Source organism: Cetorhinus maximus, chromosome 6 (genome assembly GCF_964194155.1).
Source record: "Cetorhinus maximus chromosome 6, sCetMax3.hap1.1, whole genome shotgun sequence".
Lineage (NCBI taxonomy): Eukaryota > Metazoa > Chordata > Chondrichthyes > Lamniformes > Cetorhinidae > Cetorhinus > Cetorhinus maximus.
Window position 1 is genome coordinate 50,540,366 of NC_135884.1, and position 72,089 is coordinate 50,612,454.

Genomic DNA, 72,089 nt, shown 5'->3' on the forward strand with positions numbered 1-72,089 from the left:
GCAACTAATACACTAAACTACTGAAAAGATATCCCCCTTTAACTTTTAACATGGCTGAAAACTCCACGCCAGTTATACTTCAGTGCCTGCTCTCTGGAGAATTGTAGTTTTTACAGGAACCAGTTCCACATCACTCCCAGCTTCCAATGGGTTTGCTTCCCCATTTCACTGAGTCATCACATCAAGTGACTGCCAAAAGACACTTTTCTCAATTTTCAGAGAAGTCCTGAATCAAATACTAGGAGTAAGGCCCACACTGGGGTCTTTCCCCCTACTCCCCCAACCCCTATCTTCACCAGGGGGAATCGTCCAGATTCCTTAGATTGCCACGGAATGAGTCTCTTCAACCAGAGACCATCTTCTCTATCGCATTCTGCCTGATAGTCCACAGAAAGGTCATACTCCCCTTTCAGCTGCCCATACTAGCTGCAGAACTTTGTCTCTCTTTCAAACCTGTACTCTCTCTTTCTGTCCGACAATTCAGAGACAGAAAGTCCACCCACAGACAGCCCCAGTTGCTCTTGCCTTTGTTTCAGGTGTGAACATTTTGCACCTTGCTCTTAGTACCTCTTAACTTGGGCCCACTATCCACCTGGCTTATTCCTAAACAGAGTTCATAACAGATCACATGACTCTCTACTCCATTTTACCTTAAGATAAAGAAATGGTTTAAAATTAATAATCTTGCGAACTTGGCATTTGTAAAATATCTTCTTAAATTCAACTGTTTCACGATAAAATATAAATAATTTATGACCTTGATTTTGCAATAATAATAAAGGTGAGGCTATTGATACTTATTGCTATCATGGAGTATATCAGACAGCAACTTCTGAAGTTTGCACATGCGCTGTTAAATGTGGAAATCAAGAAGTTGATTTCCAATTTTCCCTGCTCCTTCACAAGCTTTGCCAAACTATATCTTATGGACATGGCATCAGATTACACATATGGACATGAGGTTTCTGTACTTACCCACCAAACACACCAGAAAATTTAGGGCTGGTGCATTTAGATGTATGTGAATTACTTAGACACAATCTCTCTGGCACTGAAAATCTAATTTTACCAACGTGGAGTCTCACTCCTTCAGAGTTTAATTATTGTTAAAGATTTTTTTAAATGTGCTATTTTCAATCTTGTTTATCTGTCTTAATCCCACATTTATTTCCCTCTTTATTTTGCTTTAACAAATAATTGAATATTCTATTTTTTATTTCTTGGCTCAAACTCTGCAAGGCACATTAAGGATTCCTCAAATGATTGGCGGAAGAGCCAAACTGTTGCTTGCCATGCTCACACATGGGTCCACTTCCCCTGTTGAAGGCACCATGTTGGAAATGATCTCTGGGAACTGTACGTTGTCGCTCAAAAGCCTGCAGAAAGCCTGTGAGCAGCTGTAAGCATAATGAGCAGCTAGCACTATTCCTTCACAGTTGACCACAAAATGTGGGCCATTGACTTTTACTTTCGTGGAGCACAAGAACATAAAATGAGCCACACAAACTAACCTTGAATTGTTAACTAACTGAAAAGTTCTGATAACTACTGTGGCTTGAATGAGCCTGAAGATTGCAAATGTTTATTGTCAGTAAAACCTTGCATTATGGCATTCTGACATTCCTCAGCTTTCAATGTTCTCGAGGTTTATGTACATAAATTTCCTCATAATTGATTGAAACAATAGTGATTAAAAAGCAAAGTACGATTATTGGAAGGGATATGTTTGTTATGTTAGTGGATTGTGTGAGGTTCAGCACAGTGGGAAAACAAAGAAGAGGCTGTTCAAATTCTGAAAAGAATCTCATAAATTAACTGTGCATATATAATGTGGAAACATTAAAACTGAAAATTCCAGGTGCAGGAAGTGGAGTCTCAAAGATTGAATTGTTTAAGCTTTGCCACAGTAATAGATTTTTAACAACTAGGAGTTTAAAACTGACCTTGGAGCAATAAATCAGACCACCACCAGGTCACCAGAAATAAGCGACAGCTGCATGAAAATTGGCTTGAATGCAAGAAAATGGTGGTCACCATTAATTTTATTGGGGACAGAGCTTTGATAGTTATCTTCTAACTGTTTTTGGTGAAAATAATGTCAAAGCAGCATAAGTATCCCAGGAAAATTTGGAATGCCACAATTAATTGCACAAGTCACTCTCATTATAATTTGCTCTTCCTTTTGCAGCTTGAATAGAGTCCCTATGATGTAAATGTGTCATTATAATGTTGCAAGACCCCAGGAAAATTTGAGCCACAATTTCATTTGATAACAATTCATGCTTCCCATTTCTCACTAGGTGGATATGGTTGTGAAAAATCCCATTCACTTTCAGTAAAAAGTATGCCTTTTACCAGGAAACATCTGCATTTATAAAGTGCTGCTATTGATCAAAATCTTAATTGAAAACTCACATCATGTTTCTTTGTTTTGATAACATCTCAATTTAACCTTTGTAATAATGGGCTATAGAGGGTATTCAGGGCATAATGGGTTTGAAAATTATCCATTCAAATTAGGTTTGTATTGCACCCCAATTAAAAGTTTTCAAACAATAAGGCCCAGATTTTTGCTCCCAGGTCGGGTGTGCAAGGGGAGTAGAATTCCCAGCTCTGTGAACTCGACCTTTAAAAATGGCCACCCACAGTTCTGGTTTTGAGTCCTGGGGTGGGTGGCGGGGGGTGGGGGGGTGCAGGTGTGGGCCAGATTAGAAGTTGAGATCGCCGCAACAGAGACTGCCGGGTTCGGAGATTGACTGGCCGGAAGGCCTGCCTCTGTGCTCCGGCACTTCGCTGAATATAATTTTTAAAATACGAAAACAAACAACAGCCCTCCAGTCCTCACTCCCCACACACTCCCCATGCCCAATCGATGCCAATCTATACCACCTTATGCCCCCCCACCCAACCCCCATGGCCCCTCATATGCCCTATGCCATACCATGCCCCTCTTCCCACCCCCATTGCCCCTCACACTCCTATGACACCCACATCCCCATGTCCTTTTATGGTCCGTATGCCAAATTAGTGCCAACTCATGCCAACCCATGGCCCTCACCCACCACCATTTGTTCTTAACCCCTCCATGCCAACTCACCTAGTATCATTTGATAGTTTTTTGACAACTTGACAGTTCTTTGACAGCTTGACACTTCTTTGATAGCGTTGCAGTTCCAATGTGTTTACGCATTTTTTATAGACAATCATGTTCATTTTTAACCAGACCAAAGGGTGCCTTACCTATCACAAAGGCTGCCATACCTCCCCCAAAGGTGTCCTGGGACCATATCCAAAGGGATACCCTGGCTATTCAAACAAATCCACCAAGTTCACACCAGCTCTTACCTGATCTAATCTGCACACTCTGAGTTTCACACTCCTGGCCTACCAAGATCCCAGTTCAGTGGAGGCAGCTGGTGATTTAAATGACCACTTGCCTCCATAAACTGTGCATGTGTGAACCCCGGCCCAACTCCAGCCCCACCCTGCAAAAATAGGAAATGCCATGTTCAGGGATGTGACTTCGAATTTCCAGGGTAATCTGCTACTTTCGCTACGACGGAGAGGCTCTCCATCGTAGTGAAAATCTGGGCCTAAGTATCTCAGGATAAATAATGTTGAGGCAACTTAATGCAATCACAAGGACCATAGGTCCTTAAAATGAAAATGCGATTTGGCCCCAAAATGCTTTTCTTGCTACAAGGATAGCTGGTGGGGATGGAGGAAGATAAACCCAGGTTGTTGCAGGAGGTGTTGCACACTATGTTTTAAACAAAATTAGTTTTATTATATAATGTAAAAGTAACACATTACAGGTGTTGGAAATCTGAAATAAAAAGAGAAAATGATGTAAAAACTCAGCGGGTCTGGCAGCATCTGTGGAGAGAGAAACAGAGCTAATGCTTTAAGTCCACATGACTCTTCTTCAGAGTTTTATTATACTATTTACAACCTAGAAATATTCAAAGCAGTAGGCCAAAAAAAGGCAACTCTCTATTCTCCATCACGATCAATCTCTGCTCCTAAAACTGCATGAATTACTGAACTATCATTTTATATTTCTCACACCAGATTTTTATGGCCTGAGTGCCAGTGACCAAGTCAAGCTGTATTTGCATTTTGTTTATGGACTGTAACTCACTTTGGTAAGGGAGAAAGGCCAAGGAAAGACTTCCACTCATTAATCTCGTCCAGAGTTGAAGCCAACCTCAAACCCCCGAGTTAACCAGGATCTCAGTGATTGACTTTTTTTATTTAAAGCTAGTATTATAATACCTGATGGGCCTCAGGCAATGCAGGGCAGAGTTTTTACAGGCTAGGGGAGGTGGGCTTGCGCACGGGTGCAATAAATGCCCTGAAATTGATGTCTGGCCGGGATTCTGACATTATCCTGCCCTCTTTTCAGTTTCACTGGGACGGGATTGAAGGCAAGTGGGGAACCTCTATGGGTCTCTCAGATCAGTAATTAAGGTACTTAACAAGCCAATTAAGAACTGTTTTAACCCTCAATTCTGGATTTCCCAGCCAGTACACCTGCTTCCTGACCAGTCCACAACTCGCCAGGGCCACCAAGGTGGATGCAGAGCAGTAAGAGCTTCTTCAGTGAAATTGACAGACTGGGAAACCGAAACTGAAGAGCTGCAGCCATGGCCTGGTGAGAGGATGGTGCTCAGAGTGCTCCTTCTCTTAGAAAATGCAGTCATTGCTTGAAAGGTGATTGTCAACTTCTTGGAAGACCCATCACCTGTTTATCGCTTCATTCACCTTAGCTGCACATTCCGGCTGCCAGCCTTCACCACTGCATGGGAGAAGCTTATGCAGCCCCACCTTCCACCTCTGATGAAGAGCACGAGCACAAGCCACACCACCACCAACAGCTCCAGCAGCAACAGGAGCAACATCAGCAGCATCATCTTCTCCTCAATCATATGCCCCTCTACAAGGCAGAGGGGATGAACACCAAGATCCAGCTGGCAGGAGGCAAATGCCCAAAAGCAAAGGATCAACTCTCTCAACATGTCTGAGAACGAGTGTGTGAGGAGACTCACACACTCTCACAGCAGGTCACTGTTGACATCTGCAGCCTCCTGGAACAAGACCTTCTTCCCAGTGGACCAGGTGGGTACTCATTGCCAGTGGCCAACACAGTGCCTGTTACTGGAGGACCACCCAGAGAAATGTAAGTATTCGTAATAGCTTGTGGGGACAGGGGGAACGGCAACATTTGTGCAGGGTGACTGTGAGGCATGCGTACGAAAGGAAATGTGATGAGGGTGAGTGTGAGTCCCAGCTGCTCAAATGGGGCTGTGAGATGCCTGTAGAGAGAGGAATAAGTGGAGTTGGTTCTAAACTGTGCCATGCAGAAGAATGCTGGGACAGTCAGAGAGTTGGGATTGGTACCTGAAAGTGTTATATCACTACCCTTCCTGCCCTCCTGAGGGCTTGGATCCTCTTGGTACACTGTCTCCAGGTTGGGGGGAGTATATTCTTGATGCTGACATTTTCGCAGAATTTACAGAAGCACAGAATTTTTACAGTGCTGAAGGAGGCCATTCGGCCCATCGTGTCAGCACCAGCTCTCTGAATGAGCAACTCACTTTGTGCCATTCTCTCATCCTCTATCCATAGCCCTGAACATTGTTCTTTGTCAAATAACAGTCTAATTTCCCTTTTGAATGCTTTCATTGCACCTGCCTCCACCACACTCTCTAGCAGTGCATTCCAAGCCTTAACCGCTTGCTGCGTGAAAAAGTTATTTCTCCTGTCGCCTTTGCTTCTTTTGCAAATTATTTTAAATCTGTGCCCACTCGTTCTTGATTCTTTCGTGAGTGGGAACAGCTTCCCCCTATCTGCTCTGTCGTTTTCAGCCACTTCCATCCATGCCTGTTTGGTTCGCGACGTTGTCCTCTTCATGTCATCCGTGGGAAAGATCACCTCACTGCAGTTCCTCAGAATCCACAGCAGGACCTCCAGGTATCCAGAAGGCAAAAACAGTTTGGACCAGTACTCTTATTTCCCAGCCTTTACTGGTGCTCCATTTTAAGGTATACAAGACCAGTTCGGACCAGTATTTTTATTTCCCAGTTTTCACTGTTTATTCCTTCTGGGTAAGAGTGCGGGACCTTCCAATGTTTCCTCTCCATTAGTATAATTGCTGCAGCCTCAAAAATCCTAGCAATGGTGAGGCCTTGTAACCCATGTCATGGTCCCTTTAATGAGAGACCCTTCCTTTCACAGGATGGATGTGCCACCTTGCCCACCCTCACTAATTGGTCAGGCAACCTGTTCAGGCAGGGGCCAAGTTGATAAAATTCTGCCCATTGGTTTAATAAGCACACACAGTGTTGAAATCTTTCATAAACTCATGGGAAATCATGATTCCAGCATTGGTGAAAGTTATACTTTGCTTGTTCCTGCAGAAGATTCTACCAGGATTAACTTGCATTGAGTTGGATTCGTTTTAGATCAGTATGCGCCTTAGTTAACACTATCCATTCATCTGTGGTATGCTGTATTTCTCATGTGAACATATCTTGGTTATTAGGTATTCTAACAAACAATGTGCACTGCACAGTGTATATTTGATTTGTATTATAATAGTTCCAAGAGTTCAGCCGTTGTATCAAATTTCGACAATGTCACTTTTCCAGAAATGTAGCTGTTATTAATTGACTATGAAGAAATATTTCTAAAGTTCCCACGGGCTTTTTCAAGAAATCCAAAATAGGTAACATTGCTCAGTTTTTAGTTGAAGGTCCAATGTTGTTTTGCATAAATCTGAACCTTCATATACAATTACAGCTTTCCCAAGTTATATTAAACACAGCATTTTAGTCAAACTGCACTCGTGTTGGCTTCCAAGATGCCAGAACTTAAACAATGACGCAAGGTATTCCTTGGTTGCTTGCCAGCCAGTGATTTTAATGTTAATTCAAATGAACGGGGTTGGAAATTACAGACTAGCAAGTGTGATAGTGGAATACCCCACCCCATATGTATAAACCTCATTGTGCCCTCTGTTTAAGGATTGATTTTTAGAAAAAAGTTTTTGTTTTATTAAACACTATATTTTGCATTGGTCAGGTACATTAATGTAGCTGTTTAATAGCAAAGGTAGAATACATTTTACCCAGCTTACTGGATCAACATTAAACTCTCAACCCATCAATCAATATGGAGTGCACCCTTTGGAAAACGATGCCATTTAAAAATCTTCAGATTGGCCCTGATACCTTATTGCAAACTCAGTTCATTCTCCTAGATGTGTTCCTTGTCCAATAACCTGCACAGAATTGACACAGACTTCCCAATCATCCCACACCGCTACACCCCCACCCCTCCCCACCCAACACTCCCACGCCCGACCACCCAACACCCCCACCCATCAGCTCTTACACATCATCCCATCTTTGTTTGAAATTCTGAATGGTCCTCATTGGGAAACCTTGTTAACTTTTGCTACAAGTTCTGCCAGGTTGCTTTTGTGCAAAGCCAGTCAAGGTGTGCTCTAAGCAGCATACAAAATATTTTAAAATTAACTGTGTGAAAGTTTTAATTGAAATTCTTCAGAAGTATTCACTGCACCACAACCACAGGCATTTTCTTTCACCTAGCCACCTTCTGCACATCAATTCTGACATAAACTATCCAATTTACGTCCTTCACTAATTCTGATGGCCCAGAATGTGCACAGATATGTCTTTTCAACAGGAACCCAAATTCCAGCATCCCTGCTCTATCACACAAAGAGCAGCAGAATGGGACTCCCAGCCACTGCAGACACTGACATTAAAGACACCTTCATCATATCTGCTAGGTTCCATTAGGGGTACCCGATCCCTCAGAGGCCCAGAATTTCAGATCACCTGCATGGCTATGTGACTATCTCCAACATAAGAGAATCGGAAAATGGGGCAAAACCCAGTTTTACTGGGATCTGACCTGAATTCCAGTTGGAGGTTGCTGGGTGGATCTTCTGATTGTCACCCATCCCTCGGCACTGCTCGCATGCCAATATGGTGTGTCTAAGGTAGTTTCTGGTTTCCACCAGGAAATTCTATCCAGTCCTTGGCCTGGTAGGCCCAATGCAGTTCACACAGGCTGAGAGAAGGCATCTATTTTATATGGGCCTTCCAAGGGGCCTGAGAAAAAAAGATAATTAATCCTAAGGGGGATGACTCTGTAATAGTTGGCAGAGAGGTCCTTTTGAAAACTGACAACTTCTCTACTTTTTCAAAATGTGAGACCCTTTCTGGGCCACTTCTTCCACTGTAGCATGGTGACATGCAGGTACTCTGACATTCTGGGCCTATGGGATGTGGGCTTCGCTGGTTGGGCCAGCATTTATTGCCCATCCCTAGTTGCCCTTGAGAAGGTGGTGCTGAGCTGCCTTCTTGAAACGCTGCAGTCCATGTGGTGTAGGTACACCCACAGTGCTGTTAGGAAGGGAGTACCAGGATTTTGACCCAGTGACAGTGCAGGAATGGTGATATATTTCCAAATCAGGATGGTGAGTGACTTGGAGGGAAACTTCCAGGTGGTGGTGTTCCCATTTATCTGCTGCCCTTGTCCTTCTAGACAGTAGTAGTCGTGGGTTTGAAAGGTGTTGTCGAAGGATCCTTGGTGAGTTCCTACAGTCCATCTTGTAGATGGTACACACTGCTGCCACTGTGTGTCGATGCTGGAGGGAGTGAATGTTTGTGGATGGCAGGGCCAATCAAGCTGCTTTGTCCTGGATGGTGTCAATCTTCTTGAGTGTGGCTGGAGCTGCATTTACCCAGGCAAGTGGACATTTTTCCATCACACTCCTGACTTGTGCCTTGTAGATGGTGGATTGGTTTTGGGGAGTCAGGAGGTGAGTTACTCACCACAGGATTCCTAGCCTCTGACCTACTCTTGTAGTCACAGTATTTATATGGCTAGCCCAGTTCAGTTTCTTGTCAATGATAGACCCCAGGATGTTGACAGTGCAGGATTCAATGATGGTAATGCTACTGCATGTTAAGGGGTGATGGTTAGATTCTCTCTTGTTGGAGATGATCATTGCCTGGCATTTGTGTGGCGCGAATGTTACTTGCTATTTGTCAGCCCAAGTCTGGATATTGACTGGGTCTTGCTGCATTTGTACATGGCCCTGCTTCAGTATCTAAGGAGTCACTAATGGTGCTGAACATTGTGCAATCATCAGCGAACATCCTCACTTCTGACCTTATGATGGAAGGAAGGCCATTGATGAAGCAGCTGAAGATGATTGGGCCTAGGAACTCCTACAGCGGTGTCCTGGAACGGAGATGATTGACCTCCAACAACCACAACCATCTTCCTTTGTGCTAGGTATGGCTCCAACCAGTGGAGAATTCCCATTGACTCCAGTGTTTCCAGGGCTCCTTGATGCCACACTCAGTCAAATGCTGCCTTGGTGTCAAGGGCAGTCACTCTCACCTCACCTTTGGAGTACAGCTCTTTTGTCCATGTTTGAACCAATGCTGTAACGAGGTCAGGAGCTGAGTGACCCTGGTGGAACCCAAACTGGGCATCAGTGAGCCAGGTTATTGCTAAGCAAATGTCACTTGATAGCACTGTTGATGACCCCATCCATCACTTTACTGATGATCGCGAGTAGACTGATGGGGCAGTAATTGGCTGGGTTGGATTTGTCCTGCTTTTTGTGTACAGGACATGCCTGGGCAATTTTCCACATAGCCTGGTAGATGCCAGTGTTGTAGCTGTACTGGAACAGCTTGGCTAGGGGCACAGCAAATTCTGGAGCACAAGTCTTCAGTACTATTGCTGGAATATTGTCAGGGCCCTTAGCCTTTGCAGTATCCAGTGCCTTCAGCTGTTTCTTGATATCATGTGGAGTAAATCAAGTCAGCTAAAGACTGGCATCTGTGATGCTGGGGTCCTCCTGGGGAGGCTGAGATGGATAACCCACTCAGCACTTCTGGCTGAAGACTGTAGCAAATGTTTCAGCCTTATCTTTTGCATGAATGTGCTGGGCTCCCCCTTCATTGAGGATGGGGATATTTGTGGAGCCTCCTCCTCCAGTGAGCTGTTTAATTGTCCATCGCCATTCACGACTGGATGTGGCAGGACTGCAGAGCTTAGATCTGATTCGTTGGCTGTGGAATCGCTTAGCTCTGTCTATCGCTTGCTGCTTATGCTGTTTTGCATGCAAACAGTCCTGTGTTGTAGCTTCACCGGGTTGACATCTCATTTTTAGGTATGCCTGGATTTGCTCCTGGCATGCCCTCCTGCACTCTTCATTGAACCAGGGTTGACCCCCTAGCTTGGTGGTAGTTGTAGAGTGACAGACATGCCGGACCATAAGATTACAGATTGTGGCTGAGTACAATTCTGCTGCTGCTGATGGCCCACAGCCCCTCATGGTTGCCCAGTCTTAAATTGCTAGATCTGTTCCAAATCTATCCCATTTAGCACGGCGGCAATGCTACATAATAGAGGGGTAATGATGGCAAACACTGACAGTTCACTGTCAACCTACACCCCACCAGCCCACCCACAAAACCTGGAGCAATGTATGTAATGGTATGAGTTGATAAATATTGGCCAGGATACTGCAGATCACTCCCTTCCTCTTCTCAAATACGTTCTGTCACTGCACAAGCTGGTACCTTGTTCCATGTGTCAAAAATCCTCTCTGAATAGAGATTTCTCCTGACATCTAACCCTCAAAGCATAGCAAAAACGAGTGTTAATGAGCATAATCTGAAATATGAATAGACATGAAGGATGCAACAAATAATGGACCGAATCTTCCATGGAGCAGCAATCACTGTCAGATTGTCACTGCACCCCTCCTTATTTACCTTAGCCTGGAGCTGCACATTTCTCACCCGGGCTTCTGACCCAGGTCTGCTAGGAAATGTGCAGCATAGCTGCTCCTGAAGGCCGTTCTATGCAGTGCAGTAAAGTCAGGGGAAGTGAAACGAACGCACCCCCCCCTCCCCCTTTTAACAGCACTAGTTGCTGTAAACCGGTAAGTTAAAATGTCCCAGCCACTTTGGCAGGAGAGAAAGTAAGTGTGTGAGTTAAGTGGGCGAGGGGTCGGGGTGGTCGGCTTTGGGTGGGGCCAAGTCGTTGGATGGGGAGCCAGGTGGTTTTTGGGGTGTTCGGGGGTTTACGGGGGAGTTGGGATGTTCGGGGGGTGGGGGTGGGTGCGGTTGGGTGTTTGGTGGGATGTGGCAGGTGTCAGGTGAGTCAAAGAGGGGTGGGGGAATGGTTGGGGTAGTTGGGAGGTGGGGAGGTTGGGGGATAGCCGAGGAATGGGTGGTGGATGATGAGAGGAGTAGTAAAGGTGTGGCGTGGTCGGATGGTCAGGGAGGGTTGTTGGGTTGTCGGGGAGTGGGCCTTGTGGTTGGGGGTTGGGAGCTGTTGAGGTGTTGAGGGGGGTGTTGGGTGGTCAGATTGGGGCGGGAGGTGGTTGGGGGGTAGTCAGGGTTTGGGGTGTTTGAGAGGGTAGTCGGGGGTTGGGTGCTGTGGGGATAGTCGAGGGGTAGGTGGTGGGGGTTTGGGGTGGTAGTCAAGGGGGGATGTGGTCAGATGGTCGGAGGGGGTTGTCGGGTGGTTAGAGGGGTAATTGGAGGTGTGGCAAGTGTTCGGGCGCTCAGGGGTGGTGAGGTATGGTGGTTAGTCAGGGGGGCCAGTGGGAGGTTAAGCGGGTGGCAGTAGTATAGTTACACAGGAGTTGGAAGTGGTTTTAATCCTTCTAACTTTCACTGGGTGACTGTTCTGCTATGAGAGTCTGAACCATCCAAAAGTCTCCGATTTAAATAGGAGTAGTGGTTCCAGGCACAGGGCAATTGCCCAACAGTCCCGGCATGGGAACTTCCAGGGAGTGCCCCAGGGCATCTTCTGGGGCACCTCTGGGGTACAATCTCCTGGAGTTTGGAAGATCTGGGCTAATATTTTTTGTAGTGTTATGGACAATGATTTGCAGAATGAGATGCAGTTTGCTTACTAAATATGTGAGCAGTTTGATTTTGGAAATCTTAATGCTACACAACTGCAATCTGAAGAAGGATTTGGCTTAGTGCCAGGTTCCACTGCACTCAGTACTTGTAAGAGAACAGCAGATGAGACTGATAAGACATCTTTATCAGGTTGTGCAGTGTGGTGCAAGAAGCTGCTAGAGAAGGCGTATCTTTATTTATCTTACCATGATGCTGCCAAGATTTTATCTTTTATTGGGTCGTATCACAGCTGTGGGTCGTCTAAAAATTTAATCTGTATTATTAATTGCCCATGAAGATATGCTTTTATAGCTTCCATATACTGATGTCAACAGTACAGACAGCAAATCTTGAATAGGTAATGCTGTTCCGCTGTTAGCTGCAATAGGCTAGAGTAACATTCGGTAACATTTTCCTCCTATTGAAAAATGGGGGAATGCCAATTTTTGCTGCAGTTATCACTAACAAAATTATGGGAATTCACTGTTTTGAAACATACACTTTCCAAGAACACAGTTTCTCGAGCGGCTATGGTGAAATCTGGCACATGCAACAAATAAATAGCATATAAATGATTGAGAATTTAATGAGCTCAACCTGACAACATATGATCTATGGACTCTATGACAAAATGCAGAATGCCGTAGATCTTTCAGTTCTATTCTGTAACTTAAGGATTCCTGCATGCTGCAACATTTTGTAATTATTTGTATGCTGCAATGATCATAGTTGTGTAATCTTATTATTTTTTGCTTTATTTTTGTTTTTACTTCAATGATTGTCTATAATTATGTCATGAATTACGATTATTTGTTCATTTGTATTATCATCACAATTCAGCACCTGCTGCCATGATGACTTTTCAATAAACTAATTAACTGCCTGCCTGTCTGTCCATAGCAATGGCAAGTGAATGCAGTTGAGATACAGACCAGCCATATTCTAACTGAACGACAGAATAAGCTTGAGGAGCTGAATTAGTTACACCAGTCCTCATGTGCGACAGTGAGAGGGGTAGGATTTCAGGTAGGCTTAGCATTAATATAAAGAGAAGCTGCATCTCTTCAAGCAAGGCACAACATGAGAGTGCCAGGGTTTATTTTCTACACATTGCGAGGTAAAACTGAAGATAAAACTGAACATCCACTATAGCACAAGCAAGGGCGCAAAGATTTTCAAAAGCTGCTCTGGAAATCTTGTTTGAGCCAGTGAGGGCTCACAGAGACATTCTCTTGCCTTCCAGCAGGATGAGAGCCCCGAGGCAGACATGGGATCAGTGTTTGTTTTGCAATGGTCCCTTACATTTTACTGGAAAATTATGCTAAATACTACCCACTTAATCTGGTGCCAGATCACATGTGTACAATTGTGAAGAGGCAAGATTGCAAGATGTAATCTAAAAAGAAACCAATTTACCTCAAATCTTACACTGTACATTCGATGTACTTGAGGCTCTGTGCTATGGCACAGGTTGCGTGGTCCTATTGCTACATCTGGACATACCCTGCATCAGTCTAAGTGTTTCTGAGCATGGCAACACAGTAAGACATGGTCGTATTGCTGTAAAAAGGTTAATGATCGGACATGTTTGACAAAGCCAAGAATATACCTCTTGTGATGTTTCCTTCTCTTTATCTACACATTTAGTTCCTTTACCTGGGTTTTGAATCAACCGAATGCTGCACAAAGAGGAAAGTCAGGCTGGGAGGATTTTATGGTTCCAGAACTGGAATATCAATGGCGTTAATAACATCGAAAATGTTGTCACACTTAGGGTACAAAATATATCGTTTGCCATATTTAAATTCAGATTCAACATGTTGAATAGAATAAACCATTGGGACAGCCATGTTAACGCATTGGTATTTGAGGATACCTTGGTTAATGGCAATTTTCATTTCTACAATGGTATGCAGAAAACTTAGCACAGCTTAGAAACACTGAACCTAACTAAATCATTCAGTGATGCCACATCACTTTACAGGAAAAGAAGAAGACCGTTCAGAACCCACCTTTGAATATTTTGGTGGGCTCATCTCACTCCTCAGAGTTAACAAATCACTTTGTTTGCATTTGTCTTGAAGGCAACGGTATGTTACTGTTTCTCCCTGTTCTGTTATTTCTCATCTACACACATTTACAGGTGTGAGCCCTTTATTCCCCCCAGTATACCTGTAGATACTTTCGCACTGTTTCCACCATTTTCTTAAAACATTGATATCACTGCTCGGGCTTTGAAGGACCTGTCTAACAATTGATCTGACACAAGATGTCATGGCAAATGATAAGGCACAGAATGAAACACCAAGAGCCAATTGCATTTGTAAGGCTCTCCACTGCAGAGCTTTTGCTCCCAGGTATTTTGCTAAAGGAGTGATATGATTTTTAACAAGTGCTGGAGATGTTAAAAACATTTGAAATGGAAAGTTCCATTTCAACTTTGGCAACTTTAGAAAATGCAATATTTATGTAGGGCCCCTGGTGAGCAAATTGTTGCCCCTAAATCTTTGCTTTCAGGATTTCAAAGTGCCACAGAGGGATTAGAAGTAGCTCCAATCACAATATTATTTTGCAAACTATATTATGCTGAAACAACATTTTAACCTCACAGGTGGGAGGCCACATCGGTAACATAAATGCTAAAATTTTGGCTGATTGTTGCCAAGTCCAATAATGTTAGCAATGATAATAGCCTTATTGCAAATATCAACATATTTAGGTCTTTATGACTGATATTTTGCATGGTGTATAGTATAAAGGAAAGATTCAGATGTAAAGCATAAAAATACTATTTTAGTAGTTGTTCTTCTTATCTATGACTTTATTTTCAAGCAGCTTTTACCCCCTAATTCTTCCTTAATTTGCCTATCCTATAGATAGAGTTACATATATCTGTTATGGGGGAATGTACTACTTTCAACTTGGGTGGGCTGAGTACACTGCCATTGTGTATTCTGCCAAACCAGCAGCCTGAGAGCATATTCCAGGCACCCCATGGTACAGTGCTAAATGGATTAGCCACACTATTTTGCTTCCCACTGACTCCAGCTTAGGAAGACAATGCCAGCTAGTTTCCAGGTTTTAAAAAAAATTAAGTAATACAAGGTACACCTAGGAAAAGGTACTAAACAACTCGTATGCAGAAAATAAATAAAATACAAATATGAGGGTGATATCTAAAGGTAAAAATTGTGCCTGACAAGTATTTACTCCCAGCGATCAGTCCTTTTCTGTCCTGTCTTAGTAAGATGAGTATTTGAAAATTAGAGCATAGAAGAGAGCCAAGGTAACTTAATTTAGGATGGATCATTGTGCAGAAAAAAATGAATCAATAATTATTAGCAATGTAGATCTACAGGCAAGTATCCGCTAATCAAAATGGTAAATATATTTAAAAGGAGATCACATTATTTAAGTTCAGCAGATAAAAATTTTAAAAGGCAGAATACAAAAACATTGTTGTCTTGAGTGTAGATTCACTGTAAACGTGCAGGATGAGTTCCTGACTCTGTACAGTATCACAACATTTAAAAGGCAGGTGAAGTAATGGGGGATGTATCTCCCAGAGGTCAAAAGAGGTGCATAACAGGTATCTGATCAGAAATCATCATGTTTATTCTATTGGCAAAAGCTAAAATTAACCCTAAGGTGTAGTTTCACTGAAATGTGATTTATACATGATTTATAGGATGATGCATGATTTATAGAAACTCTAGTTGAAATGATTACCAGTTTGTGACTCAAGCTGTACAAAGGAGGGTTGAAGGAAAGCCACAGAGTGGTGTGAAGAGAGAAGCCGGTCATGACTCCAATTTATCGCAAAACATTATCATATACCACATTGTGTACAAGGCAATGGAAAGCAGACACACTGAAGTCAATGAGCCTGAAGGTGTAGGCAAGTCATCCTAAAACAGGAGTCTGTGGACCCCTGGGGGTCCATAGAGATTTTCTAGGGGGCTGTGAAATAATGTGCAAACACTTAATGAGTCGGATGATCGGGGACCACCCAGGACACTATGGTCAGCAGTGAGCAATGGTAAAGAGTAAGTGCATGAGTGGCAGCAGGAGGTGGCCTTAGTGCAAGGTGGAAGATTGGAGCAGAGCGCAGCCATTGCATATGAAGCGCAGAGTGACTGACTGTCTCACCTAAGAGGAGAGCTCACATGGAGGAGAAACAAGAGTGGTATAAGTGCATATACCTGTTTTCTTAAAGGCATCAGTAAGACACTCATTATATGCAGCACTTCCGTAGTATAAGTATCTTATAGTATTAGAAGTTAGATGGGGGGGTTTTGGCTTTACTAACCAATTTGAAAAGGGGCCCTTCAATCAAAAAAATTTGAGAACAATTATGTAGGCTAAGACCTGATGATAGCCTGAAATATGTAGATGTTGCAATTCTCAAAGAATTATGATGCTCATAGTATAAGGAATAGCAGTGAAGGAAGACGAAACAAAGTAGATGTTGAGGGGAATGAGGTGAAAGTAAGACCAAGCTGAACACCCAAGGAATGTAAGAGGCAAAGGAGTTCCATCACTCATCCTTCTGACCTGAAGGAGCAATTCTGGAGAAGGAGGCACATACGATAGGCTATGCAAAAGACTGAATGTGCTGAAATCTGGTCAATACTTCAGCAATGTCCTGTGAGATCAACCTGACAAATGCAAAGTCTGCTCACTTTTGGAGCATGTTGTGGCAGCTGGGAAGATAAAGTGATCAACTGTGAGATAATAATGAGTGCCCTATATGCAGTATGAAATCATATTAAAGTGAAAACATTGAGATGGGCAGGTTAATTCAAAATATATGAGCAGATTACTACAAAGAGGTCTTCACCACTGTATATAAATAACTGCACCTGGCAGATGAGGAAGAATAATTTGGGCAAATGTGCTAGATTGCCGGAAAAAATTGCTTTTTCCCCAATACCATCATGATGTTTATTAAATTTAAAGTAGCAACACCATGGACTGAATTTTACACCGGGGGAGGGGTGCCTGCCCAGCACCTACCTCCCCCAACCCCGCCGCCCCAGGCAAAAATGTGAGGGTCCAGCCCGCCCCCTCTTGGCCAGCTCACCCCACATCCATTGGCACTGTGAGCAGAAATCCAATAAAGGTGAATCATTCCTTTAGCTGAACATTGATTTTGGGAATTAAGTGGCTGGGTAGGAATGATACGGGTCTTCCAGTCCCATTGGGGTGGAAATCGCCCTGAGATCTGCCAGCCAATCAAATGGCGGGCATCACTCTGGTCCAGCAGCACCATCAGGAGCAGTTGTCACTACTGGGACTGCAGCTGTCCCTGAGGGAAACATGCCACAATGGAGCTGGGGTTTCACTAGGACCAGGCTGGCAGGTGTGTGGGGAGCAGGGTGTACAGGTTGTGGGGAGGGGAAATTGGAGGGCGGTGGGCATCTGGAATTCATTGCATGTGTTGGTGGTTGAGGCTGAAAAGCTTAACTCATTTACAAGGTATCTGGATCTGCATCTGAAGTGCTGTAACCTACAAGGCTACGGACCAGGTCCTGGAAAGTGGGATCAAAATGAGCAGCTAGTTTCTTTTTTATCTTTTTGGCCAGTGCAGACACAATGGGCTGAATGGCCTCTTTCTGCACCGTAACTTCTCTATGGTTCGAATACCTTGGGGGATGCCCATGAAGGGCACAGGGGGTGTGAAAAGGAGGGACCCTCTCCCTTGTCCAGCCACCAGTCCTCCCCTCTGCCCAGTGAAACACAGCTGGGTGGACAGTTAGCACAGACCCTTCTAGTTAAAATCCCAGCAACCATGCAAGGAGGCCTTTAAATGGGCATCAATTGGCCTCCCAACACCACCCTTGCCGCTGGTAAAATTGCAGCATGGGCAGACGGACAGGTAGGCCCCAGGAACCCCCCTGGCATGGTCCCCAATTTTAGGCCCCTTCCATACCTGCCATCCCGCTTCCAGGGGTCCATAACATTCAGGCCCATCTTTCGGTTTACTGCTCCTTAGATTTCTTTACAAGTTCTCAAATTTTAATTGGGGTAAATTATTCCGAGTCTTGGAGAATGGCAGCTCTGTGTTTATCACTTCAACTTGGTAACACACTGTATCCAGATATCACTGACTGATACCATAAAACTCCATTGATAGCTAATTATGTTTCTCGGACACATGATCAGCTTTAAAAGATTTTACATATTTCTGCTAAAATGTGTTCTTCAGGGTTTAGTTTTGTGGTGAAGTTGAAGAATGACAGTGCTGTGGAATGAAATGCCTAAATGATTTTTGACACCAATTGTAGCAACTAGGTCAGGGAGACATAAGAATATACAAAATAGTATATCATAGTTCAAGTGCATTTAGAAGGCAGAATCATGTATTTATTGTTGGCTGTATTCTTCCAGAGATACAAGTACTTGCAGTTTTAGCAGCCCTAGGGTTAAATTACACAGGGATCAGGCCTGATTCAACTTAATCCAATCTTACCCAGGCACTGAATTTCCAAAATCAATGCTCAGCAAAAGGAACAATTCACCTTTCTTGGATTCCTGCTTGCCTCAGGTCCTGGCCTCGATTTTATGCATAATCATTTCTCAGCTGTAAGCTGTTTAGCTCTGAGAAGCTTCTATACCAAGCTTAACTAATCACTCTTACATTTTGTTTTTTTTTAAAAAGCAAATACTTCAGTTCAACAGCAATACCCCCTCCAATGAGCAGACATTATTGAATCCTTGACGTTATTTTTTAGCTTACTGGAAAATATTATGTGCATATCAGATACAATCAGCATTGTGAGCCACATCATTATACAAAGTATATCATAGAACATCTCAAGCAACAGGCTAATTTATTGAACATTGAATAGATAAATGAAGAGTACCAAGAAAACACAGCATGTTTACATGGTTAGAACTTTTACTATTCATCTCAAAATGATTAAACAATAAATATACTTTTTCCATAATACCACTCAATATAATGTTGATGCTTGGAATTCACTCGCTTCTTATAATAAAATGCTATCACGGAGTCAAATCTAGCTGAGTCTCGCTGCTAATTTTGGAATCATCATTGGCCAACATAAAGTCAGACATAGATACATCATTCAACATATTCTGAAGATATACCAAAACAAATAACGTTAGATAATTAGATAATTGTGTCACAATTATGATAGCTTAACAATCATACAGGTTTTCAAAACATAGATTGATTATCTCAACCTATTTTGTATATTCTGTGTCTGCTAGAAATTAACAGTTTGTCCAGTCAGCTATCAAGAACATTATTTGACAGGTTTACACTAAAAATTCAGCTTTCAGTAGATATTAGCATATTAACCACCCCTTTCTTTGCTAGGAACTGAGCCTGAGACACCTTTGACCCACAAAGCCTTAAATACATGCCTGTGTTCCATGGGCTTCTTTAGAAGATCCAAAAACATACCTAACCAAATCATTTTGTTCTTTCCTCTGCTTCAGTGGAATATTAGCTTCCTACTAGATTGTTTTACTTGGCCAATTAATTTTATTCTTATGTGAAATAACTTAGTTCTTTGCTAAAATATTGGCTTGAAAAGCCTTAAGGGAAAAATTATCTGCCTGGTTTTGATGCTGTTTCTTGAAACTCGCGCAATTATCATTACAAGATGTAAATGTAACAGCCTACAGGGTTTCAAAGATTAGAGCAAAGACATAAGTCACTGGGGCCTTCACACTGCTCATTTCCTCACAGATCTGGGTTCACTCTATTTCATTTTGTTGAAATAAAAAATTGCATTGTTCGGCATTTTCAGTCAGTTTAAAACATAACAAAGCCTTTAATTGTCTTATTATGTATGAATTTAGTCTCCTCTGTGGATTGGCTGTAGGCCTGGTTGTGATAGCAAACTTGACTAAGTTTGAATATGTCAACTTTCTTAGTAACAAACTAACTTGTTTCAGCCCCTGTGTTCAATGTAAGTATGAAACACTTGGCATTAATTGGCGAGTCAACATCCTACAGTGCAGGTTTAATGACTGACACTGAGAGTACTTTAAATTACATCTTACTTGACCTAATGTAGCAAGTCTTTCAATTTCCTTTGTATGAGGTTATAGCAGTAAATCAGAGAGCTGAGACAGATTAGTTCTCTTCTGTTCCAGTTGGATACTTAGAATAATGGAATGATCCCCCACAGCTCTAAGGGCAGAATTTTGACGTCGGCATGCAAGGGCTGGCCTCCAGGGGAGCCACCTGTTGGAGGTCAGGCACAGGCACAAGGGGCGCAGGGCCAACAGGAAGTGCAAGGCGGAAGGGGCCACAGAAGACACCACTATCCTGCTGACAGGGTTTACAGGCGGCGATGCAGCTACCTCAGTATGTCTGAGGTGCAATGCTGAAGGAGGCTCCACCTCTCAAGGGAGACAGTGACCTCCATTTGTCAGATGATATGACCTGAGATCAGCTTCAACTGTGTGGGTGGACACCACATGCCAGTGGCACTGAAGGTCAACTTCTATGGCTCTGGCTCTTTCCAGGGGTTGCTGGGTGATCTTTGCGAAATCTCCTAATCAGCTGTTCACAGTTGTGTCAAGCTGGTGACAGACGCTCTGTTCAGACGTGCATTGACTTTCACTCACTGTACGGACGAGGCCAGCCAGACAGAGCGAGCCAGAGGCTTTGTGGCATTTGCTGGGTTCCCCCGCATCCAGGGTGCAATCGATTGCACACATGTGGCCATCAAGGCACCAGCAGGTGAGCCTGGTGCCTTTGTCAATATGAAGGGCTTCCACTCCATGAACGTGCAGATAGTGTGTGATCACAGGATGCTGATTCTACAAGTCTGTGCAAGGTACCCAGGCAGCTCCCATGACACCTACATCCTCAGACACTCACAGGTGCCGGGGCTCTTCAGTGCTTCAGCCCGGCTGGATGGATGGCTGCTGGGTGAGAAGAACTATCCCCTCAGAAGGTGGCTCATGACGCCTCTCCACCATCCAAGAACAGAGGCTGAGCAGAGGTACAATAGGAGCCATGGCATCACAAGGGCCATGGTGGAGAGAACCATCGGTCTTCTCAAAATGAGCTTCTGATGCCCGGACCGTTCAGGGGATACACTGCAATACCCCCCAGACTGTGTGTCACTGATAATGGCTGCATGCTGCACCTCCATAACCTGGTGCTGGAAAGGGGGGACGCAGTGGAGGAAGAAGATGTTGGCCTCAGGGACAATGCCAGAGGCACATCATCAGCCACCGACTGATCATGTTCCTGACCCTCAGCAGTCCTCCGGCTGCCGGCGCACTAGGCACTCTCTATCTCCGCCTGCACCTCAAGCGAGTGTGAAGTACCCTCACCACTGTGCCCTGGGACACTAGTTAATGATCTTATCCCCACCGAGGTGCTGGTATCTGCGCTGGTGCCTGCCTGGCTGAGAGGGTGTGACGCTGGTGCGTGTATCTCTTCAGGGCCCTTAGCTGTCAGTGGCGGGCCCTCTGCCTCCTCAGTCCGGGCCTGCTCCAGTGAGGCTGAAAGGAAGAACAAGGACATTTGATTAGTTGAAGTTATGACACTGTTAATGTGCATGCCTGGCCCCCAGATCAAGATGCGCTCCTCCTTCCATAATCAATGGGAAACCCATGTTGGAGGCTGAATTCACTAAACAGTCAACAGTGGAATGGTTGCAATGACAGACATTGTGACCTCAGTGCACGGCACTCTTACCTCCCACTGGCACCCCAACCTCACCGCTGCCAGTAAACCTGGGTGCATGGCACCTCTCCAACTCGAGAGCTTCCTGCACCTATCTGGTGAGTAGGAATAGGTGGGCCTGCCCTCTGCCAGTCTACATCTGTTCAGCGTTATTGTGTGTGGTCTTCTCCTGAAAGGAGAGAGGAGCATTGATTAGTCCACCCTGTACCTGCATTGCCATTGCAGCCCTGCCACCCCCATCTGAGTGAAACATTGCAGGGCTCATCTGATTCCTGACCCTGGAGCCGCCATACACTCAGTCCAAGCAGCCAGGGCTGACCCCCTTGCCCAGATGCTGCCTCCATCACATTTGCCACTCACACTGTATGAGCTTCCAAAGCAAGGAAGCATCACCACCTAGAAGGACAAAGGCAGCAGATGGATGGCTGCCCCACCACCTGGAAGTTCCCCTCCCAGTCAGTCAGCACCCTGACTTTGAAATGTTTTGGCATTTCAGCACTGCGCCTAGGCACAGATCCTTGAGGTCACCCCCAAGACAGTACTGTGGCTGTAAGTGCACCACGTGCAGCGGATACAGAAGCCAGCTCAGCTACACCTTCTCAGGGTGAACTAGGCATGGGCAATAAATGCTGGCCCACCCAGTGAAGGCCACATACCATGAATGATTCAATGCAGTAACTACATTCAGAGTTAGGAGGGGGTGAGAGACAGGGGGGCCAACTTAACTGCTGTGCTAAGTGACTTATGCCAACACGGTACTCACCCTTCCCGATCGCAAGAGCTCATTGAACTGCTTGTGGCACTGAACCCAGGTGCGTCGTACCACATCCTGTGCGCTGACCCCTTCTGCCACCTCCTCCCAGGCACGTTTCGTCATGGGTGGGGGGCCTCTTCCTCCCGTCACTTGGCACTATGAAGTCACGCCGTGTTGCCACCTCCTCGAGGAGGGCAGCGAGGTGCTCATCTGAGAATCTTGGAGCACAATGCCCTGCCGACCTGCCCTCCTGCCTGGCCTGCCCTCCGTGAGTGCTCTCAGGAACCCTTCTGTGCGCCATCGTTGCCAGCCTTTGGAAGGCTGCCTGCGTGGTTTTTAAAGCAGTCATTGCAGTCCTGCGGCGGCCCGCCCCCTCCTGTTGTTCTCTGGGCTTAATTGGCCTGCCTGAGTAAAATGGCGGTGCAGAGCTGATCGCGGGCAGCGATTGGCTCCGCGCCCGTCTGCACCCGCTCCTGCACAGCCCGCCTGACGTGCTGAAAATTCTCCCCTAAGTTAACTTCTCAGTTTATTGTTTATAAGGCTCCATAGTGTTAACCAAGTTTAAAATATGTTACACAAATGCAAAATACTGAGGATGCTGGAAGACTGGAATAAAAACAGAAAACACTGGAAACACTCAGCAGGTCAGGCAGCCTCTGTTCAGAGAGAAACAGAGTTAATAGGCCGAATTTTACAGGCCTCAGGTGGAGGGCTGGAAGAAATGTGGATGGGGGGCTGTAAAATAGCGGGGTCCTATGTCGGGATAGCAGGATGGCTTCCTGAAGCATTCCATCCAGCGGGGAAATTTCCCAGTGGCAGGCTGAGAGCCAGATCAGCTGCCTAGCACACAAAGGCAGACAGCCAAAATAAATAATTAAAGGTCCTATTAAAGGGGATTTTCCCAGCCCACTGGAATTTTGCAACAGCGCAGCAGACCCCGGTCACATGGGGTGACCACCAGCTTCAGGGAGACAGTCTCCCTGCAGCCATTAGGGACATTGAAACTGGAGGCTCCATGTCCCAAGAGGAGGTCATGGGCAGGGAAGGCTACCTCCATAGCCCTAATGGACCATCTGGAGGGATTTCCCCTCCTTTCAGAGGAGCCTGCCTACTTGGCCCCAAAAGGTTTTACTATTGTCACCCTTCTGAGGGCACCTCCATTTTGAGGCACCCCTCTGTTTTCTTACCTGACTTAGCAGTGCCCACCTCTCCCATTGGAGCTGCTAAGGCTCTGAAACTGCCTGTGCTGTGATTAAGCAGCATCCACATCCCAGCCACCATCCTTGATTGGACAATGAGCCCAAAGGTGACCAATCAGGTGGTCGCCTCTAATAATGTTGCTGAGCTGGTCCCGCTGCTGGCAAGTGTAAACTAAGTGCCCTCATATGGTCATGACATTGGAGCCCCAAAGACTGCAGTAAAATTCTGCCCAATGTTTCAGGACTGTGACCTATCATCAAAACTTGGAAAAATGAGAGATTTGATAGGTTTTGAGCAGGTGAAAGGGGGGAGTGTGGGAAAAAGGACAAAAGGGAAAGTCTGTGATAGAGTAGAAAGCAGGAGAGATTAAATGACAGAAGGTTGCATGGTGCAAGGCCAAAGAGCGAGGTGATGGGACAAGTAAAGAAATAAAAGATGTGTCTAGAGGAGGTGTGAATGGCAGGGTCCTGAACAGCTGCCATCCAAAAGCAAAGGAGAAAAGAGAGAAGCTAGAGGAAAGAAACCAAGCCAGCAAAAAAAAACCACAACAAAATGGGGCCAGAGATTACAACCTAAAGCTGTTGAACTCAATGTTGAGTCTGGAAGGCTGTGAAGTGCCCAGTTGAAAGCTGAGGTGCTGTTCCGCAAGCTTTGTTGAGATTCATCGTAACACTGCAGCAGGCCAAAAACAGAAAGGTCAGAGAGGAGGCAAGGTGGAGAATTAAAATGACTGGCAACTGGAAGCTTGTGGTCCAATACTTGTAGATTGGATGGAGGTGTCCTGTGGATCACTGCCTTTGGCTTTGCACCATGAAATCTTTTGTCATTTAACCTCCCCTGCCCTCCACTCTATCACTGGTCTTCCCTTTTGTTCTTCTTCCTAGTTCTGATGAAAGGTCACATCCCTGACACATTAACTCTGTTTCTCTCTCCACAGATGCTGCTGAGTGTTTCCAGCATTTTCTCTTTTTACAAGAAGAACACTCTGCAAATGGTTTTGTCAACTGCACATTGAAATATAAGCATAGAAAGTGGTTCATCATTTTTTTTTAAAATAAAAATTAGAAGCAGGGTCCATTGGCTCAAAACAATCGTGAAGGTCCAGAGTTTCTTGATACTGATAGGCTTTTCAAAATTCCCCTGCTCAAGGCCAAAAAATCTGCAACACCAACTGCTACATATTTCTGGGTTCGCAGAAATTTCTTTTAGTTCAATATCCACCTAAATACATAATCAAGCCTGACTGTTCAATGCACTACTAAAGAAGCCCGACATTGTTGCAGTTTCCATCTTTCAAATAATATGGAAACCTGCATCTGCAAGGAGAGATATTGCACTTAGGCAGATAACGTTTTGAGGGAGGCTCCTCATTCCAGGGCTGCAGACTCTGCTGGTAACATTTTGAGATCTGAAGGCTGGAAGCTTCTTGCACAGCAGTGCAATTATAGCAATCCTTTGTGTTGGTAACGTTTGGGTAATAAACTTGGAAAGTGCAGGACAGGTTTCTTGTAAGAAACATGAACTTTATTCACAGACATCAGAGGAGACATGTTTGTTCCAAGACCAAGGCTAAAAAGCTCCACCCCTATGATTCCCCGCGCTTAGGGCTGATTGGTCTATACAGTCACATGAACCCCTTAACAGTAAGAAATGGCTTAACTTACAATCATTACAGTTTGAAAGAAAGCATGTCAGGGTTATCAGGAGGCAGCACTGCCTTTTTGGCTACGCTTGCAAAAAATGTCATCAATCATCCCTGTGGAACTTGGCAAACATACCTGGTAATTTTTTTCTCTTTATTCCTTCATGGGATGGAGCCAGCATATGTTGCCCATGTCTCTTGTACGAACAGGAAACTGAATTTTGGGTAAGACCTAAACTTAAAGAGGCAATATAAATATAAGGTGGAATTTTCCACTCCAGTTTGTGGCGAGTGTCACGGCGGGCAAGGGGGGGCAATTCGGCAGCGGGGGGGCAGAAATCAGTTTCGCTCCGGCGTGAAATCACAGTGGGATCATCCAATGGTGTCTGCCATGGTGGATCGCAAATCCCGCTGGAGGCCGGCATGAAACCGATTTGCATCCGGCTATTGGGATGCAAAGTAAGGCCTGACTTGAATTGTCCCCCCACGCCCAATTTACCACTACGCCAGCAGGAAAACATGCAGGCCCAGAAAACGCTTGGACAAGCGTGACGTGCAGAAGTCGGGACTTATTTTTCGGGACTTTCTCAGGTCACGGGCATCTGAGAAGAAGAAGATGCTGGAGATCTACAGCTACCGGACGCTGGAGGAACATACGCATCGCAGGCTGGGTGAATTCTCATGGACATGGCTCCAATGTGAAGCAGCTCTCAGAAGGTGGGAGGTCTCCACGCAGCAGCTGAGACTTCACTGAGGCTTCTGACCTGCTTCAGGACTTCAGGGACTTCGTCATGGGTTCGCACCATCTTCCAGGGACTTTGTCATGGGCAGGTATGGATGAGTGGCGAGGGTGTGGGGTGGGGGAGAGGAAGATCTAGGTGTGAGCGGGAGAGAAAGGTGTACTGGTGGAGGGAGGGCTGTGAGGTTGGGGAGGTGAAGTTGGGAGAGGGGGGCAAAGGTGTCAGAGGGGTGAAGCTGGAAGAAGGAGAAGGTGTAAGGGGGGAGGAAGGTGTAAGGGGGGGTGTATGGAGGGAGGAAGGTGTAAAGGGGCTGTACAGAGGGGGGAGGAATGTGTAAGGGGGATATATGGAGCGGGGAAGGTGTAAGGGGGAAGGCGTAATGGGTGGGGTGGAATGTCCAAGGAAGGGGTTTGTGGAGTCAATGTGAGCCTCCTGGGAAGCGAAATGAGGCTGGGCATGATAGGATGGAATGGTGAGTGTGAGAGGGGGCAGAGGGAGCTGGTAGGAAAGGAAGGTGAGGGTGCATCGGTACTGGGAGAAGGGACAGTGAGGGTGGTTGATGGGGACTCGGAGGCAAACATGGGGGTGGGAAGGAGGAGGCCAGGGAGCTCAATGTGGATGGATGTGGGATTCTTAGGAAGGCAGGGAATATGCACATTCACCTGGACATTTCTAAAGGAGAAGTGTTTGGGCTGTAGGGTAATGGTAGGTCGAAGGTGAAGGGGAAAAGGACATGGGTGACTGCGGCAGGGGAAAGGACATGGGAGCTTAGCAAAAACTTAACAACTACATTTGCAAATCGAAAGTGAGCGGAGCCTCGTGTTGGACGGGAATAGATGCTTCATGGGAGAGCGATCAGTGGGTGGGCGGAGACGCAGGGTCAGCTCAGATGGACGAGGGAAAGAGAACCCCAGCAGACAGCACTGAAAATACTCGGGATAGTGAGATGAGTGTGATGGATAAAGGCTCCGCGCGCATGGGAGAGTACTTGCACGAGGCTCCGAAAGGCCCTGCCACAGACACACTTCACCCTCCAGATTCACTCCTGGTCCAGTTGCATGCAGCTATTGGGGGTGGGGGTGGGGGAATGCAATGGGAGGACTCGTGAAGCCTGTAAATGAAGCTGAAAGACAACGTTCCACATTATTCAGTGAAAATGAATATATTTTCAGGTTATAAAATGCCAAACTGTGTTGACCCGTGCAACCACTTGTGATCAAAATTTCTTAATTTTTCTAGGCCTTGCACATCTTCTAGGTGCTGCCCTGACATCCACAGCAGGGGTGGAGACAGCCTGTGCAATGGTTGGCCCAGTTTGCTGTGCCTCCTGTGGGCCAGCCGCTCCCTCTGTGGTGACAGCGGATGAGGTTGAGGGGGTCACAGGCAAAGGGGACTCGGAGGGAGAGGACAGCCTCTGAATGGAGGTCCCAGGGGTGTCCAGCTGCAACTCCTCCTCCCTTCGGGTGCCCGAGGGCCCCGGCTTGACTCCTTGAGGGTAAGGAGCACCTGGAGGGACATTGAGGTGCCCCGTTTCCCCCTCGCATTGCCACTGTAGAAACTCACCCATGGCTACCACAATGGAATGCAGGTCTGCACGCATCTCCATGCTCTGCTGGGCCAGGGTCTCCATGGCATCCGCCAGCCTTCCCATGGAGACCTCCATATGCGCACATGTGGGCACCACTTCATCAGAGAGCAGGTGGACGCATTCCTCCGATTCACATGCCACTCTGCTGAGGGCTTCCAACAGCTCTGTGATGTTCCCATTCCTCCTGCTGACTCTCCACAATGAGTTGGAAGGCCGAATCCAGAGGCTCGTCGTCTGCCTTGGGCCTGATAGGTGCCTCTTCTCCAGCAGTCCTCCGAGTACAGGGAGCCCAGCTGCACCTGCCTCCTCCAGCTGCGGGCACATGTCCGTGGGGTGACCACCCAATTGTGAACCCAAGCCTGCTCTAGATCTAGGTTCCACCAAGGTGTGTGTCTCTGCATTGGTGCAGGGTGTGGGTAAGCTCTGTGATAGGTCTCCCAGGCTGCTTATTTCCAGCTCTTCAATGGAGGAGGTGTCCTCTTGGCTGGAGGTGAGGACATGGATGAAGCTGAGGGGCTGGCTGGCTGAGGGTGCTGGTCCCTTGGCAGAGCTCCCTCTGAACCGAAGTAGAGATAATTAGTGATTGGCAGCAGAGTCAAAAGCAGGAGAAAGAGCACTCACATTTGCATTGAGAAAAGGATGATCTGGCGTAGGATCCTCACGTGGGTGTTCGCCGATGACCTCACCGTCTCTGCAGACATGGTCCACATCCTCACCAGCCAGCTCAAAGTGAGTGAGGGGCCTAATATCGGCCACTCCATCCCTGTGGTTGTGTGATGGATTTGGGAGTGAGTGTTGTTGTTGAACGGATGAGATTATTCATCCCCTTCTCGCACTGGATGGCTGACCTCCTCTGAGCTCTGTTGGTGCTGTCCGAAGCTGCCATTGCCTCCCAGGCCAGATTGGTAACTCTGGTGGTTGTCCTGCAGCCAGGGCGGTGGGGGGTGGGGCTGGTGGGTGGGCAGGTAGAGAACATCGTCACGGGCCTCAATAGCATCCAAAAGGCTCCAGTGAGACGTCACTCAATTTTGGGGGCTGCCGTTTCTTTGCCTTCAAGACCATCTGTCGCCTGGAACAGTCCTGGTTGGCAGACATGAAGTAGGTTGTGCTCTGGTGCGCTTAAAATATGGCACCCAGACCAAGTGGCCAGCACTCTCCAGCATGCGTGAAGGTGTGGAGGCACCTGGCTCGGCAAAGGGAGGAGCACCTCCTTCAAGATGAAGGTGTTGCAGGGCCTGCTGCGCACACAGCTGACGTTCTACAGAGAGCCATTGCTCATAGGTGCCTCGCCAGGCCCAGGGCCAATAGCTTGTCATCCCTGCAGATGACAGAACCAGTGTTACCGAAAATTGCGCATTTCTAGGGTACTGGTCGGTCACATATGCCACCTGCTGCAGGATTTGGCGCCATGGGGACATGGCGGGCATCCACAGCCAGTGGCCATGAAAGTGACCGCGGCACTCAGTTTTTACAGTTGTGGCTCCTTCCAGGGCTCCACAGGTGACCTGTGTGGGATCTCACAAGCCTCCACGCACATGTGTATCCAGGAGGTCACAAACGCTATCTTCACAAAGGCACAGAACTTTATGCATTTCGCCCAGGATCAAAACAAGGAGTCGTAGGCAAGGAGACATTCTTTGGAGTTTATTTACAATAGTCAACATTAACTACAAGTGATTAACACCCGTACCCAGGCTGTGCAACTACATCTTCAGTACCTTCCAAAACCTGCTGCAATGTCTTGGTGCTCCCCAGACGTCCACAACGGAGGTGGAGGCAGCCTGCTGACTGCTTCACCCTGTCTGTGTTGAACTTGGTGGGCGACCCCTGGAGGGTCAAGACCTGGAGGGCCCCAGCCTGCTTTTGGGGTCCGGCTGTGTGGCAGTGGCACCCTCCTCGACCTGTGGAGCTGGAGCCGCTGGGGTCACAGGAAGAGGTGACTCAGATGGGCTGGACACTCCTGGAGCCACCTGGGTGGATGGCCCTGGGATGTGCTGATCCTCCTCCCTATGGGTGCCCAAGGCCCCCTGGCTGACTCCTTGAGAAAAAGGGGAAGCTGGAATGAGATCGAACTGCCCCATCCCTCTCACGTTGACACTCTTGGAGGCCTACTATGGCGTCAGTGATGGAGTTCAGCCTGCGCAGCAATGCCCTGGCCCAAGGTCTCCATGGCATCTGCCATCCTACCAGTGTTGACCTCGGTGCATTGGCATGCTGGCGCTGTCACCTCCAAATGAAGGCGGACGGACTCCTCCATCGTGCCTTGCAATCTGAGGAGTGCAGCGGACATCCCTTCCTGATGTTCCCACGTTTGCCTTTGTAGATCCAGCAACTGAGGTATGACTGAGTCCAGAGGCTGGTCACCTGACTTGGACTCAGCAGAGTCCTCAGCAGGCCTCCAGTAGTCCTCTGAATGCTGGACACATGGAAAGTTATTGCCACTCCCTGCTGTGGATCAGACAGTGAAACCTACTCACCAGATTGTGACCCCGAGACTACTCTAAAGCTAGGTCCCACCGAGGTGTCTGTCTCTGCACTGGTGGAGGGTGTGGGTGAGCGCTGTGATGGGTCTTCAATTAGGGCATCATCAGATTCTTCTTTCGAGGTGTCTTCGGGACATGAGTTGAGGACCTGGCTTGTGGGCCCCCTCGGCTCCTTCCCAGATGTGCCTGTGAAAGCAAGGAGAGGTAACTAGTGCATGGCAGTGACTTGTGAAAGAGGACACATCACTCACAGCATGGTTATCTGATGGATGTTGCACTGCTGGATCCTCACTTGGTTGAGTAGCGCCAACCTCACTGTCAGCACAGGAACAGTCCAGATTATCGCCGGCCAGCTGGATGGCTCTGTTTTCAAAGTCTGTGAGGCCTTGATGTCAGCCATTCCTCCATCAGTCTGTGGCCTCTCCCTTTTGTTGTGTGCCAGATTGTCCTACATGAATACAGATGGAGAAAGTTTAAGCAGGATGCCTGCCAAGCTAGATGATAAGTATAAAAGCAAAATACTGCTGATGCTGGAAATCTGAAACAAAAACAAAAATAGCTGGAAAAACTCAGCAGGTCTGACAGCATCTGCGGAGAGGAAAACAGAGTTAACATTTTGAGTCCGTATGACTCTTCATCAGAACTTTAGAGAAATGGAAATGAGGTGAAATATAAGCTGTTTAAGGTTGGGGGGGGGGGGGGGGTGGGACAGGTGGAGCTGGATAGAGGGCCAGTGATAGGTGAAGGCAAATGAGAGATTGCCAAAAATGTCATAGACAAAAGGACAAAGGGGTGTTGATGGTGGTGATATTAGCTAAAGGATGTGCTAATGGTGACATTAAGGGTAGAAAGCAAGATGAGCAAGTGACAGATAGCCCTAGTGGGGGTGGTGTATGGGGGGAGGGATCGAAATAGGCTAAAAGGTGGAGATGAAACAATGGACGGAAATAAATTTTAAAATAATAATAGAAATAGGTGGGAAAAGAAAAATATATTAAAAAATATAATAATTATTGGAAAAAAGGGGGATCGGAAAGGGAGTGGGCATAGAGGAGAGAGTTCATGATCTGAAGTTGTTGAACTCAATGTTTAGTCCGGAAGGCTGTAAAGTACCTAGTCGGAAGATGAGGTGCTGTTCCTCCAGTTTGCGTTGAGCTTCACTGGAACATTGCAGCAGGCCAAGGGCGGACATGTGGCATGAGAGAAGGATAGAGTGTTGAAAGGGCCACCGACAGGGAGGTCTGGGTCAGGCTTGAGGACAGACCCAAGGTGTTCCACAAAGCGATCACCCAGTCTGTGTTTGGTCTCTCCAATGTAGATGAGACTGCATTGAGAGCAACGAATGCAGTAGACTAAATTGAGGGAAGTGCAAGTGAAATGCTGCTTCACTTGAAAGGAGTGTTTGGGCCCTTGGACGGTGAGGAGAGGGGAAGTAAAGGGGCAGGTGTTGCACCTTCTGTGGTTGCATGGGAAGGTGCCGTGGGAGGGGGTTGAGGTGTAGGGGGTGATGGAGGAGTGGACCAAGGTGTCCCGGAGGGAACGGTCCCTACGGAATGCTGACAGAAGGGGTGAAGGGAAGATGTGTTTGGTGGTGGCATCATGCTGGCGTTGGCGGAAATGGCGGAGGATGATCCTTTGAATGCGGAGGCTGGTGGGGTGATAATTGAGGACAAGGGGGACCCTATCATGGTTCTGGGAGGGAGAGAAAGGTGTGAGGGCGGATGCACGGGAGATGGGTCGGACACGGTTGAGGGCCCTGTCAACCACCGTGGGTGGAAAACTTCGGTTAACAAAGAAGGAAGACATGTCAGAAGGACTGTTTTGGAAAGTGGCATCATCGGAACAGATGCGATGGAGGCAAAGGAACTGAGAGAATGGGATGGAGTCCTTACAGGAAGCAGGGTGTGAGGAACTGTAGCCGAGGTAGCTGTGGGAGTCGGTGGGCTAGTAATGAATATTGGTGGACAGTCTATCACCAGAAATTGAGACAGAGAGGTCAAGGAAGGGAAGGGAAGTGCCAGTGATGGATCATGTGAAAGGGGTGGAAATTGGAAGCAAAGTTAATAAATTTTTCCAGGTCCCGACGAGAGCATGAAGTGGCACCGAAGCAATCATCGATGTACTGGAGAAAGAGATGTGGGAGGGGGCCTGAGTAGGACTGGAACAAGGAATGTTCCACATACCCCATAAAGAGACAGGCATAACTGAGGCCCATGCGGGTACCCATAGCCACACCTTTTATTTGGAGGAAGTGAGACGAGTTTAAGGGGAAATTGTTGTGAGACAACAAGTTCAGCCAGACAATGGAGAGTGGTGATGGATGGGGATTGTTCAGGCCTCTCTTCGAGGAAGAAGCGGAGAGCCCTCAGACCATCCCGGTGGGGGATGGAGGTGTAGAGGGATTGGATGTCCATGGTGAAGAGGAGGCGGTTGGGGCCAGGGAACTGGAAATTGTTGATATGATGTAGGTGGGAAGAGATTGGATAAGGGGTGAGAGAATGGAGTCAAGATAGCAAGAAATGAGTTCCATGGGGCAGGAATAGGCTGACACGATCGGTCTGCCGGGACAGTCCTGTTTGTGGATTTTGGGTAGGAGGTAGAAGCGGGCCGTCCGAGGTTGGGAGTCTATGAGGTTGGAAGCTGTGGAGGGAAGATCTCCAGAGGAGATGAGGTCAGTGACAATCCTGGAAACAATGGCTTGATGTTCAGTGGTGGGATCATGGTCCAGGGGGAGGTAGGAGGAAGTGTCTGCGATTTGACGCTCAGCCTCTGCGAGGTAGAGGTCAGTGCACCAGACAACAACAGCACCACCCTTGTCAGTGGGTTTGATGACAAAGTCAGGGTTGGACCTGAGAGAACGGAGTGCGGCAAGTTCAGAGAGAGACAGGTTAGAGTGGGTGAGAGGAGCAGAGAAATTGAGATAACTGATGTCACGCTTTCTACCCTTAATGTCACCATTAGCACATCCTTTAGCTAATATCACCATTGTGAACACCCCTTTGTCCTTTTGTCGATGACATCTTTGGCAATCTCTCCTTTGCCTCCATCTATCACTGGCCCTCTATCCAGCTCCACCTGTCCCCTCCACCCCCCCAGCTTACATTTCACCTCATTTTTATTTCTCTTTTGTTCTGATGAAGAGTCATACGGATTCGAAACGTTAACTCTATCTTCCTCTCCACAGATGCTGTCAGACCTGCTGAGTTTTTCCAGCTATTTGTGCAGATGAGAAGTATGCCTGGCATGTGTGGGCGGTGAGTGGTGCCATGGACAGGATGAGGACACGATCTGTAGGGCAGATGAAGGTATGTGTAAGAGAGTGAATGGCGATATCCCTTGAACTGGCAGTGAGTGAGATCCCTGTGGATGTGTGATGGGTTTGTGAGTGTATGAGTTGAGAGTGATGAGGAGAGTGACTTATCCTGGCAGAATGGAAGAAATCATTCACCCTGTAGCGGCACTGGATGGCTGTCCTCTTTCGCAGGGCATTGGCATTGACCACTGCTGCCACCCCCTCCCATGCTGGATTGGTGACCCTGCTTGCTGGTCTTTGCCCACAGCGGGGATAAAGGAGTTCATAGCGGGCCTCACAGCATCCAGTAGGCACCCGAGGGAGGCGTCAGTAGATTTGGGGGCAGCATGTTTCCCCCCTTTGGTAGCCATGACTTTGCAGCATTCTGTGCAGGGGCGCCCTTTAAATACAGCATCCAGATTACTGAAAGTGAAAGTCGCCATGGTCCGAGAAGACCATAGTCTGCTCTCTCAATAGAGAGAGACGACTGGTGGTGAGTTTAACCTGAGGGTCACCCACCTCTGGCGAGGGGTGAGGTTGAGAAGACGTGGATGACCTCAGCCGGTATGGGGATTGAACCCGCGCTGTTGGCATCACTCTGCATCACAAACCAGCCAACTTTTTGGCTGGATGGTCGGTTTGTGATGCAGAATGACACTGACCGCGCCATTGTGGCCAATGCGTAAAACATCCTTTTCTCGCCCACTTACCGCACTTTGTCCAAATCTGGGATGATTCCACCCTTTGACTCAATTATTCCAAAGCCCTCCATTCTGGGACTTCTATCCTCAAACTCCAACTTGCCCTACATGCAACCACCTGTACCCTAGCCCCACTCACCCATCACACGCTTTACTATAGAACTCCTTTGGATTCCTTCAAATCCCTCCATAGCCATGGCCCTCCTCTCTCTGCAACCTCCTCCAGCCCTATACTCCCATTCCCTCCATACCCTTTGGCCCTCTAATTGGCTTTTCCAGCATCACCTACAGACCTTGCTTCCTTAGACCAACCATTAATGATAGAGTCCACAGCTACCTTTTCCCCTCTATTTTAAACTCACTCCCTAAATCCCAGCACCTGTCCACCTCTCACATTTCCATTAAAAGCCTTCTCAAAACATCATTTTTCAACCAGGTTTCCAGTCAACATTCCTGATCACTCCTTTCATTGCTTGGCCTCTTACGCTATTTCCAATGTGAAGAATTTTACAATGTTTATCTACATGGATGGTACTATATAAATGAAAGTTATTGTTAATACGTAACAATTCATTTCAAGAGAATTAGTTAAAATCCTGTCTACATGTATAAAGATGAATAGGGCTGCACTCACCCACTTCGTCCAGTCTTTCCGTTTTCAACTTGAGGGCAATGTAATTGCGCCTTCCAGCCAATCCAACCCATTAAATTAAAGCTACTAAATAAGAACTGAGCTGGGTTTTGTTGGGGGTTCCCACCAAAGTTGGAAATGTACAGGAGATTAATTATTATCTCAGCATAATGTGCCTGTAATGAAGGTTTCCATTAACTGCTGAGCCCCGCACAGCACAACATGTGCAGATGTGCATTAAGATTGCATTAGGGTCAGGGAAACAGCAACAATCTTACAATCAGTAGTGGATTTATGACACTAAAGAATGGATCTGTGCATTTACTGTAAAGCTCAAAATCATACCGGCTTGAACAGCTTACACTAGTTTTACATGTTCTACCTGCCCCATCTCCAGTCGAACATCACCATTATCTAGTTTATATTTTATTCATCTAGTCTGATTAGCAACACTTGCAGAACATACTCAAGAGACCATTCTCACAAATGACCTCTGTGTCATCTAAACATACCCACTACACCAATTACTTTACCGATTTGAATAAATTGCCAACATAAGGCACTTCTTTCAAGTGAATCATTATCACAATTAGCCAAACAAAATCCCTTGTGCTACATGTATATAATTAACTATGCTTAACTACTTTTCTCTTTATGCAAATTAAGTACAAATGATTGCAAGGCATATCCACTCTCTGCTGAAGAAAACATTCTTTTTTCCTTTAACAGAGAAGTAACTCTAATGTTCACAGTTATTTTCAGGTGTGGCTTTCCCCAGAAAATCACTATGAATTATATGCGATTTACACAGACCCAGCAAATGATGGCTAAACAAAATGTTGGCTCTAAGGTTGTTCATTAACTTGTGTAAACTGCCATATGTCACATGAAATTCTCAAATGCACTTTCATGTCATGTACAAATGACAGGCCACAGCTGGGCACTGTTAACATCTGGCAACAAAACTTTTTTGTATGCTACTGAACTGGCTTGATTCTGCTGTATAGCCACTGTACACAAAGGTCTGCGTTGCTTGAGGATGGATGAGAAAACTGACCTTAGTTTAAACACAAAGCTCATTGTCAAATGTAATTTTCCATGGGAAAACAAATTATACTAATATACAAACTGTACCAATACACAAAGGCCAAAAATATTGATGATGCCGTACCCATTTTTCCAATGAAAGTATCCAATATGCCCATGTGCATTCTACACCAAAAGATACGCCATCTGACAAGTTGGTATATCCATCAAACGAGGATTCCAGGGCTAAAACCTGAAACAAGCATTAGGTCCTTTGTATATGCAAATAAGGGGCCTACCACCTGTCTGAAGCTGCCTTTACCAAATTGGTTTATCCTGAACGCAGCTGGCACCACTCATCTCTTACAGTTGACAAGGTAGATGGAGAATCTATTGTCAGGCATCCCTTAACGTCATGTTTCAACAAGGCATCAGGTAGCAGCCTATTGTCTAAGGGGAGAATTACTCCAACTAATGCATAATAATGACATGCAATGTTTATGTAAATCATATATTTGCTTCAGACATTTTCATTTCATTAGCATTGATATCAGTTAGAGTTCAAAAAAAGTCACTGACCCAATTACCTGAGTTCTATTTTTCCACCCTGAGCACACCCCAAACTTTAAAATTAGAATTTGACTTCATCACAAAAGCACAAGCATAATTCACTGCTGCATTTTATGGCTCACTGATTAGTTATTACTAGAAACCTTCACTCCTAAATAGGGCAAACTAACCTAAGAGACCTGTGTGATCCAATCAGTCCACCGATTGTCAAGCACATATTTATTGAGTAAAACTGATTTTAGAGTCAGGATATGAGACACCTGAACATTGCACTCAATGCAATCAGTCAAAAAATGACTCAAGACAATTAAATTCATAGTAACATGGATTATCTGGGTTGTGTTCAAAAATCCAGTTGTTTTGCAAGAAAAGGCAAGCATTACAAAATTAAAGGCTTAAATATTTTGGACAGTTTTTGCATTTGGATTTTTAAAAATTACAATTGTTATTTCATGACATTACTGGGGAGCTCAGTTCCCAGCAACAGCATTGCAGAGGAGATATTCATCTTCCATTAAAAATCTACCCTTTTCTTCAGTAAAATTGAGAGGGACCTAAAAAAAGACATTTTATGCAGCTGCAATGGAGTAATTTCTTTGTTCAACACCGATCTTAGTGCAGGAGTAAATGGTCTTAAGTGCAGGTTAATCAGCACTCGGAAGATCCAAGGAAGGTAGCGAAACTGATGAGGTCACAGCAGCATCAAACAGGAAACTAAATCATGTCAGTCAGAAACCTGTGAAATTGATTGCTTTTGAAAGTCTGACTTTAGAAATAATGCCATAAGCTTTTAAAACTTAAGGTGTCTCTTTCAGATGATAAGAGATTATGCGCTAAAGACACTTTTGAGCTTTGAAACAGGCGCATGCACTATAAAAAGTGCCAGTCACTATCAAAGAGTCTTTTAACTTATTTATTTATTGCATTTATGATTTAGCTTTAGTTGTCTTTATAGGGGAGTCTAACACACTCCCAATCCCCAGACTTGCTATTATTTTTTTTACAACAATATAAGCCTCTTCTTTTAATCTAATACTATTCTTAACCTCCTTGGTAAGCCACAGATGGCTCATTCTTGCTGAGTTTTTGGTTTTCAGTGTAATGTGTTTTTGTTGAACATTTTGAATTGTTTCTTTAAATCTTTCCCACTGTATTTATCCCCTTACCTTTCAGTCTATTTTCCCAATCAATCTTAGCCAGCTCTCCCCTCATACCCATGAAATTGGTTTTGCTTAAGTTTAAGATTCTAATTTGTGATTGGAGTATGCTGGTTTCAAACTTAATGTGAGATTCAATTTTATTATGGTCACTATTTCCCAGTGCATCTTTTACTAAGACATTATTAATTAACTCTGCCTCATTGCAAAATACTAGACCTAAAATAGCTTTATCCCTAGTTGGTTCCACAACATATTGCTCCAGGAAAGTGTCCCAAAAGCATTCTACCAACTTATCTTCGAGCCAATGAAGCTGATTACCTTATGTATTTGAAGCAAGTGCTATTTGTATATACATTTGGTTGTTGGGTTTCACCTTAATACGCTTTAATACATAAGACAGAATGTTAGTATACTATTGTATACCAAGGAAAATATTAAATACACCTACAGAAGCTTAGACATAGCTGAAGTAGTAATAGAGAATTGTAAATTATTTTGTTTTGTGACTATGTTACTTTGGTCAGTCCAATAAATGATAAATACATCACATTTCACATTCTACAAGTGCCAATGGGCTGAATTTAATTACTGTGATTGTGGCCCCATCTGCCAGCCTGAAATCCAGGGGCAACTCCACCATGCCATTTTTGGAAGCCCTGATGCAATTGCATGTCAATCGAGCAATTAACTACCTGGTGCCAGGGCTTCCATCCCTTTAAGGGCAAAGGCCCAGCCTATCAATCAGAGGGACAGCAAATCTTCAGACCCAGCATCTCCGCCAGGAGTGTGGAGGTCCCAGAATATAGGTAAGTGTGTTGGGTTTGGCAGGCCCCAGCAAGGTGGGGGGGATGGATATGCTTGTGATGCTGATGTGGGGGAAAGATGCTTTCTGAGAGTGCGGCCCTTTCCTCAAGCGTGGGCCTCATTGAGCCACTAGGTGTCGATTCAAGAGTGATCCTCCATCCCAAGCCCGCAAGGAACCCACCAACTTTTACCGGGTGGCCTCCTCATGTGGCATAGGCCCGCAACCCACTGCTTGTATTCTACTCAATGAGGCCCTTAATCGGCAGCAAGGCCATCAGTCATTTTCCCTGCTGCTGGTAAAGTTCCAGCAGAGGCAGGAGGCAATGGGCTCACCACCCCCACCCTCCCCCCCCACCCCGGAATCCCACCCAATTTTTTGCCCCCACCTCCCAGCACGATCCCCGAGACCCTGTATAATCCTTGCCCTGGTGTCATGTCTGCAAATGTTAAATGTAGATGAAAGCTTTATAGCCTAGGAAAGACTCAGGCTCAATCCCCAGTGACTGATGAGTTAAATGTTGTTAGAAAAGGAAGAAAGGAAAGCAAAGGATGGAAGGAAAGAGTATTTTTACATAGTGCCTTCCATGTCCTGTTTTAATGTGATACAGCCAAAGCGAGATCCTACAAAAGAAGTGAGATAAATGACTTGATAATCCATCTTTGTGGTGTAGGTTGAAAGATAGATTTAGTCCAGGATGCCAGGAGACCTCGCCTAGTCTCCTTCAGATAGTATCAATTCTGAGGGTGGCTAGGGTCTCATGTTAAAGTCTCATCTGGAAGGCAGAAGTCTCAGCCCAGATTATGTGCACAAGTCTGAAGAGTGGGGCTTGAACTCCTGACCTTTGGACTGGGAGATATAAGTGCTACCACTGAGCCTTAACTGCCATTTGGAGAGGGTAAAATTGACTGCGCACCAATAATTGTCAGATGATAGAATTATTCAAGACTTTGATTTCCTACAATTTAAAATATTCCATTGAGACACACGACGAGATTAGAAAGATAGATGAGGTACTCAAAGGTGGGCTACTCCCATTAAAAGTGTATATCTGAAGCTGATGACTTCTGTTGGAAGGGAGAAGAGGAAATTATACGTTGAACATGGAAAAGAATGAAAAAAAAGGCTGTAGTTGCTAGAGAGATGGGGAGCTGTTAGAATCAGGAATGGGAGAGGAGAGAGCTGTCAGGATCAGGAGTGGGAGGAGACAGAGCTGTCGGAATCAGGAGTGGGAGGAGACAGAGCTGTCGGAATCAGGAGTGGGAGGAGACAGAGCTGTCGGAATCAGGAGTGGGAGGAGACAGAGCTGTCGGAATCAGGAGTGGGAGGAGACAGAGCTGTCGGAATCCCTAGTGAGAAGAGAGAGAGCTGTCGGAATCAGGAATGGGAGGAGAGAGAGCTTTCAGAATTAGGAGTGGGAAGCGAGAGAGCTGTCGGAATCAGGAATGGGAGGAGAGAGAGCTGTCGGAATCAGGAGTGGGAGGAGAGAGAGCTGTCAGTATCAGAAATGGGAGGAGAGGCAGCTGTTGGAATCTGGAGTGGGAGGAGAGAGCTGTTGGGAATCAGGAGTGGAACGAGAGAGCTATCAGAATCAGGAATGGGTGGAGAGAGCTGTTGGAATCAGGAATGGGAGGAGAGAGCTGTTGGTATCATGGGCAGAATCATTCCCTCCCACCAACAGCGCGATTTCAGGTGGGTGGAAGATATGGCAGAATGCAAAAAATCAGTTTCCCGACATTGGGAAATGCTGTCAGCATCTCCCTCTCCCGACTCTCATGGTGGATTGATGTCAGGTCGACTTTACCGCTGAACTCGATGGGAACCCTTTTTGCATCTTGTGAATGCTCATTAAAACCCTAACAGATTGAAATCGTGTGGCCCCATCAAATCTTCCATGCCATCAGCGGGAACTTACGCCTTTCCAATACCCAACTTCACCCCACAAGGGAGGGTTTTACAGCACTTACCTTACAGTGGATGCTACCCGCACCACTGGAGATGACTGTGGGAACGGTGCATGTGGAAGACAGAGAAGACGAAGGGGAGGGATGGGTGGAAGACACAGAATGGGGGGGAGTGGGTGAAAGACATGAATAGGTGGGTGGGTGGAGTGATTGGGGAAGGAAGGCATGAAGGGATTGGGGAAGGGAGGGAAGCATGAAGGGGAAGGAGGAGGAAGGCATTAAGGGGAAAGGGGGAGGGAGGAAGGCATGAAGGAGAACATTCAAACATACAAACTAGGAACAAGAGTAGGCAACTCGGCCCATCGAGTCCATATTCCCACGTATCCCTGAAAGCTTTTCACCCCCTTGCTTACCAAAAATCTATCTACCTCTGCCTTAAAAACTCTGCTTCCACTGCCTTTTGAGGGAGAGAGTTCCAAAGACTCACGACCCTCTGAGTGAAAAAGATTCTCCTCATCTGTCTTAAATGGGCAGCACCTTATTTTTAAACAGTGACCCTTAGTTCTAGATTCTCCCACAAGAGGAAACATCCTTTCCACATCCACCCTCTCAAGGCCCCTCAGGATCTTCTATGTTTCAATCAGGCACCTCCTACTCTTCTAAACTCCAGCGGATACAAACATAGCCTGTCCAACCTTTCCTCAGAAGACAACCCGCCCATTCTAGGTATTTGTCTGGTAAACCTTCTCTGAACTGTTTCCAATGCATTTACATCCTTCCTTAAATAAGGAGACCAGTACGGTACTCAGTACTCCAAATGTGGTCTCACCAATGCCCTGTATAATTGAAGCATAACCTTGCTATTTTTGTATTCAATTCCCCTCGTAATAAATGATAACATTCTATTAGCTTTCCTAGTTACTTGCTGTACCTGCATATTAACCTTTTGCGATTCATGCACCAGGACACCCAGATCCATCTGCATCTCAGAACTGTGCAATCTCTTACCATTTAGATAATAGGTTTCTTTTTATTCTTCCTGCCAAAATGAACACTTTCACATTTTCCCACATTATACTACATTTGCCATATCTTTTTTCCCATTCACTTAATCTAACTATATCCTTTGTAACCTCTTTATGTCCTCTTCACAACTTCCTTTCCTGCCTATTTTTGCAACTTAGCATCCATACCATCGGTCCAGGCATCCAAGTCATTGATATAAATTGTAAAAAGCTGAGGCCGCAGCACTAATTCCTGTGGCACAGCACTGGTTACATCTTGCTAACCAGAAAATGACCCATTTCTTAATAATAGCTTCTAACATTTTCCCTGTGACAGATGTTAAGCTAACTGGCCTGTCGTTTCCTGCTTTCTGTCTCCCTCCTTTTTGAATAAAGGAGTTACATTCAATATTTTCCAATCTAATGGAATCTTCCCAAAATTTAGGGAATTTTAGAAAATTAAAACCAACGCATCAACTATCTCACTAGCTACTTTTTTAAGACACGAGGATGAAGGTGGGGAGTGAGCAGGGAGGGGTTGGTGGGTGGGCCCAGAGTGTTTCAGTGGGTGAGCCCAGAGTGTTTCAGTGGGTGGGGTTCATTGAGTCAATGTTGGAATCCTGGAGGGAGAGCTGAGGGTGATGATGAAAGGAAGGGGCTGTGACTGTGAGAGAGGGAAGGCAGATGCGGTAGGTTCAGGGCTTGGGTACAATGGGTATAGTTTTCATCTGGAGGATCATTGACAGGGACAAGGGTGGTGGCATGGAATACGGGAGTGGTAAGGATCAGGGTGGACATAGGTATTGTGAGTGATATGGGTTCAGCATGGAGAGAAGGCACTTCCAAGTTGACTGTGATAGGGTCCAGGATTATGGCACGAGGTTCATGGATTACCCAGGAGTGAGCGAAGGCCACATGGGGGGGTGGGGTTCGATAACGATGGGGTGAAGTTGGTGGGTGACAGGAGGAGGGTAAAAGGTGATGGAGACAGTCTGATGTGTGACACGTATCAGCCTGAGACAGAGGCAGCTTAACAGCAAGGCAACACCCTCGATGTCCAACTGCAAAACATCAAAGTGGGGGAAGGGTTGGGTGGGTGGAGCTGGAGGTCAGCGCAACTGGACAGCTAAAGGGAAACCCTAATAATCATGTGGAGACTGTGTGAGAGCTTTGTGCTTTGCAAATCTTCACTGTCTGGTGAAAGCCACATGGCAGCATGTCTGGCCCAGAGGGTTCTCATTACGAGATCCCAACAAGGTGTAGAGCTGCCGTTCACTCTGAGCTATTTGCCAATGGCTCCAGTCAGAGTTTGGGAAGAGGAAGGGAGTTGCCTACAAGGAGCATGCAGGTGAATGGCAGCCAACTTGCAACTGCAGACCTCTGTCCTCCCAGGGGAATGAGCCTGCCTGACAAGGGCTAATGTGGTTAGTCTTTCTGTTTTGACAAGGTCTCTCTATAGAGTCTTGAGGGCAGTGGAGGCAAGCATAATAGTGAGTGGGAGGCCTCTTGCACATGGTTCTCATCACCCTTGTCAAAGAGCAATGTCTCCTTGCCCAGCCAGGTATTAGTGGGAGGAAGACCCATCCCTGGTTTCCCCCCAGGAAGAGGTGGAGTGTGCATGCCCTTTAAAACAACTAGCAGCAAGAATGAACCTAGGAGACTTCAAATTAGTGCAAGCTAACATTTTTTTAAAGTTTTCATTCTTGGGAAGTGGGCATTTCTGGCATGGCCAGCATTTATTGCCCTTGTTCAGAGGGCATTTTAAGAGTCAACCACATTGTTGTAGGCCAGGCCAGGTAATGACAGCAGGATACCATTATGCCACCATCCCCCCAATATTTATGAGTGTCAAAACTATACACAATGCTTGTACACCTGTGCCACCAGTGTTAATTGAAAACTTTTTAATTTTCCTCACGCTACAACTTCAACTGGGTGCATTCCCGACACCCACAGCAGAGGTGTAAACAGTCTGCTGACTGCCATGCTCTCTTGTCTGTAATGACTTTGATGGGTGTCCGCTGGAGGGCCCTGGCCTACTTTTGGTCGTCTGCTCAGGTGAGGTCCACCCTCCGAAGCCTCAGAAGCTGGAGCTGATGTGGTCACAGGCAGGGGGGATTGGGAACGTCTGGACACCCTTAGGGATCCTTGATGGATGCCCCTAGGGTGTCCGCTTGATGCTCATCCTCCCTTTGGATGCCCAAGGGCCCTTCCCTGACTCCTTGAGGAGAAGGGGCAACTGGAAGGAGGTTGAGGAGCACCGTCCCCCTCACGTGTAGCCACTACAGAAGCTCATGGCTAGAGCAATGGAGTGCAGGTCCAAGTGCATACCCGACAGAAGCTATGTGTTCTGCTGGACCAGGGTCTCAATGGCATCTGCCCTCCTTCCCATGGAGAATACCATGCACTTGCATGCCAGAGCCACGACATCAGAGAGCACACAGACAGACTCCTCCATCTCTCGTACCACTCTGTTGAGGGCTTCTAACAGCTCTGACTGAAGTTCACTGTGTCTCACTGATACTCCAGCATGGCCGCTTCCAGAGGCTTGTCATCTGAATCAGACTTAGCAGGGCCTCTGCTCCAGCAGTCCTCTGAGCCCCAGAGCCCTTAGCTATCACGGCCTCTGCCACACGTGTCTGTGAGGTAACCACCAGAGTGTGAGTCCAAGCCTCACTAGATCTATGACCCATCAAGGTGTGTGTCTCTGGGTTGGTGAAGGGTGCAGATGAATGCTGTGAGGGTTCTACAAAGTGAAGTAGTCTGTGTCTTTCTCCAAGGCATCCTGGGGACTGGGGCTTACTTCTGGTGCAGGGGCTGGCCTCCCCTCTTCCTGCAGGCACCTAGAATGGAGAGAAGAGAGAAAGAGTGACTGCATAAGCTGGCTCAAATATTGGACTCCTCAATCATCTTGATTTTCCGAAGTTCTTGGAATTATGCATGCTTCCTCACTACATACTTTGGGGAGGCCGACCTCGCCGTTGGCACAGGTACGGTCACAATCCTCCCCTGGCATTTCAGCAGCCTGCTGCTTGAACTGAGTGAGTGGCCTGAGCTCAAGCATCTCCCCTCCCGTCTTCTCTCCCTCCCTCCTGTTGTGGGCTGTCTTCTCCTGCATAAAGACAGATAGATGGATTGTGAGCACATTTAATGAAATAACAGGTCGTAGGCTGCTAATTTTTGTGGCTTATGACTGACCTTGTGACTCCCCAATACCGGACCCCCATCTACAAGATGAAATACTCTCCACTTGCCTGGATGAGTGCAACTCCCACAGCACTCAGGAAGCTGGACACCATCCAGGACAAAGCAGCTCACTTGTTTGACACCCCATCCAGCACCCTCAACATTCACTCCCTCCACCGCTGACGCACAGTGCAGCAGCGTGTACCATCTACAAGATGCACTGCAGCAACTTACCAAGGCTCCTTCAACAGCACCTTCCAAATCCCACCATTTCTAGAAGGTCAAGGGCAGCAGGTGCACCACCTGCAAGTTGCCCTCTACTCCACACCCCATGGCTGTGCCTTCACTGTAGCTGGGTCAAAATCCTGTAGATGCCTCTCTAACAGCATACCACATGGACTGCAGCGGTTCAATAAGGCAGCAGCCCAAACTACCTTCTCAAGGGCATTTAGGGATCGGCAACAGAAATGCTGGTCTTGATAGTAATGCCCACGTCCCATGACCGAAACACAAAATGACCGGTGATGTGAGTTGGGAGAGTTGAGGGTTCACTTACCTTATGGAGCGGATGAAATCATTCATCTGTTTCCTACACTGCAGGGCCATCCTCCGGACCCCAGTGAAGCTGACCACCTCTGGTGACGTCCTCCCAGGGGCCACCAGACGGGCCTCCTACGGCCATCCCTTGGGAATATGATGCTCTGCCTTTCCTTGAAGGCGTGGAGGAGATTCACCAGGGAGGCATCGCTAAATTGTCGGGCCGGATGTTGCAGCCTTCTGCTGCCCATCTTTGTTCCAGGGTCCTGGTGCCATTAATGATTTACTGTGCCTTTAAAATATGGTGCCCAGACACGATGGTGCAGTGGCCGACTTTCTGCCTGTCCCACCATGAGACGAGATGCAAACTATGCGTAAATAATGAGGCCCGACACCTTCCGCAGTGGGGGTCACTCCAACATTCTGGTGCCGCCATGGAACTTAGGGTGGGAAGGGAAGATTCCGCCCCAAGAGTAGCAGGGGAGAGCTGTCAGGGTCAAGAGTGGGAGGAGAGAGCTGTTGAAATCAGGAGTGTAAGAGAAGACAGCTCTTGGGATCAGGAATGGGAGGAGAGAGGTGACAGAATTAGGAATGGGAGGAGAGAGAACTGTCAGAATCAGGAATGAGAGTAGAGAGCTGTCAGAATCAGGAATGGGAGGAGAGAGAGCTGTCAGAATCAGGAATGGGAGGAGAGAGAGCTGTCAGAATCAGGAATGGGAGGAGAGAGAGCTGCCGGAATCAGGAATGGGAGGAGAGAGCTGTCAGAATCAGGAATGGGTGGAGAGAGATCTGTCAGAATCAGGGATGGGAGTAGAGAGCTGACAGAATCAGGAATGAATAGGAGAGAGAGCTGTCAGAATCAGGAATTAATAGGAGAGAGAGCTGCCAGAATCAGGAATGGGAGGAGAGTTAGCCACCACAATCAGGAATGGGAGGAAACAGAGCAATCAGAGTCAGGAATGGGAGAGAGAGCTGTCAGAATCAGGAATGGGAGGAGAGAGAGCTGTCAGATTCAGGAATGGGAGGAGAGAGAGCTGTCAGAATCAGGAATGGGAGGAGCGAGAGCTGTCAGAATCAGGAATGGGAGGAGAGAGAGCCGTCAGGATCAGGAACGGGAGGAGAAAGCCATCAGTATCAGGCATGGGAGTAGAGAGTTGGCAGAATCCGGAAGGGGAGGAGAGAGAGCTGTCACAATCAGGAATGGGAGGAGAGAGGCCTTCCAGAATCAGGAATAGGAGGAGAGAGAGCATTGGAATCAGGAATGGGAGGATCGCGAGCTGTCATACACAGGAATGGTAGGATAGAGAGCAATTCGAGTCAGGAATGGAAGGATAGAGAGCTGTCAGAATCAGGAATTGAGGGAGAAAGAGCTGTCAGAATCAGGAATGGGAAGAGAGAGATCTGTCAGAATCAGGGATGGGAGTAGAGAGCTGTCAGAATCAGGAATGAATAGGAGAGAGAGCTGTCAGAATCAGGAATGGGAGGAGACAGAGCAATCGGAGTCAGGAATGGGAGGAGAGAGAGCAATCGGAATCAGGTACAGGAGGGCTGTCAGAATAAGGAACGGGAGGAGAGAGAGCTGTCAGATTCAGGAATGGGAGGAGCGAGAGCTGTGAGAATCAGAAATTAGAGGAGAGAGCAATCAGAATCCGGAATTGGAGGAGAGAGAGCAGCCAGAAGCAGGAATGGGAGGAGAGAGAGCTGTCAGAATCAGGAATGGGAGGAGAGAGAGCTGCCAGAATCAGGAATGGGAGGAGAGAGAGCTGTCAGAATCAAAAATGGGAGGAGAGAGAGCTGCCAGAATCAGGAATGGGAGGAGCGAGAGTTCCAGAATCAGGAATGGGAGGAAAGAGAGCAATCGGAATCAGGAATGGAAGGATAGAGAGCAGACAGAATGAGGACTGGGAGTAGAGAGAGCCGTCAGAATCAAAAATGGGAGGAGAGAGAGCTGTCAGAATCACGAATGGAAGAGAGAGCTGTCACAATCAGCAATGAATAGGAGAGAGAGCCGCCACAATCAGGAATGGGAGGAGAGAAATGTTTCAGAAGCAGAAATGGGAGGAAAGGGAGCTGTCAGAATCAAGAATGGGAGGAGAGAGAGCTGTCAGAATCAGGAATGGGAGGAGAGAGAGCTGTCAGAATCAGGAATGGGAGGAGAGAGAGCTGTCAGAATCAGGAATGGGAGGAGAGAGAACCGTCAGAATCAGGAATGGGAGGAGAGAGAGCTGTCAGAATCAGGAATGGGAGGAGAGAGAGCCGTCAGAATCAGGAATGGGAGGAGAGAGAGCCGTCAGAATCAGGAATGGAAGGAGAGAGAGCTGTCAGAATCGGGAATAGGAGGATAGAGAGCTGTCATACTCAGGAATGGTAGGATAGAGAGCAATTTGAGTCAGGAATGGGAGGAGAGAGAGCTGTCAGAATCAGGAATGGGAGGAGAAAGGCCTTTCAGAATCAGGAATGGGAGGAGAGAGAGCTGACAGAATCAGGAATAGGGGGAGAGAGAGATATCAGACTCAGGAATGGGAGGAGCGAGAGTTGCCAGAATCAGGAATGGGAGGAGCGAGAGCTGTCAGAATCAGGAATTAGAGGAGAGAGCTGTCAGAATCAGGAATGGGAGGAAAGAGAGCTGTCACAATCAGGAATGGGAGGAGAGAGGCCTGTCACAATCAGGAATAGGAGGATAAAGAGCTGTCATACTCAGGAATGGAAGGATAGAGAGCAATTTGAGTCAGGAATGGGAGGAGCGAGAGTTGCCAGAATCAGGAATGGGAGGAGCGAGAGATGTGAGAATCAGGAATTAGAGGAGAGAGAGCTGTCAGATTCAGGAATGGGAGGAGAGAGAGCTGTCAGATTCAGGAATGGAAGGAGCGAGAGTTGCCAGAATCAGGAATGGGAGGAGAGAGAGCAATCGGAATCAGGAATGGGAAGAGAGAGAGCTGTCAGAATCAAAAATGGGAGGAGAGAGCTGTCAGAATCAGGAATTGGATGAGAGAGAGTTGCCAGAATCAGGAATGGGAGGAGCGAGAGCTGCCAGAATCAGGAATTGGATGAGAGAGAGTTGCCTGAATCAGGAAGGGGAGGAGAGAGAGCTGTCGGAATCAGGAATGGAAGAGACAGCTGTTACAATCAGCAATGAATAGGAGAGAGAGCTATCAGAATCAGGAATGGGAGGAGGCAGAGTAAACGGAGTCAGGAATGGGAGGAGAGAGTGCTGTCAGAATCAGGCATGGGAGGAGAGAGAGCTGTCAGAATCAGGAACGGGAGGAGAGAGCCGTCAGTATCAGGCGTGGGAGTAGAGAGTTGGCAGAATCCGGAAGGGGAGGAGAGAGAGCTGTCACAATCAGGAATGGGAGGAGAGAGGCCTGTTACAATCAGGAATAGGAGGATCGAGAGCTGTCATACTCAGGAATGGTAGGATAGAGAGCAATTTGAGTCAGGAATGGGAGGAGAGAGAGCTGTCAGAATCAGGAATGGGAGGAGAGAGGCCTTTCAGACTCAGGAATGGGAGGAGCGAGAGTTGCCAGAATCAGGAATGGGAGGAGCGAGAGCTGTGAGAATCAGGAATTAGAGGAGAGAGCTATCAGAATCAGGAATTGGAGGAGCGAGAGTTCCAGAATCAGCAATGGGAGGAAAGAGAGCAATCGGAGTCAGGAATGGGAGGATAGAGAGCAATCGGAATCAGGCCCGTGAGGCTAGAGAGAGCTGTCAGAATAAGGAATGGGAGGAACGAGAGTTGCCAGAATCAGGAATGGAAGGAGCGAGAGTTGCCAGAATCAGGAAAGGGAGGAGGCAGAGCAATCGGAGTCAGGAATGGGAGGAGAGAGAGTTGCCAGAATCAGGAATGGGAAGAGAGAGAGCTCTCAGAATCAAAAATGGGAGGAGAGAGCTGCCAGAATCAGGAATTGGATGAGAGAGAGTTGCCTGAATCAGGAAAGGGAGGAGAGAGAGCTGTCGGAATCAGGAATGGAAGAGAGAGCTGTCACAATCAGCAATCAATAGGAGAGAGAGCTGTCAGAATCAGGAATGGGAGGAGAGAAAGGTTTCAGAACCAGGAATGGGAGGAGAGAGCTGTCAGAAGCAGAAATGGAGGGAGAAAGATCTGTCAGAATCAGGAATGGGAAGAGAGAGAGCTGTCAGAATCAGGGATGGGAGTAGAGAGCTGACAGAATCAGGAATGAATAGGACAGAGAGCCGCCACAATCAGGAATGGGACAAGAGAGAGCAATCGGAGTCAGGAATGGGAGGAGAGAGAGCCGTTAGAAGTAGAAATGGGAGGAGAGAGAGCAATCGGAATCAGGCACGGGAGGAGAGAGAGCTGTCAGAATCAGGAATGGGAGGAGAGAGATCTTTGAGAATCAGGAATGGGAGGAGAGAGAGCTACCAAAATAAGTAATGCGAGGAGAGAGAGTAATCGTAATCAGGCACGGGAGGAGAGAGAGCTGCCAGAATCAGGAATGGGAGGAGAGAAAGCTGCCAGAATCAGGAATGGGAGGAGAGAGAGCTGTCAGAATCAGGAATGGGAGGAGAGAGATCTGTCAGAAACAGGAATGCGAGGAGTGAGAGCTGCCAGAATCAAGAATCGGTGGAGGGAGAGCTATCGGAGTCAGGAATGGGAGGATAAAGAACAGCCAGAATCAAGAATGGGAGGAGCGAGAGCTGTGAGAATCATGAATGGGAGGAGGCAGAGCAATCGGAGTCAGGAATGGGAGTAGAAAGAGCTGTCAGAATCAGGAATGGGAGGAGAGAAAGGTTTCAGAATCAGGAATGGGAGGAGAGAGAGCTGTCAGAAGCAGAAATGGGAGGAGAGAAAGCAATCGGAATCAGGCACGGGAGGCTAGACAGCTGTCAGAATCAGAGATGGGAGTAGAGAGCTGACAGAATCAGGAATGAATAGGAGAGAGATCTGTCAGAATCAGGAATGGAGGGAGAAAGAGCTGTCAGAATCAGGAATGGGAAGAGAGAGAGCTGTTAGAATCAGGAATGGGAGGAGAGAGAGCTGTTAGAATCAGGAATGGGAGGAGCGAGAGCTGTGAGAATCAGGAGTGAGAGGAGGGAGCTGTCAGAATCAGCAATTGGAGAAGAGAGAGCAATCGGAATCAGGAATGGGAGGATAGAGAACAGCCTGAATCAGGAATGGGAGGAGAGAGAGCCATCAGAATCAAGGATGGGAGGAGAGAGATCTGTCAGAATCAGGAATTGGATGAGAGAGAGCTGTCTGAATCAGGAATGGGAGTAGAGAGTTGGCAGAATCCGGAAGGGGAGGACAGAGAGCTGTCACAATCAGTAATAGGAGGATAGAGAGCTGTCACAATCAGGAATGGGAGGAGAGTTAGCCGCCACAATCAGGAATGGGAGGAGACAGAGCAATCGGAGTCAGGAATGGGAGGAGAGAAAGGTTTCAGAATCAGGAATGGAAGGAGAGAGAGCAATCGGAATCAGGCACGGGAGGCTAGAGAGCTGTCAGAATAAGGAACGGTAGAAGAGAGAGCTGTCAGATTCAGGAATGGGAGCAGCGAGAGTTGCCAGAATCAGGAATGGGAGGAGCGAGAGCTGCCACAATCAGCAATGGGAGGTGAGAGAGCTTCCAGAATCAGGAATTAGAGGAGAGAGCAATTGGAATCAGGAATGGGAGGATAGAGAGCAGCCAGAATCAGGACTGGGAGTAGAGAGAGCTGTCAGAATCGAAAATGGGAGGAGAGAGCTGCCAGAATCAAAAATGGGAAGAGAGAGCTGTCAGAATCGAAAATGGGAGGAGAGAGCTGCCAGAATCAAAAATGGGAAGAGAGAGCTGTCAGAATCGAAAATGGGAGGAGAGAGCTGTCAGAATCAGGAATGGAAGAGAGAGAGCTGCCAGAATCAGGAATGAATAGGAGAGAGATCTGTCAGAATCAGGAATGGGAGGAGAGAGACCCGCCACAGTCAGGAATGGGAGGAGGCAGAGCAAACGGAGTCAGGAATGGGAGGAGAGAGAGCTGTCAGAATAAAGAATAAGAGGAGAGAGATCTGTCATAAACAGGAATGCGAGCAGAGAGAGCTGTCAGAATCAGGAATGGGAGGAGAGAGAGCTACCAAAATAAGTAATGCGAGGAGAGAGGGTAATCGCAATCAGGATTGGGAGGAGAGAGCTGCCAGAATCAGGAATTGGATGAGAGAGAGCTGTCAGAAGTAGAAATGGGAGGAGAGAGAGCTACCGAAATAAGTAATGGGAGGAGAGAGAGCAATCGGAATCAGGCACGGGAGGAGAGAATGCTGCCAGAATCAGGAATGGGAGGAGCAAGAGCTGCCAGAATCAGGAATGGGAGGTGAGAGAGCAATCGGAATCAGGAATGTGAGGAGAGAGAGCTGTCAAAATCAAGGATGGGAGGAGAGAGAGCTGTTAGAATCAGGAATGGGAGGAGAGAGAGCTGTTAGAATCAGGAACGGGAGGAGAGAGAGCTGTTAGAATCAGGAACGGGAGGTAAGAGAGCTGTCATGATTAAGGAATTTGTAGGAGAGAGAGCAATCGGAATCAGGAATTGGAGGAGAGAGAGCCGTCAGAATCAAGGATGGGAGGAGAGAGAGCTGTTAGAATCAGGAATGGGAGGAGAGAGAGCTGTTAGAATCAGGAACGGGAGGTAAGAGAGCTGTCATGATTAAGGAATTTGTAGGAGAGAGAGCAATCGGAATCAGGAATTGGAGGAGAGAGAGCCGTCAGAATCAAGGATGGGAGGAGAGAGAGCTGTCAGAATCAGAAATGGGAGGAGAGAGAGCTGTGAGAATCAGGAGTGAGAGGAAAGAGAGCTGTCAGAATCAGGAATGGAAGGATAGAGAACATCCAGAATCAGGAATGGGAGGAGAGAGGCCTTTCAGAATCAGGAATGGGAGGAGAGAGAGCATTGAAATCAGGAATGGGAGGAGAGAGAGCTGACAGAATCAGGAATAGGGGGAGAGAGATCTGTCATACTCAGGTATGGTAGGATAGAGAGCAATTTGAGTCCGGAATGGGAGGAGAGAGAGCTGTCAGAATCGGGAATGGAGGGAGAAAGAGCTGTCAGAATCAGGGATGGGAGTAGAGAGCTGACAGAATCAGGAATGAATAGGAGAGAGAGCTGTCAGAATCAGGAATGGGAGGAGAGTTAGCCACCACAATCAGGAATGGGAGGAGACAGAGCAATCGGAGTCAGGAATGGGAGGAGAGAGAGATGTCAGGAGCAGAAATGGGAGGAGAGAGAGCAATCGGAATCAGGCACGGGAGGCTAGAGAGCTGTCAAAATAAGGAACGGGAGGAGAGAGAGCTGTCAGAAGTAGAAATGGGAGGAGAGAGAGCTGTCAGATTCAGGAATGGGAAGAGCGAGAGTTGCCAGAATCAGGAATGGTAGGAGAGAGAGCAGCCAGAATCAGGAATGGGAGGAGAGAGAGCAGCCAGAATCAGGAATGGGAGGAGAGAGAGCAGCCAGAATCAGGAATGGGAGGAGTGAGATCTGTCAGAATTAGGAATGGGAGGAGTGAGATCTGTCAGAAGCAGAAATGGGAGGAGAGAGAGCAATCGGAATCAGGCACAGGAGAAGAGAGAGCTTCCAGAATCAGGAATGGGAGGAGAGAGATCTGTTTGAATCAGGAATGGGAGGAGAGAGAGATACCGAAATAAGTAATGGGAGGAGAGAGAGTAATCGCAGTCAGACATGGGAGGAGAGAAAGTTGCCTGAATCAGGAATGGGAAGAGAGAGATCTGTCAGACTCTGGAATGGGAGGAGCGAGAGCTTTCAGAATCAAGAATTGCATGAGAGAGAGTTGCCAGAATCAGGAATAGGAGGAGAGGGAGCTGTCAGAAGCAGAAATGGGAGGAGAGAGAGCAATCAGAATCAGGCACGGGAGGCTAGCGAGCTGTCAGAATTAGGAACGGGAGGAGAGAGAGCTGTCAGATTCAGGAATGGGAAGAGCGAGAGTTGCCAGAATCAGGAATGGGAGGAGCGAGAGCTGTGAGAATCAGGAATTAGAGGAGAGAGCAATTGGAATCAAGAATGGGAGGATAGAGAGCAGCCAGAATCAGGACTGAGAGTAGAGAGAGCTGTCAGACTCAGGAATGGGAGGAGAGAGCTGTCAGAACCGAAAATGGGAGGAGAGAGCTGTCAGAATCAGGAATTCGATGAGAGAGGGTTGCCAGAATCAGCAATGAATAGGAGAGAGAGCTGTCAGAATCAGGAATGGGAGGAGCGAGAGTTGCCAGAATCAGCAATGGGAGTAGAGAGAGCTGTCTGAATCAGGACTGGAAGAGAGAGCTGTCACAATTAGCAATGAATAGGAGAGCTGTCAGAATCAGGAATGGGAGGAGAGAGAGCTGTCAGAATCAGGAATGGGAGGAGAGAGAGTTGTCAGAATCAGGAATGGGAGGAGAGAGAGCTGTCAGAAGTAGAAATGGGAGGAAAGAGAGCTACCGAAATAAGTAATGGGAGGAGAGAGAGCAATCGGAATCACGCACAGGAGGCTAGAGAGCTGTCAGAATAAGGAACGGGAGGAGAGAGAGTTGCCAGAATCAGGAATGGGAGGAGATAGAGCAATCAGAATCAGGCACGGGAGGCTAGAGAGCTGTCAGAATTAGGAACGGGAGCAGAGAGAGCTGTCAGATTCAGGAATGGGAAGAGCGAGAGTTGCCAGAATCAGGAATGGGAGGAGCGAGTGCTGTGAGAATCAGGAATTAGAGGAGAGAGCAATTGGAATCAGGAATGGGAGGATAGAGAGCAGCCAGAATCAGGACTGGGAGTAGAGAGAGCTGACAGACTCAGGAATGGGAGGAGAGAGCTGTCAGAACCGAAAATGGGAGGAGAGAGCTGTCAGAATCAGGAATTCGATGAGAGAGGGTTGCCAGAATCAGCAATGAATAGGAGCGAGAGTTGCCAGAATCAGCAATGGGAGTAGAGAGCTGTCAGAAGGAGAAATGGGAGGAGAGAGCGCTACCAAAATAAGTAATGCGAGGAGAGAGAGTAATCGCAGTCAGGGTGGGAGGAGAGAAAGCTGCCAGAATCAGGAATGGGAGGAGAGAGATCTGTCAGAAACAGGAATGTGAGGAGAGAGATCTGTCAGAATCAGGAATGGGAGGAGAGGGAGCTGTCAGAAGCAGAAATGGGAGGAGCGAGAGCTGTCAGAACCGAAAATGGGAGGAGAGAGAGCAGCCAGAATCAGGACTGGGAGTAGAGAGAGCTGTCAGAATCGAAAATGGGAGGAGAGAGCTGTCAGAATCAGGAATTCGATGAGAGAGAGTTGCCAGAATCAGCAATGAATAGGAGAGAGAGCTGTCAGAATCAGGAATGGGAGGAGAGAGAGCTGTCAGACTCAGGAATGGGAGGAGCGAGAGCTGTCAGAACCGAAAATGGGAGGAGAGAGCTGTCAGAATCAAGAATTCGATGAGAGAGGGTTGCCAGAATCAGCAATGAATAGGAGAGAGAGCTGTAAGAATCAGGAATGGGAGGAGCGAGAGTTGCCAGAATCAGCAATGGGAGTAGAGAGAGCTGTCTGAATCAGGAATGGAAGAGAGAGCTGTCACAATTAGCAATGAATAGGAGAGAGAGCTATCAGAATCAGGAATGGGAGGAGGCAGAGTAAACGGAGTCAGGAATGGGAGGCGAGAGAGCTGTCAGAATCAGGAATGGGAGGAGAGAGAGCTACCGAAATAAGTAATGGGAGGAGAGAGAGCAATCGGAATCAGGCACAGGAGGAGAGAGAGCTGCCAGAATCAGGAATGGGAGGAGAGAGAGTTGTCAGAATCAGGAATGGGAGGAGAGAGAGCTGTCAGAAGTAGAAATGGGAGGAAAGAGAGCTACCGAAATAAGTAATGGGAGGAGAGAGAAGCAATCGGAATCAGGCACGGGAGGAGAGAGAGCTACCAAAATAAGTAATGCGAGGAGAGAGAGTAATTGCAATCAGGCATGGGAGGAGAGAATGCTGCCAGAATCAGGAATGGGAGGAGCGAGAGCTGCCAGAATCAGAAATGGGAGGAGAGAGAGCATTGAAATCAGGAATGGGAGGAGAGAGAGCTGACAGAATCAGGAATAGGGGGAGAGAGATCTGTCATACTCAGGTATGGTAGGATAGAGAGCAATTTGAGTCCGGAATGGGAGGAGAGAGAGCTGTCAGAATCAGGAATGGAGGGAGAAAGAGCTGTCAGAATCAGGGATGGGAGTAGAGAGCTGACAGAATCAGGAATGAATAGGAGAGAGAGCTGTCAGAATCAGGAATGGGAGGAGAGTTAGCCACCACAATCAGGAATGGGAGGAGACAGAGCAATCGGAGTCAGGAATGGGAGGAGAGAGAGCTGTCAGAATCAGGAATGGGAGGAGAGAGAGCTGTCAGAAGCAGAAATGGGAGGAAAGAGAGCAATCGGAATCAGGCACGGGAGGCTAGAGAGCTGTCAGAATAAGGAACGGGAGGAGAGAGAGCTGTCAGATTCAGGAATGGGAGGAGAGAGAGCTGTCAGAATCAGAAATGGGAGGAGAGAGAGCTGTCAGAATCAGGAATGGGAGGAGAGAGAGCTGTCAGAAGCAGAAATGGGAGCAGAGAGAGCTGTCAGAATCAGGAATGGGAGGAAAGAGAGCTGTCAGAATCAGGAATGGGAGGAGAGAGAGCTGTCAGAAGCAGAAATGGGAGGAGAGAGAGCAATCGGAATCAGGAATGGGAGGAGAGAGAGATACCGAAATAAGTAATGGGAGGAGAGAGAGTAATCGCAGTCAGACATGGGAGGAGAGAAAGTTGCCAGAATCAGGAATGGGAGGAGAGAGAGCTGTCAGAATCAGGAATAGGAGGAGAGAGAGCTGTCAGAAGTAGAAATGGGAGGAGAGAGAGCTACCAAAATAAGAAATGGTCGGAGAGAGAGCAATCAGAATCAGGCACGGGAGGCTAGAGAGCTGTCAGAATTAGGAACGGGAGCAGAGAGAGCTGTCAGATTCAGGAATGGGAAGAGCGAGAGTTGCCAGAATCAGGACTGGGAGTAGAGAGAGCTGTCAGACTCAGGAATGGGAGGAGAGAGCTGTCCGAATCAGGAATTCGATGAGAGGGAGTTGCCAGAATCAGCAATGAATAGGAGAGAGAGCTGTCAGAATCAGGAATGGGCGGAGCGAGAGTTGCCAGAATCAGCAATGGGAGTAGAGAGAGCTGTCAGAAGGAGAAATGGGAGGAGAGAGCGCTACCAAAATAAGTAATGCGAGGAGAGAGAGTAATCGCAGTCAGGGTGGGAGGAGAGAAAGCTGCCAGAATCAGGAATGGGAGGAGAGGGAGCTGTCAGAAGCAGAAATGGGAGGAGAGAGAGCTGTCAGAATCAGGAATGGGAGGAGAGAGATCTGTCAGAATCAGGAATGGGAGGAGAGAGATCTGTCAGAATCAGGAATGGGAGGAGAGGGAGCAATCGGAATCAGGCACGGGAGGCTAGAGAGCTGTCAGAATTAGGAACGGGAGCAGAGAGAGCTGTCAGATTCAGGAATGGGAAGAGCGAGAGTTGCCAGAATCAGGAATGAGAGGAGCGAGAGCTGTGAGAATCAGGAATTAGAGGAGAGAGCAATTGGAATCAGGAATGGGAGGATAGAGAGCAGCCAGAATCAGGACTGGGAGTAGAGAGAGCTGTCAGAATTGAAAATGGGAGGAGAGAGCTGTCAGAATCAGGAATTCAATGAGAGAGAGTTGCCAGAATCAGCAATGAATAGGAGAGAGAGCTGTCAGAATCAGGAATGGGAGGAGAGAGAGACGCCACAATCAGGAATGGGAGGAGAGAGAGCTGTCAGAATCAGGAATGGGAGGAGAGAGAGCTGTCAGAATCAGGAAAGGGAGGAGGCAGAGCAATCGGAGTCAGGAATGTGAGGAGAGAGAATTGCCAGAATCAGGAATGGGAGGAGAGAGAGCTGTCAGACTCAGGAATGGGAGGAGAGAGAGCTGTCTGAATCAGGAATAGGAGAGAGAGCTGTCAGAATCAGGAATGGGAGAGAGAGCTGTCAGAATCAGGAATGGGAGGAGGGAGAGCTGACAGAATCAGGAATGTCAGGAGTGAGAGCTGTCTGAAGCAGGAATGGAAGAGAGAGCTGCCAAAATCAGGAATGATTCGGAGTGAGATCGGTCAGAATCAGGAATGGGAGGAGACAGAGCATATGGAGTCAGGAATGGGATGAGAGGAAGCTGTCAGAATCATGAATGGGAGGAGAGAAAGGTTTCAGAATCAGGAATGGGAGGAGAGAGAGCATTCGGAGCCAGGAATGGGAGGAGAGAGAGCAATCGGAGCCAGGAATGGGAGGAGAGAGAGCTGTCAGAATCAGGAATGGGAGGAGAGAGAGCATTCGGAGCCAGGAATCGGATGAGAGAGAGCAATCGGAGCCAGGAATGGGAGGAGCGAGAGATGGCAGAATCAGGAATGGGAGGAGAGACTGCTACCACAATCAGGAATCGGATGAGAGAGAGCAATCAGAGTCAGGAATGGGAGGAGAGTGAGCAGCCAGAATCAGGAATGGGCGGATAGAGACAGCCAGGATCAGGAATGGGAGGAGAGAAAATCTTCAGAATCAGGAATGGGAGGAGAGAGAGCTGTCAGAATCAGGAATGGGAGGAGAGAGGGCAATCGGAGTCAGGAATGGGAGGAGAGAGAGTTGCCAGAATCAGGAATGGGAGGAGAGAGAGCTGTCAGAAGGAAAAATGGGAGGAGAGAGAGCTACCGAAATAAGTAATGGGAGGAGAGTGAGCAATCGGAATCAGGCACGGGAGGAGCAAGAGCTGCCAGAATCAACAATGGGAGGTGAGAGAGCTTCCAGAATCAGGAATGGGAGGAGAGAGAGTTGCCAGAATCAGGAATGGGAGGAGAGAGAGCTGTCAGACTCAGGAATGGGAGGAGAGAGAGCTGTCGGAATCAGGAATAGGAGAGAGAGCTGTCAGAATCAGGAATGGGAGAGAGAGCTGTCAGAATCAGGAATAGGAGAGAGAGCTGTCAGAATCAGGAATGGGAGGAGGGAGAGCTGCGAGAATCAGGAATGGAAGGAGTGAGAGCTGTCAGAATCAGGAATGGGAGGAGAGAGAGCTGTCAGAATTAGGAATGGGAGAACAGGGAGCTGTCAGAATCAGGAATGGGAGGAGAGAGAGCTGTCAGAATCAAAATGGGAGGAGAGAGCTGTCAGAATCAGGAATGGGAGGAGAGAGAGCTGTCTGAATCAGGAATGGAAGAGAGAGCTATCACCATCAGCAATGAATAGGAGAGAGAGCCGCCACAATCAGGAATGGGAGGAGGCAGAGCGAACGGAGTCAGGAACGGAAGGAGAGAGATCTGTCAGAAACAGGAATGCGAGCAGAGAGAGCTGTCAGAATCAGGAATGGGAGGAGAGAGATCTGTCAGAATCAGGAATAGGAGGAGAGAGAGCTGTCAGAAGCAGAAATGGGAGGAGAGAGAGCAATCGGAATCAGGCACGGGAGGCTAGAGAGCTGTCAGAATTAGGAACGGGAGCAGAGAGAGCTGTCAGTTTGAGGAATTAGAGGAGAAAGCAATTGGAATCAGGAATGGGAGGATAGAGAGCAGCCAGAATCAGGACTGGGAGTAGAGAGAGCTGTCAGACTCAGGAATGGGAGGAGCGAGAGCTGTCAGAATCAAAAATGGGAGGAGAGAGAGCTGTCAGAATCAGGAATTGGATGAGAGAGAGTTGCCAGAATCAGGAAGGGGAGGAGAGAGAGCTGTCAGAATCAGGAATGGAAGAGAGAGCTGTCACAATCAGCAATGAATAGGAGAGAGAGCTGTCAGAATCAGGAATGGTAGGAGAGGGAGCAATTTGAGTCAGGAATGGGAGGAGAGAGACCTGTCAGAATCAGCGATGGGAGTAGAGAGCTGCCAGAATCAGGAGTGGCAGGAGAGAGAGCTGTCTGAAGCAGGAATGCAAGAGAAAGCTGCCACAATCAGGAATGATTCAGAGAGAGATCTGTCAGGATCAGGAATGGGCGGAGTGAGAAGCGCCACAATCAGGAATGGGAGGAGACAGAGCGATCGGAATCATGCATGGGAGGAGAGAGAGCTGTCAGTATCAGGAATGGGAGGAGAGAGAGCCGCCACAATCAGGAATGGGAGGAGACAGAGCAAATGGACTCAGGAATGGGAGGAGAAGAAGCGTTAAGGATATAGGAATGGGAGGAGAGAAAGCTGTCAGAATCATGAATGGGAGGAGAGAGAGCTACCAAAATAAGTAATGGGAGGAGAGAGAGTAATTTGAGTCAAGGATGGGGGCAGAGAGAGCTGCCAGAAACAGGATTGGGAGTTGCGAGAGCTATCGGAGTCAGGAATGGGAGGAAAGAAAGTTGCCAGAATCAGCAATGGGAGTAGAGAGAGCTGTCAGAATCAGGAATTGGAGGAGAGAGAGCTATCGGAGTCAGGAATGGGAAAAGCGAGAGCTATCGGAGTCAGGAATGGGAGGATAAAGAACAGCCAGAATCAGGAATGGGAGTGGAGAGCTGCCAGAATCAGGAATGGGAGGAGAGAGCTGTCAGAATCAGGAATCGGAGGATAAAGAACAGCCAGAATCAGGAATGGGAGGAGAGAGCCATCAGTATCAGGCATGGGAGGAGCGAGAGCAATCGGAGTCATGAATGCGAGGATAAAGAACAGCCAAAAACAGGAATGGGAGTAGAGAGCTGACAGAATCAGGAATGTCAGGAGTGAGAGCTGTCTGAAGCAGGAATGGAAGAGAGAGCTGCCAAAATCAGGAATGATTCGGAGTGAGATCGGTCAGAATCAGGAATGGGAGGAGACAGAGCATATGGAGTCAGGAATGGGATGAGAGGAAGCTGTCAGAATCATGAATGGGAGGAGAGAAAGGTTTCAGAATCAGGAATGGGAGGAGAGAGAGCATTCGGAGCCAGGAATGGGAGGAGAGAGAGCAATCGGAGCCAGGAATGGGAGGAGCGAGAGATGGCAGAATTAGGAATGGGAGGAGAGACTGCTGCCACAATCAGGAATCGGATGAGAGAGAGCAATCGGAGTCAGGAATGGGAGGAGAGAGAGCAGCCAGAATCAGGAATGGGAGGATAGAGACAGCCAGGATCAGGAATGGGAGGAGAGAAAATCTTCAGAATCAGGAATGGGAGGAGAGAGAGCTGTCAGAATCAGGAATGGGAGGAGGCAGAGCAAACGGAGTCAGGAATGGGAGGAGAGAGAGCTGTCAGAATCAGGAATGGGAGGGGAGAGAGCTTTCAGAATCAGGAATCGGAGGATAGAGAGTAGCCAGAATCAGGAATGGGAGGAAAGAAAATCTTCAGAATCAGGAATGGGAGAAGCGAGAGCAATCGGAGTCAGGAATGGGAGGAGAGAGAGCTGTCAGAATCAGGAATGGGAGGAGAGAAAGGTTTCAGAATCAGGAATGGGAGGAGAGAAAGATTTCAGAATCAGGAATGGGAGGAGAGAGAGCTGCCAGAATCAGGAATGGGAGGGGAGAGAGCTTTCAGAGTCAGGAATGGGAGGATGAAGAACAGCCAGAACCAGGAATGGGAGGAGAGAGCTGCCAGCATCAGGAATGGGAGGAGAGAGATCTGTCAGAATCAGGAATGGAAGGAGAGAAAGTTTTCAGAATCAGGAATGGGAAGGGCGTGAGCTATCAGAATCAGGAATGGGAGGATGAAGAACAGCCAGAACCAGGAATGGGAGGAGAGAGAGCTGTCAGAAGCAGGAATGGGAGGAGCGAGACCTGTCAGAATCAGGAATGGTAGGAGAGAGAGCTGTCAGAATCAGGAATGGGAGGAGAGAGAGCTGTCAGAATCAGGCATGGGAGGATGAAGAACAGCCAGAAACAGCAATGGGAAGAGAGAGCTGCCAGAATCAGGAATGGGAGGAGAGAGAGCTTCCAGAATCAGGATTGGGAGGAGAGAGAGTAGCCAGAATCAGGAATGGGAGGAGAGAGGCCTTTCAGAATCAGGAATAGGAGGAGAGAGAGCATTGGAATCAGGAATGGGAGGAGAGAAAATCTTCAGAGTCAGGAATGGGAGTGGAGAGAGCTGTCCGAATCAGGAATGGGAAGAGAGAGCTGTCAGAATCAGGAATTGGAGGAGCTAGAGCTGCCAGAGTCAGGAATTCGAGGAGAGAGAGCTGTCAGAATCAGGAATGGGAGGAGAGAGAACTGTCGGAGTCAGGAATGGGAGGAGCGAGAGCTGTCAGAATCCGGAATGGGATTGGAGAGAGCTGTCAGAATCAGGATTTGGAGGAGAGAGAGCTGCCAGAATCAGGAATGGGATGAGAGAGCTGTCAGAATCAGGAATGAATCGGAGAGAGATCTGTCAGAGTCAGGAATGGATGGAGAGAGAACCGTCAGAAACAGGAATGGGAGGAGAGAAATTTTTCAGAATCAGGAATGGGAGGAGCGAGAGCTATCAGAGTCAGGAATGAGAGGATGAAGAACAGCCAGAAACAGGAATGGGAGGAGAGAGCTGCCAGAATCAGGAATTGGAGGAGAGAGAGAGTGTCAGAATCAGGAATGGGTGTAGAGAGCTGCCAGAATCCGGAATGGGAGGGGCGAGAGCTATCAGAGTCAGGAATGGGAGGATGAAGAACAGCCAGAACCAGGAATGGGAGGAGAGAGCTTTCACAATCAGGAATGGGAGGATAGAGAGTTGCCAGAATCAGGAATGGGAGGAAAGAAAATCTTCAGAATTAGGAATGGGAGAAGCGAGAGCAATCGGAGTCAGGAATGGGAGTAGAGAGAGCTGTCAGAATCAGGAATGGGAGGAGCGAGACCTGCAGAATCAGGAATGGTAGGAGAGAGAGCTGCCAGAATCAGGAATGCGAGGAGAGAGGGCTGTCAGAATCAGGAATGGGAAGAGCGAAAGCTATCGGAGTCAGGAATGGGAGGATAAAGAACAGCCAGAATGAGGAATGGGAGGAGAGGGAGCTGTCAGAATCAGGAATGGGAGGAGACTGAGCATTCGGAGTCAGGAACGGGAGGAGCGAGAGCTGGCAGAATCAGGAATGGGAGGAAAGAAGCTGTCAGAATCAGGAATGGGAGGAGGGAGATCTGTCAGAATCAGGAATGGGAGGAGATAGCTGTCAGAATCAGGAATGGGAGAAGAGAGAGCTGCCAGATCAGGAATGGGAGAAGCGAGGGCAATCGGAGTCAGGAATAGGAGGAGAGAGAGCTGTCAGACTCAGGAATGGTAGGAGAGGGAGCAATTTGAGTCAGGAATGGGAGGAGAGAGACCTGTCAGAATCAGCGATAGGAGTAGAGAGTTGCCAGAATCAGGACTGGCAGGAGAGAGAGCTGTCTGAAGCAGGAATGCAAGAGAGAGCTGCCACAATCAGGAATGATTCAGAGAGAGATCTGTCAGGATCAGGAATGGGCGGAGTGAGAGCCGCCACAATCAGGAATGGGAGGAGACAGAGCGATCGGAATCATGCATGGGAGGAGAGAGAGCTGTCAGTATCAGGAATGGGAGGAGAGAGAGCCGCCACAATCAGGAATGATTCGGAGAGAGATCTGTCAGAATAAGGAATGGGAGGAGAGAGAGCCGCCACAATCAGGAATGATTCGGAGAGAGATCTGTCAGAATAAGGAACGGGAGGAGAGAGAGCCGCCACAATCAGGAATGGGAGGAGACAGAGCAAATGGACTCAGGAATGGGAGGAAAAGAAGCGTTAAGGATCAGGAATGGGAGGAGTGAAAGCTGTCAGAATCATGAATGGGAGGAGAGAGAGCTACTAAAATAAGTAATGGGAGGAGAGAGAGTAATCGGAGTCAAGAATGGGGGCAGAGAGAGCTGCCAGAAACAGGATTGGGAGTTGCGAGAGCTATCGGAGTCAGGAATTGGAGGATAAAGAACAGTCAGAATCATGAAGGGAAGGAGAGAGCTGTCAGAATCAGGAATGGGAGGAAAGAAAGTTGCCAGAATCAGCAATGGGAGTAGAGAGAGCTGTCAGAATCAGGAATTGGAGGAGATGGAGCTATCGGAGTCAGGAATGGGAAAAGCGAGAGCTATCGGAGTCAGGAATGGGAGGATAAAGAACTGCCAGAATCAGGAATTAGAGGAGAGCGAGCTGTCAGAATCAGGAATGGAGCAGAGAGCTGCCAGAATCAGGAACGGGAGGAGAGAGCCGTCAGTATCAGGCATGGGAGGAGCGAGAGCAATCGGAGTCACGAATGCGAGGATAAAGAACAGCCAAAAACAGGAATGGGAGTAGAGTGCTGACAGAATCAGGAATGTCAGGAGTGAGAGCTGTCTGAAGGAGGAATGGAAGAGAGAGCTGCCAAAATCAGGAATGATTCGGAGTGAGATCGGTCAGAATCAGGAATGGGAGGAGACAGAGCATATGGAGTCAGGAATGGGATGAGAGGAAGCTGTCAGAATCATGAATGGGAGGAGAGAAAGGTTTCAGAATCAGGAATGGGAGGAGAGAGAGCATTCGGAGCCAGGAATGGGAGGAGAGAGAGCAATCGGAGCCAGGAATGGGAGGAGCGAGAGATGGCAGAATTAGGAATGGGAGGAGAGACTACTGCCACAATCAGGAATCGGATGAGAGAGAGCAATCGGAGTCAGGAATGGGAGGAGAGAGAGCAGCCAGAATCAGGAATGGGAGGATAGAGACAGCCAGGATCAGGAATGGGAGGAGAGAAAATCTTCAGAATCAGGAATGGGAGGAGAGAGAGCTGTCAGAATCAGGAATGGGAGGATCGAGAGCTGCCACAATCAGGAATGGGAGGAGAGAGATCTGTCAGAATCAGGAATGGATGGAGAGAGAGACGCCACAATCAGGAATGGGAGGAGAGAAAGTTTTCAGAATCAGGAATGGGAAGGGCGTGAGCTATCAGAGTCAGGAATGGGAGGATGAAGAACAGCCAGAACCAGGAATGGGAGGAGAGAGCTGCCAGAATCAGGAATTGGAGGAGAGAGAGCTACCAGAATCAGGATTGGGAGGAGAGAGAGTCGCCAGAATCAGGAATGGGAGGGGAGAGAGCTTTCAGAATCAGGAATGGGAGGATAGAGAGTAGCCAGAATCAGGAATGGGAGGAAAGATAATCTTCAGAGTCAGAAATGGGAGTGGAGAGAGCTGTCCGAATCAGGAATTGGAGGAGAGAGAGCTGCCAGAATCAGGAATTCGAGGAGAGAGAGTTGTCAGAATCAGTAATGGGATGAGAGAGCTGTCATAATCAGGAATGCTTCGGAGAGAGATCCGTCAGAAACAGGAATGGGAGGAGAGAAATTTTTCAGAATCAGGAATGGGAGGAGCGAGAGCTTTCAAAATAAGTAATGGGAGGAGAGAGCTCGATCGGATTCAGGAATGGGAGGAGAGAGAGCTGCCAGAATCAGGAATGGGAGGAGCGAGAGCTGTCAGAATCAGGAATGGGAGGAGAGAGAGCTGCCAGAATCAGGAATTCGAGGAGAGAGAGCTGTCAGAATCAGGAATGGGAGGAGAGAGAGCTGTCAGATCAGGAATGGGAGGAGCGAGAGATTTCAAAATAAGTAATGGGAGGAGAGAGCTGTCAGACTCAGGAATGGGAGGAGCGAGAGCTGTCAGAATCAGGAATGGGAGTGGAGAGCTGCCAGAATCAGGAATGGGAGGAGAGAGCTGTCAGAATCAGGAATCGGAGGATAAAGAACAGCCAGAATCAGGAATGGGAGGAGAGCGAGCTGTCAGAATCAGGAATGGAGCAGAGAGCTGCCAGAATCAGGAACGGGAGGAGAGAGCCGTCAATATCAGGCATGGGAGGAGCGAGAGCAATCGGAGTCACGAATGCGAGGATAAAGAACAGCCAAAAACAGGAATGGGAGTAGAGAGCTGACAGAATCAGGAATGTCAGGAGTGAGAGCTGTCTGAAGCAGGAATGGAAGAGAGAGCTGCCAAAATCAGGAATGATTCGGAGTGAGATCGGTCAGAATCAGGAATGGGAGGAGACAGAGCATATGGAGTCAGGAATGGGATGAGAGGAAGCTGTCAGAATCATGAATGGGAGGAGAGAAAGGTTTCAGAATCAGGAATGGGAGGAGAGAGAGCATTCGGAGCCAGGAATGGGAGGAGAGAGAGCAATCGGAGCCAGGAATGGGAGGAGAGAGAGCTGTCAGAATCAGGAATGGGAGGAGAGAGAGCATTCGGAGCCAGGAATCGGATGAGAGAGAGCAATCGGAGCCAGGAATGGGAGGAGCGAGAGATGGCAGAATCAGGAATGGGAGGAGAGACTGCTACCACAATCAGGAATCGGATGAGAGAGAGCAATCAGAGTCAGGAATGGGAGGAGAGTGAGCAGCCAGAATCAGGAATGGGCGGATAGAGACAGCCAGGATCAGGAATGGGAGGAGAGATAACCTTCAGAATCAGGAATGGGAGGAGAGAGAGCTATCAGAATCAGGAATGGGAGGAGCGAGAGCTGCCACAATCAGGAATGGGAGGAGAGAGAGCTGTCAGAATCAGGAATGGATGGAGACAGAGATGCCACAATCAGGAATGGGAGGAGAGAAAGTTTTCAGAATCAGGAATGAGAAGGGCGTGAGCTATCAGAGTCAGGAATGGGAGGATGAAGAACAGCCAGAACCAGGAATGGGAGGAGAGAGCTGCCAGAATCAGGAATTGGAGGAGAGAGAGCTGCCAGAATCAGGATTGGGAGGAGAGAGAGTCGCCAGAATCAGGAATGGGAGGGGAGAGAGCTTTCAGAATCAGGAATGGGAGGATAGAGAGTAGCCAGAATCAGGAATGGGAGGAAAGATAATCTTCAGAGTCAGAAATGGGAGTGGAGAGAGCTGTCCGAATCAGGAATTGGAGGAGAGAGAGCTGCCAGAATCAGGAATTCGAGGAGAGAGAGTTGTCAGAATCAGTAATGGGATGAGAGAGCTGTCATAATCAGGAATGCTTCGGAGAGAGATCCGTCAGAAACAGGAATGGGAGGAGAGAAATTTTTCAGAATCAGGAATGGGAGGAGCGAGAGCTTTCAAAATAAGTAATGGGAGGAGAGAGCTCGATCGGATTCAGGAATGGGAGGAGAGAGAGCTGTCAGAATCAGGAATGGGAGGAGAGAGAGCTGCCAGAATCAGGAATTCGAGGAGAGAGAGCTGTCAGAATCAGGAATGGGAGGAGAGAGAGCTGTCAGATCAGGAATGGGAGGAGCGAGAGATTTCAAAATAAGTAATGGGAGGAGAGAGCTGTCAGACTCAGGAATGGGAGGAGCGAGAGCTGTCAGAATCAGGAATGGGAGTGGAGAGCTGCCAGAATCAGGAATGGGAGGAGAGAGCTGTCAGAATCAGGAATCGGAGGATAAAGAACAGCCAGAATCAGGAATGGGAGGAGAGCGAGCTGTCAGAATCAGGAATGGAGCAGAGAGCTGCCAGAATCAGGAACGGGAGGAGAGAGCCGTCAATATCAGGCATGGGAGGAGCGAGAGCAATCGGAGTCACGAATGCGAGGATAAAGAACAGCCAAAAACAGGAATGGGAGTAGAGAGCTGACAGAATCAGGAATGTCAGGAGTGAGAGCTGTCTGAAGCAGGAATGGAAGAGAGAGCTGCCAAAATCAGGAATGATTCGGAGTGAGATCGGTCAGAATCAGGAATGGGAGGAGACAGAGCATATGGAGTCAGGAATGGGATGAGAGGAAGCTGTCAGAATCATGAATGGGAGGAGAGAAAGGTTTCAGAATCAGGAATGGGAGGAGAGAGAGCATTCGGAGCCAGGAATGGGAGGAGAGAGAGCAATCGGAGCCAGGAATGGGAGGAGAGAGAGCTGTCAGAATCAGGAATGGGAGGAGAGAGAGCATTCGGAGCCAGGAATCGGATGAGAGAGAGCAATCGGAGCCAGGAATGGGAGGAGCGAGAGATGGCAGAATCAGGAATGGGAGGAGAGACTGCTACCACAATCAGGAATCGGATGAGAGAGAGCAATCAGAGTCAGGAATGGGAGGAGAGTGAGCAGCCAGAATCAGGAATGGGCGGATAGAGACAGCCAGGATCAGGAATGGGAGGAGAGAAAATCTTCAGAATCAGGAATGGGAGGAGAGAGAGCTGTCAGAATCAGGAATGGGAGGAGCGAGAGCTGCCACAATCAGGAATGGGAGGAGAGAGAGCTGTCAGAATCAGGAATGGATGGAGACAGAGATGCCACAATCAGGAATGGGAGGAGAGAACGTTTTCAGAATCAGGAATGAGAAGGGCGTGAGCTATCAGAGTCAGGAATGGGAGGATGAAGAACAGCCAGAACCAGGAATGGGAGGAGAAAGCTGCCAGAATCAGGAATTGGAGGAGAGAGAGCTGTCAGAATCAGGAATGGGAGCAGAGAGCTGCCAGATTCCGGAATGGGAGGAGAGAGAGCTGTCAGGATCAGGAATGGGAGGATAGAGAGTAGCCAGAATCAGGAATGGGAGGAAAGAAAATCTTCAGAATCAGGAATGGGAGAAGCGAGAGCAATCGGAGTCAGGAATGGGAGTAGACAGAGCTGTCAGAATCAGAAATGGGAGGAGCGAGACCTGTCAGAATCAGGAATTGGAGGAGAGAGAGCTGCCAGAATCAGGAATGGGAGGAGAGAGAGCTGTCAGAATAAGGAATTGGAGGAGCGAGAACAATCAGAGTCAGGAATGGGAGGAGAGAGAGCTGTCAGAATAAGGAATGGGAGGGGCGAGAGCTATCAGAGTCAGGAATGGGAGGATGAAGAACAGCCAGAACCAGGAATGGGAGGAGAGACCAGCCAGAATAAGGAATTGGAGGAGAGAGAGCTGCCAGAATCAGGAATGGGAGGAGAGAGAGCTGTCAGAATCAGGAATGGGAGTAGAGAGCTGCCAGAATCTGGAATGGGAGGGGAGAGAGCTTTTAGAGTCAAGAATGGGAGGATAAAGAGTAGTTGGAATCAGGAATGGGAGGAAAGAAAATCTTCAGAATCAGGAATGGGAGAAGCGAGAGCAATCGGAGTCAGGAATGGGAGTAGAGAGAGCTGTCAGAATCAGCAATGGGAGGAGTGAGACCTGTCAGAATCAGGAATGGTAGGAGAGAGAGCTGTCAGAATCAGGAATGGTAGGAGAGAGACCTGTCAGAATCAGGAATGGGAGGAGAGAGACCTGTCAGAATCAGGAATGGGAGGAGAGAGAGCTGTCAGAATAAGGAATGGGAGGAGCGAGAGCAACCGGAGTCAGGAATGGGAGGAGAGAGAACTGTCAGAATGAGGAATGGGAGGAGAGAAAGGATTCAGAATCAGGAATGGGAGGAGAGAGAGCAATCGGAGCCAGGAATGGGAGGAGAGAGAGCTGTCAGAATCAGGAATGGGAGGAGAGAGAGCATTCGGAGCCAGGAATCGGATGAGAGAGAGCAATCGGAGCCAGGAATGGGAGGAGCGAGAGATGGCAGAATCAGGAATGGGAGGAGAGACTGCTACCACAATCAGGAATCGGATGAGAGAGAGCAATCAGAGTCAGGAATGGGAGGAGAGTGAGCAGCCAGAATCAGGAATGGGCGGATAGAGACAGCCAGGATCAGGAATGGGAGGAGAGATAACCTTCAGAATCAGGAATGGGAGGAGAGAGAGCTGTCAGAATCAGGAATGGGAGGAGCGAGAGCTGCCACAATCAGGAATGGGAGGAGAGAGAGCTGTCAGAATCAGGAATCGGAGGATAAAGAACAGCCAGAATCAGGAATGGGAGGAGAGCGAGCTGTCAGAATCAGGAATGGAGCAGAGAGCTGCCAGAATCAGGAACGGGAGGAGAGAGCCGTCAATATCAGGCATGGGAGGAGCGAGAGCAATCGGAGTCACGAATGCGAGGATAAAGAACAGCCAAAAACAGGAATGGGAGTAGAGAGCTGACAGAATCAGGAATGTCAGGAGTGAGAGCTGTCTGAAGCAGGAATGGAAGAGAGAGCTGCCAAAATCAGGAATGATTCGGAGTGAGATCGGTCAGAATCAGGAATGGGAGGAGAGAAAGGTTTCAGAATCAGGAATGGGAGGAGAGAGAGCATTCGGAGCCAGGAATGGGAGGAGAGAGAGCAATCGGAGCCAGGAATGGGAGGAGAGAGAGCTGTCAGAATCAGGAATGGGAGGAGAGAGAGCATTCAGAGCCAGGAATCGGATGAGAGAGAGCAATCGGAGCCAGGAATGGGAGGAGCGAGAGATGGCAGAATCAGGAATGGGAGGAGAGACTGCTACCACAATCAGGAATCGGATGAGAGAGAGCAATCAGAGTCAGGAATGGGAGGAGAGTGAGCAGCCAGAATCAGGAATGGGCGGATAGAGACAGCCAGGATCAGGAATGGGAGGAGAGATAACCTTCAGAATCAGGAATGGGAGGAGAGAGAGCTATCAGAATCAGGAATGGGAGGAGCGAGAGCTGCCACAATCAGGAATGGGAGGAGAGAGAGCTGTCAGAATCAGGAATGGATGGAGACAGAGATGCCACAATCAGGAATGGGAGGAGAGAAAGTTTTCAGAATCAGGAATGAGAAGGGCGTGAGCTATCAGAGTCAGGAATGGGAGGATGAAGAACAGCCAGAACCAGGAATGGGAGGAGAAAGCTGCCAGAATCAGGAATTGGAGGAGAGAGAGCTGTCAGAATCAGGAATGGGAGCAGAGAGCTGCCAGATTCCGGAATGGGAGGAGAGAGAGCTGTCAGGATCAGGAATGGGAGGATAGAGAGTAGCCGGAATCAGGAATGGGAGGAAAGAAAATCTTCAGAATCAGGAATGGGAGAAGCGAGAGCAATCGGAGTCAGGAATGGGAGTAGACAGAGCTGTCAGAATCAGAAATGGGAGGAGCGAGACCTGTCAGAATCAGGAATTGGAGGAGAGAGAGCTGCCAGAATCAGGAATGGGAGGAGAGAGAGCTGTCAGAATAAGGAATTGGAGGAGCGAGAACAATCAGAGTCAGGAATGGGAGGAGAGAGAGCTGTCAGAATAAGGAATGGGAGGAGAGAGCTGCCAGAATCAAGAATGGGAGGATAAAGAGTAGTTGGAATCAGGAATGGGAGGAAAGAAAATCTTCAGATTCAGGAATGGGAGGAGCGAGAGCTGTCAGAATCCGGAATGGGAGGAGAGAGAACTGTCGGAGTCAGGAATGGAAGGAGATAGTTCTGTCAGACTCAGGAATTGGAGGAGAGAGAGCTGTCAGAATCCGGAATGGATGGAGAGAGAACCGTCAGAAACGGGAATGGGAGGAGAGAAATTTTTCAGAATCAGGAATGGGAGGGGCGAGAGCTATCAGAGTCAGGAATGGGAGGATGAAGAACAGCCAGAACCAGGAATGGGAGGAGAGACCAGCCAGAATAAGGAATTGGAGGAGAGAGAGCTGCCAGAATCAGGAATGGGAGGAGAGAGAGCTGTCAGAATCAGGAATGGGAGGAGAGAGAGCTGCCAGAATCTGGAATGGGAGGGGAGAGAGCTTTTAGAATCAAGAATGGGAGGATAAAGAGTAGTTGGAATCAGGAATGGGAGGAAAGAAAATCTTCAGAATCAGGAATGGGAGAAGCGAGAGCAATCGGAGTCAGGAATGGGAGTAGAGAGAGCTGTCAGAATCAGCAATGGGAGGAGTGAGACCTGTCAGAATCAGGAATGGTAGGAGAGAGACCTGTCAGAATCAGGAATGGGAGGAGAGAGACCTGTCAGAATCAGGAATGGGAGGAGAGAGAGCTGTCAGAATAAGGAATGGGAGGAGCGAGAGCAACCGGAGTCAGGAATGGGAGGAGAGAGAACTGTCAGAATGAGGAATGGGAGGAGAGAAAGGATTCAGAATCAGGAATGGGAGGAGAGAAAGGTTTCAGAATCAGGAATGGGAGGAGAGAGAGCTGTCAGAATCAGGAATGGGAGTAGAGAGCTGCCAGAATCCGGAATGGGAGGGGAGAGAGCTTTCAGAATCAGGAATGGGAGGATAGAGATCTACCAAAATAAGTAATGGGAGGAGAGAGAGCTGTCAGAATCAGGAATGGAGGAGATAGAGCTGCCAGAATCAGGAATGGGAGGAGAGAGAGCTGTCAGAATCAGGAATGGGTGGAGAGAGATCTGTCAGAATCAGGAATGGGAGTTGCGAGAGCTATCGGAGTCAGGAATAGGATGATAAAGAACAGCCAGAAACAGGAATGGGAGGAGAGAGCTGTCAGAATCAGGAATGGGAGGAGAGAGAGCTGTCAGAATCAGGCATGGGAGGATGAAGAACAGCCAGAAACAGGAATGGGAAGAGAGAGCTGTCAGAATCAGGAAAGGAGGAGAGAGAGCTGCCAGAATCAGGAATGAGAGAAGAGAGAGCTGCCAGGAATCAGGATTGGGAGGAGAGAGAGCATTGGAATCAGGAATGGGAGGAGAGAAAATCTTCAGAGTCAGGAATGGGAGTGTAGAGATCTGTCCGAATCAGGAATTGGAGGAGAGAGAACTGTCGGAGTCAGGAATGGGAGGAGCGAGAGCTGTCAGAATCCGGAATGGGAGGAGAGAGAGCTGTCAGAATCAGGAATGATTCGGAGAGAGATCTGTCAGAGTCAGGAATGGATGGAGAGAGAACCGTCAGAAACAGGAATGGGGGGAGAGAAATTTTTCAGAATTAGGAATGGGAGGAGCGAGAGCTTTCAAAATAAGTAATGGGAGGAGAGAGCGCGATCGGAATCAGGAATGGGAGGAGAGAGAGCTGCCAGAATCAGGAATGGGAGGAGCGAGAGCTGTCAGAATCAGGAATGGGAGTAGAGAGCTGCCAGAATCCGGAATGGGAGTAGAGAGAACTGCCAGAATCAGGAATGGGATGAGCGAGAGCTATCAGAGTCAGGAATGAGAGGATGAAGAACAGCCAGAAACAGGAATGGGAGGAGAGAGCTGCCAGAATCAGGAATTGGAGGAGAGAGAGCTGTCAGAATCAGGAATGGGAGGCGAGAAAGCTATCTGAATCAGGAATGGGAGGAGTGGGGGCAACTGGAGTCAAGGATCGGAGCAGAGAGAGGTGTCAGTATCAGGATTCGGATGAGAGAGAGCTTTCAGAATCAGGAATGTGAGGAGAGAGCTGTCAGAATAAGGAATGGGAGGAGAGAGAGCTGTCAGAATCAGGAATGGGAGGAGAGAGAGCTGTCAGAATCAGGAATGGGAGGAGAGAGAGCTGTCAGAATCAGGAATGGGAGGAGAGAGAACTGCCAGAATCAGGAATGGGAGAAGAGAGAGCTGTCAGAGTCAGGAATGGGAGGAGAGAGAGCTGTCAGAATTAGGAACGGGAGGAGAGAGGGCAATCGGAATCAGGAATTGGAGGAGAGAGAGCTGTCAGAATCAGGAATGGGAGGAGAGAGTGTTGTCAGAATCAGGTATGGGAGGAGACAGAGCTGTCAG